General features: G+C 34.8%; 1 protein-coding gene, 1 non-coding gene and 1 pseudogene across 2 annotated transcripts; 1 reads left to right on the forward strand and 2 right to left on the reverse strand.

The window, feature by feature from the left end:
* Positions 1–20,921: 20,921 nt before the first annotated feature.
* Positions 20,922–22,924, reverse strand: LOC131628640 (uncharacterized). Its single transcript, XM_058899469.1, has 2 exons — positions 22,783–22,924; positions 20,922–21,398 (listed from the first exon to the last, which is right to left on the reverse strand). Exons 1-2 carry the CDS (start codon positions 22,893–22,895, stop codon positions 21,179–21,181), a joined length of 333 nt encoding a protein of 110 aa, XP_058755452.1. The 5' UTR covers positions 22,896–22,924; the 3' UTR covers positions 20,922–21,178.
* Positions 22,925–23,001: 77 nt separating this feature from the next.
* Positions 23,002–23,075, forward strand: TRNAI-AAU (transfer RNA isoleucine (anticodon AAU)). Its single transcript has one exon. It is a non-coding gene; the product is annotated as a tRNA-Ile (tRNA).
* Positions 23,076–32,026: 8,951 nt separating this feature from the next.
* On the reverse strand, positions 32,027–57,835 carry LOC131628651 (uncharacterized; annotated as a pseudogene).
* Between the last annotated feature and the right edge of the window lie 14,254 nt (positions 57,836–72,089).

A 72,089-nucleotide genomic window follows, 5' to 3' on the forward strand; every position in this document is an offset into this window, starting at 1 on the left:
ATACTTTTAATGTTAAGATTCACATTAAAATTTGACTTTTCTTTTAACATTTAGGTACATGCATCATCTTTGTACATAAAGAAATAAATCATACGTGTATGGATTCTTGGACCCCTACTCATTATTAATTATTATGGATGTTCATGTAGTAATTATTGACAATTAATAGTTATTTTTCATAAGAAGAATAACGTAATTATGTTATTTTCGTCAGATAAACTGCTTGATTCAAAGATAAAAGATATGACTAGCGCATAAATAGTATTATTTGTAATACTAAAATGTTCACTTTATTTTTTTATTTTTTTATTTATGTTTAATTATTTTCAACATTTAGAGTTGTGGAGGGATACAATATACATGTGTCGTAGTTTTAGAAATAGAAAACTTAAATTTAATTTCTCAAAAGTAAGTGGTATTATTTGTGACATTATTTTATTTTCGCTAATGTAATACTTGTGTTTTTTTTTGTGTTTTAATCACTATATAAAATTATTTGTAGATGAGGTTATAACCAAAAAGATACAAGTGTTGATATTATATAATGAAACATATATTGAATATCATATATGGAGGCATTGTTGATTCATAGAAGGAAGTAATCACTTTATCCATATGCATGTAACTTATTTATGCTAGTTATTAAGTAAAATAATTAAATTTGTTGTTCTTATTGTAAGCAAAATTAATGTTGTTATTTTTGTTAGCTAGTAAAAGATTTAATATTGTTATTGTTGTGGAGATTGAAGGGTTATTGTTAACCTTTTTTTCTTTCAAATTATAGGTGTTAAACGATCAAACATCATTTGCACAAGAAGACATAAATGACGTCTGTTCACGTTGGGAAACTTGTTTCGTAGAGTTTTTTTTAATTAACAAGCACATTAGTTTATCTTGGTTGTTGCCTTGCTGGTAGGGTGTAAGCGGATAAAAAAAATCCAATTAAACCAACAATCCAAACCAAACTCAACCGAAATAAAACCAATTAATTTTGGTTCAGTTCTAAAACCAAACCAATAAAAATCGATGTGGTTTAGTTTGGTTCTTGATTTTAATTTTTAGGAACCGATGAACCGAACTAATGAAAATAATTACGTTCTAAATCTTTTATTCCACCCATCATTCAGCCAGAAAAATTTATCGGTCCATCCATTCTCCATCTTTGTTTACACTTCCTTCCTTTCCATAAAACACGCATCTAGAACCAAACTCCAAAATATAGAAAGTTGAAACCATAAGTCACATAAAACTTGTTTTCACTGAATTACTGCTCTCGTTGCCCGCCACCATTGGTTCTCTAACTACCTTCATTCTAATAAGTTATGGTCGACTTCTTTGTGTTCAACTTCTCTTCGTTAATTTTCATTTTTTTAAACCTTTTTTGTTTCTCCTTCTTCAACAAAATTCTCTTTTAGTCTTATTACAAAATAGTTTTGATGTGTGTTTGTGGTGTGAAACATGTTACTTGATGTGTATTTTATTGTGTTCTATTTGTTAATATTTCAAATCTATTTCCAATATTCTGATGGCAGGTGTTAAATTTTACATTTGTTAGTGAATTTATTTCATGATGCAATGAAAATCAAGTCAATGTTTCATATGGATTAAGAGCAACTTGTAATTTGTTTGGAAAATAGAGCATGAAATAAATTACATGAAATGTATTATTTTAAAAACATAGCATAAAATACACAAAAAAACACATGAGAATATATTGATGATATAATGTTTGAAAAAAACATTGTAAACCGATCAATCGAAGCAAACCAAACCGAAGCAAACCGGTTAGTTTGGTTTGGTTCCATTTTTGAAAAATGTTTAAAAATGAACCAAACCAAACCTATAGAAATATCATCGTTTCAGACCTTCTTTTGACCAAAAACTGGTCCAAAACGATCTGATTACACTCCTACTTGTTGGTTAACCATTTTTATATTTCATCTTTACTGTAAAAAAAAAGTGTTCATTTTGATTTTCGTGTAAACAATGTATTGTGGTACATATAGTTTTGTTTCCAAAATGTGTAATTTAATTCGGTTTCACAAAACGTATATTATAAGTTCTATTTAAAAAATACATATTAAAAAAGAACATTATGTAAAATTTTAAGAATTTATATTTTAAAAAATAAGAGATTTTAAAATTCCTTTATATAATAAAAATATTCATCTATTCCCCTCAGTTATTAAAATTATCTGAGAGTAAAAGTAGGATTTTTCTCATTAGTTAACATTTCCAACTGGTGGAAAAAGTAACATGCTGTCATTTTTCACTTCGGCCAAATGGATCGAAGGGAAAAGTAGCACACTTTCCATTACAGCCTATGTTACCTCGTCCACCCAGCTAAGATAATGAAAATTAACCTTTGCAAATGTAGTTTTACAAGAGAACAAGTAGCAATCCAATAACCCAAATCCTAAGTATGATGTCGTCCTATCTTCTTCTCTTTCCTTCATCTTCATCTCAAACAAGTGAACCTGATACTTCCAATTTAATCCTTCGTGCATCATTACTCCTTTGACAGAACCCCCGTTCTTCAAAGCCTTCACTCGACCGAATCCAAATTGCGAGCGTATCGTGACTCAAGATTTACCAAAGTGATCCTCCAGTTACTATTACTCCTTTGATCGAATTCACCGCTCTTCGAAGCTTTCACTCGGTTGAATCCAAAATGTGTAATCTTGTCCAAAACTTTCAAATCCCAATGATCTTGAAGAAACCCTACGTTGGTTTTCTTATTTAAAACTCCCAAAGAACTCTCAACCCAATCTGATTACACCAATTCTAAATTGGAACGTCTCAAGCCATCTTTTGATCACACAACAAACATAATTATGTGTAGTTGTTGTATGTATGCAATGAGGGTTGAATATGATGAACATTGCTTTGTATATTTATGGTTTCGTTTATGAGAAATGATGCATGAATGAGTATATATATATATATATATATATATATATATATATGTGTGTGTGTGTGTGTGTGTGTGTGTGTGTGTGTGTGTGTGTGTGTGTGTGTGTGTGTGTGTGTGTGTGTGTGTGTGTGTGAGTGTGAAAGAATGAAACAGAGAAAATAGATTTGCAAAATTATAAAATTTGACATTTTGAACAATGGGAGTCGACTCATTCAAAGTGAGAGTCTATTCCTAAGGGTAAGGGAGTCGACCTTTACTGCCTGTGAGTCGACTCCTTTTGGACAGAAAAGGATTTTTCAATAGTAGCTACAGTAGGAGTCAACTCAAAACAGGAGGGAGTTTACTCCTTCGTGTTATCTATCGACTCTAGATACATGGGAGTCGACTCCATCTTGCTATAGAAAATTTTTAAAAAAATGCTTTTAGTGGGAGTCGATACATAGCTCGTGGGAGTCGGCTCCTTCACGTTTTGTATATACTCAAAGACCCTGGGAATCGACTCCTTTGGACCATAGAGTTCTCTTTTCAAATTTCTTTCAGTGTGAGTTGACTCCTAACATAAATGAGTTAACTCCAAACCTGATTTTTCATTAAGAAAATGCATGTTTTTGAAGATCTTAGCATGTCCAAATGCTTTTGACTTGATCCCTAAGTGTCCTAAGATGAAAATGCAACCTGGACATAGAAAGATAAGGTCCAATGTACAAATACTACATATTACACAGTTTTGACATCATTCAAAACATCTAAGAGAACCAATCGTTAGTTGGTCCAGTGGTGATTGACGCTGAACTTGGCAGGGAGAACCACAGTTCAGTCTCCCGCAACTGCGATCGGGAGGTGGCTGGACCCACTTGATGCCAAAACTGGCCCCCGAACCGGATTAAATTGGTGGTGAAAAAATCTAAAAAAAACATCTAAGAGAAGATATTGCACTCACAGAGTTGATAATATCTTGCTTTTATTACTTTATAAATTGACGCCAAAAATTCGTTACTTAATTAATTTTATCAAATTGAAAAAATATTCCCCTTGGTTGCCCGCTCCACCGAGGATAAAAGATAAAAATAAATAAACAAAAGATGTTAAAATAGGTTTCGTCTCGGTTTGTTTATCAACTGAGGGAATAGGTCATAAATAAAAAATTAAAATAAAAGAAAAGGCACTAGTTGTTGGGATTTGAAGATATATTGATCAAACAAATTTCCCTTGGTTGCCAACTCAACCGAAAAAATGTGTCATAAATAAAATAAATAAATAACATCAAAATGCAGTTATTGGGATTTAAAGGAAATTGATAAACAATTCTCCTAAGTTGATAGGTCAACTAAGAGAATATATCATATAAATAAAATAAAAGGTGATAAAATGTAATTCCTGAAATTTGAAGAAGGATAGATTGAAACTTTTCTTCTCAATTATCATCTCAACTAAGAAAATATGTAGTTTTAAGAAAAATAAAAGTAAAATGTGTAGCGCTTTATCATAAAACCTATTATTTATTGGAATTTAGTTGGTATGCACCGACAGTGTAAAACAGTTTTAAATCGTCAGTAAATCGTGACCGTTGAATGTTTATTAAAATTTAACTTTTACTTTAATTATTTATAAAATAATATTTATGAATGGTTGTGATGCACTGACTATATAAACAATTTTACACTAATAGTGCATAGTAATTAATCTATTGTAGTGGTAGCAAATGATTCTTGTCACTCTTATTTTTTTAGTGTTGCTAACTATGTCATTGCATGATTATTTAAGACATATCAACTTATATTTTTAAGTGATAAATTTCAATATAATATATGTTAAGTTAATGTTATAGTATAAATAAAAATAAAATATTTTATATTCTTTATCACCCACATTTACTAAACTAGAATAGTGATTGAAATTTCACTATTTTAAAAGTGAATAGATGGAATGTGGCGGATCCAAATCCACATCTTTACAATCTCTTTTCACAACTATTAAATATTAATTGATTGAACTGAATTATCGAAGATTTTATCCACCATATTTTGGGCCCGTTTGTTTTGGCTTTTTTTAAAAATGATTTTTATAGTGTTACCAAATTTTGCGAAATTTTTTTTTACAAAAATTTTTTTTATAAAAGCTTCAAATGAAAAATCAATTTGAATAGTTATTCTTAAAATGTGATTTTAGGTATTTCATCTATTTATGGGAAAAAAATTTGGATATCAAAATTTCAAAAAATCACTTAATTTTGAAGCTATTTCAAATAGATTTTCATAAAAATCATTTTTGAAATACTACTTTTTGAAAAAATTATGATTTTGACTAAGTTTTGGTCTTCAATTATGTATATTTATGTTATGGGATGTCAAATTAAGTGTTTCATTTTAGAAAAAACGAATATAAAAAAACTTGTAATATTTTGAAAAACGGTTTTAGAAAATCTATTTTCAAAAATACAAAAAAAAAATCCATTTTTTTTAAAGCTGAAACAAACTGGCCCTTTAACTCGTCACACTAATCATTAAACCAACCTTATATATTTTATTTCTATCTTAATTATTTATTTGTAACAACTTGTCATCTCAAAAAAGTTGAAGGGATTTTCCATCTCCATAACGATCACTATTACAGTTCAATACTCACAAAATTTTCGTTTTATTTATACTCTCAAATGTATGTCCTTTTTTTATTATTAAACTTGTCAAAGTTAAGTCATCTTTATACAAACTTAATTAGGCTAATATTTGAAACTATGAGTACCAAATATGGACTTTGACAATGTTAAGTAAATGTAATCATAAAATTTCCTTCATTGCCACACATGCAATGTACATAAATGAAACCAACCTCACATTTCATACTTTAATTCGTAGTTATTTTGGGAGTTGCAAACCTACTCTTTGTCACATTTCTTTTAGCCAAACGCGTACATACCAAAAACCATACTTTAGATATATGAAGAAATATCAAGGAGGTATGATTTGATCAGAAGCCATAAATGATAGATGACTAAGGTTGATTAATTTGCAAAAATACCTAAGGTCAAACAAGAAGTTTTAGTTGTATATAGCTAGCGGAAATTTCATCCACTTGTATTATTATATGCAAAAAGAAGGCAAGTTGTGTTAGAATTGGTAGGGTCCTACAATCCAAACAAGGAAAAATAATTAAAGCTGTGTTTATTTGATGACACTAGAATCCACCAATCTAAAATCACTTCTCTAAATATGTGAAGCATTTTTGTAGGCTAAGAAAGAGTTCCAACTCGGTTTTGATTTCTTCTTTTAGTTATCATTTTGAAATAGGCTAGTGATAGTACTAGCTTGTGCCTTTTTGACAAGTACGTCCCCACCTTCTTTAACACACGGTTTTAAAGGGATGTTTAGAAATTTAATAATAAATTACATTATATTAGAATTATTTTTTTTGGCTAAATAAAATTTAATAAAAAGAAAAAGAAATACAGAAAACAGGAACAAACCAAAAATCTTTAAAAAAACATCTTAGATTAGGATTATCAATCTAGACTAACAAGTAATTCTTAATAATATTATCATGTATATAGAAAATCTAGAATAAGTTTTGGATTTTAAGCTTAAGTTCGCAAATAAATCAGCATAAAAATTGGCCAGTGGCCATGAAATATATGGAATAAGTGTAAGATAAATAGTTAAGCCAACGAGACTTAATTCTCTAAGGGATCGCACTAGAATTCGAGAAAGCATTAACACCAAGTAGATACTCTGTTTCTAGCCAGACTTTCTTCCAATTGAACTTTCTTGCTTTCTCGATAGAAAACAAAGATGTAGACAACTCTGCAAGCACAACTGAGCCAGCATAAAAAAACACAAAACTTTTAACATGACAAACTTTATCATCTCTGAAAATGTCACCATAAGAGTTAAGGGTAGACGAACCTCTATATAAACCATCAAGGTTGCACTTAATCTAACCGGCCGGAGGAGGAGTCCAGAAAATTTCATTGATTAGTAAAGGCTTGCTAGGATGAATTGAGATGTTAAACTTCTTCAATAAGGAAAAATTGGTGATGGAAGAGTTAGAACGCTTAGAAGTTAGGTTGCCCGCAAGTTTGACCCGCGCATATATGTTGGAAATGCATTTTTTCCAATGAATAGGCTTGTATCCAAATCTAGAAAGGTTTCTGGCCCTTCAAACATGGTAAAAGATGTTGACAATGTATACAATAACCATTATATTTGCTTAAGGAAAACAATTAGTAGTCAAAACAGCTCTGCAGTCTAAGAAGCTTAGAATGTTCAAAATAGATTTAAATCAATTCTAAATATTCTTGACAAAAGTACATTTAAAAACAAGTGATTGATTGTTTCCTTTTGAGATCTGCAGAGATCACACATAAAAGGAAAAACAAAACCCCTAATAATCATATTTTAATCTGTGACCATTTTGTTGTGTAAGAATTTCCAGGCCAAGAGAGGTTTAGAGGGCGGTATGCTACTATTCCACGAGAAAGGATACTAGAAAACGCAGGGGCTAGGCCTGTGAAGGAACATGTAAGCTTTCTTTAAGCTAAGAAGACCATTCTCAGTTTTGGTCCACACCAGCGAATCCTCAAGCTCCATATCAGGGATATTGATTTTGGAGACAATAGAGTAGAGAGTTGGGAAAGCAGTTCGAATGTTATTTAGGATTTCACAAACCTTGTTCCTTAAAAAAATCACTCCCCTTAGCTGACAAGTTATTATGGAAAATGATAGGAATTTTGTATTTTAGGACCAAAGGTTCATCCAGCTAAGGATCCAACCAAAAATTGGTGCCACTACAATAAATAATGCTTTTAGCCTCGGACGCAAAATACATTTTACCTCAGCTAAAGTAGCGAGGTAACAAAAAGCACATGAATTTGAACTCCAGCATCATCACTTTTATTATTTTCAAAACTAGCATATTTTATTAAAAAAACGAGGGGTATGATTATTATTTTTTTAAAAAAAAGTTGTTACATTGTTTACCCAGAATATTACATTGTTTACACAAAATATTAAAATTAAAATAAAAGTCAAATTCCCTAGAGTTCAAGATAAAAATCAAATTCCCTCAAGATCTAGACTTTAGATCTTTGAATTATTGAATCTTGAGGAAGATCTTCTGTTCGATCTTACATGCAACTGTTTCTGATGAAAAAAAAGGGTAAGATAGTTAATATAAAAAACCAAATCATTTTCGGTTTGAAAAAATATTTAAGAAAACAAACCTTGAAGCCATAGAGAACTTTTCCAAGCGTCCTTAGGTTTCAAGCGCTTCATATGTTTCATTTAGGTTAGATTTTTAATATTCAACATGCTTTTATATTGATGTCTCTTAGGTTTCACGCGGATCACTAATGATAGCATCTTGAGCGTTGATAATAATTAAATGGACGACAAATATTTGTTAAGACAGATGTATATAGTTTAGGAAAAACACTTAACTATCACATCGGTTATGACAAATCACCGAGGTGAATGCGCATTTTATTGTTTAATTACATTATTTTCACAGAATATTAAAAATACATTGTATATAACAAATTTTCGATGATATTAAGATTTAGATGCTAGAGGTCTCATGCAAGATGCTAGAGATCTGTTTCTAGGGCCAATGAGAATTTTTATTTTCTACACTTACAATCCCTCCCAGAGACATGTTGTAGCGATGGTAAATATGTCATCTCTTTAGGCGGCTTCATATTATTAAGGATTAGGATACAATGTTTTTAACGAATGATTTTATAGTAAAATATAATTGTTATACCCCTCGGTATATCTATGAAACTAAGGTAAATTATCATCTTCTTTAAACTGCCCCCTCAGTTTTGAATAAAAAACGAGATGAATAATTTTTTATTTAAAATATTACATTTTATATACAGATTATCAAAATAAATTGTTTACATCAAATCTTTTTAAATGTTAAACTCCATTCTTTGTGTAAGTTGAAGCTCCCTTCCCTATTTAAGTTTCAACTTCTAAAAGAATAATCTTGAATGTCAGAACATTGCATTCAATTTCACCATTTTTTAGTAGTTTGTTTATTTGAAGAGAGGAAATGTACAATAAATTTTTGAAGCAATATTGATTTTCTGCACTTGCAATCTACTAAATGAGCAAAAATATAATCAACACTAATTATCTGAGATACATTGAATAGCAGAAAAAATATTTTATTCCGAAAAAGATTATAACACCATTATTTAAGAAAAAATATCAATATTAGTGATTTATTGATATTGTAAAATATTTATAATATAAAAAGAATTTATAAAATAAATATAATAAAAAACAGAAAGAATATTTGCTTCAACGTTTCAATTATTTAAGCATTTCTTAACTTAAATGTTGTTTTCTGGTTTTTAAGTTTATATGAAAAGGAAAATATAATATAGTTACGCAAGCAAGTATTACTGTTCACAAGTACCAGTATAGCCATTGGTGCTGTTTTGTCACAAGGAGGTCACCCACTCGCCTTCTTCAGCAAGAAAATGTGCAACCGCATGCAATCCGCTTCCGTGTATGTTCGCGAGATGTTTGCCATCACTGAAGCTGTTAAGAAATGGCGTCAGTACATTATTGGTCAGAAGTTTCACATATACACAGATCAGAAAAGCCTCAAAGATTTGTTACTACAGAAGATCCAGACACCAGAACAGCAAAAGTGGGCAACAAAATTACAAGGATTTAATTTTGAGATTTTTTACAAACCTGGAAAGTCTAATGTCGTTGCAGATGCCCTTAGTCGCAAGTTCTCCACAGACACACCACAACTCTTGGCATTGTCATCTCCGATTCCTGATCTCTTATCCACACTCCGTCACTTCTATGCGAATGACAGCTTTGGCCAGTCTCTTGTCAAACAAAGCGAACAGAGTAACTCAGAGGGGAACTGTTACAAGTTTTCACATGGACTGCTATACTACAAAGATAGAATTTTCATACCAGATATTAACCAGATTCGCAAGAGCATTTTGTTTGAATATCATTCTACGCCAACAGCCGGGCACTCAGGGGTCAGAGCAACTTTGGCAAGACTTGCATCTTCTTTTTGTTGGCCAGGAATGCACCTCGCAGTGAAACAAATGGTTAAACATTGTGATACTTGTCAACATAATAAATATCTAACTCAGAAGAAGAAAGGGTTACTGCAACCTTTACCTATTCCTAGCAAAGTTTGGGATGAACTGACAATGGATTTCGTCACACATCTACCAAACTCTCATGGCCACACTGTTGTTTGGGTCATATGTGATCGTTTGACGAAATTTGTCCATTTTCTAGCTTTACCTTCCAAGTTCTCCGCCAAGGATCTTGCTACTCGTTTTGCGGTTGAAATTTTTCGACTTCACGGACTGCCAAAGTCTATCATATCAGACCGCGATCCATTGTTCCTCAGTAACTTCTGGAAGGATTTCTTTAAGCTCCAAGGTACAACCCTGAAATATAGTTCATCTTATCATCCCGAAACAGACGGACAGACAGAAGTTGTGAATAGATCCTTAGAAACTTACCTCAGATGCTTTGCTAACGATCAACCACGTCATTGGTATAAATATTTACATCTGGCCGAGTTCTGGTATAATACATCCTTCCACACCGCCATTCAGATGACCCCATTCAAGGCACTTTACGGACGAGATCCACCATCCATTCCCGATTACGTCACTGACGCCACATCTGACAACAATCTGGATCTAGCTCTACAAAATCGGGAAACCATCTTAGCTCAGTTAAAAAAGAACTTACAGAAGAGTAAAGTGCAAATGGAAAAACAAGCTAACACCAAACGAATGGACTTTACCTTCAAGGTAGGCGATCTGGTTTTGTTGAAGCTCCAACCCTACCGTCAATCTACCGTGGCCAAAAGGGTTTCTCAGAAATTATCCAAGCGTTTTTTTGGCCCATATAAGGTCATCAAACGAGTTGGTAGTGTGGCCTACATGCTTGATCTCCCTTCATCATCCCGTATCCACCCTGTTGTTCATATTTCTGTGCTTAGACCCTACCATGGTGAAAATCCCACAAAGGATTTTCGACCCCCACCCTTGAATGAATCAGTTCCTTTGGTTAATAACACCAGCGATGGTTTATTAGAACAAGAAAACTACACTGCAAGTGGAGAAAAGAAAGACAATCTGAGTTTAGAAAGAGAAGTGAGAATAACTCAGACAAAGGGAGAGAAAAAGAAGGAGTATTTTGAAAACCAACAGAAGACAAATGAAAGAGAGACTTTCAACTCTAACATATGTACTTCCTCACAAGTACCTGTAGTCCCCAACGTTAACAATGTTAGATCTCATGGCAAGGGGCCCACGCATGCAGCTGTAATCACATCCCAGCCGTCCACGCGTATCGCCAGCTGTTCCCCACTTGCTGTTCCTAACGTACAAATTGCATCTAGCACGCTTCCACCGCCCAAGACTATTAATGCACAGGATTTTCACACTGCCCAAGACTCGTTTCAGCTGGATTCCCGTTCCACCTTATCTCCTTATTTCAAAAAGCAGCCAGCTTTTAGGATTCCCTTATCTCTTCCGAATCCTGCACATGCTATCTCTCCTACGGCCCAATCAAATGCTGCCACTCGTTCTAATGTTATCCCCTTAACCAAATCTCCTTGGCAAAATCATTCTGGACCGGTTTCTGCTACACCGAACCTTGGGGACAAGGTTCCTCATGAGCCCGGGAGTATTGTTAGGCCCAATAGACAAAAGAAGAAATCTGTTTGGTTGAAAGATTTCATTATTAATTAGGGGTGTATTTAGTAGTGCTGTTTTATTTAGCATTATTCCTCCAAGAGGCCCATGGCCCAATTTGTAGTAAACCCTAATAGTATTTAACCTCTTGTATTTGCTGTTAGAAAAATCAATGAAGAAAAGTTGTCTTTACGTTTATCTCTTTATGCAGCCTTGATCTAATATTAGCTAGAGTAGAAATCTAACACAGTACATTACATAATCCATGAGCATTACACACAGCATTTTCCAAAGTGTTATTTACGGGTTTGTGTAAGTAAATAGATAAATCATTTCACGTGTCGACTAATGAAAAGCTAATTTGAACAGTACCAGGTGACGGATTGATTGAAAGCATTGTACTTGTCTGGATAACACGTGTCGATTTCTGATACCGGAAATACATAGGGCCACTGGATTTGTATCGGACGCGTGCCGTGAAAAAGTAAATCTAGAGTTACTGTTCTGTCATATGAGACACCAAAAAAACTTGGTTTCAACTATTGACAATGTACCATCAATCTTAGTAGTAGTAATATTTAAAAACATCAATCTAATTAATTTATTAAGCCATCAATCTAATTAAAGATAAATAAAATTCACTAGTTTTATAAAGTAAAAAAAATTATTTATCATAAGATTTGTCACAAAATAGATAACTTAATTGAATAGGAAACAAATAATTATACATAGAAGAGAATGCATTTTATTAATTTACCTTCTCCTATTTATTTATCAGTCTCACATGTATTTTTTATTATAAATTTATAGATAATAATTTATTGATAAATGATAGAATTATTAATGTAATTATAAACTATTTTAGATGTGAAGCTATAATGTGTATTATATGATTTTTTTTGCTTAATTCTATTTTCATATTTTTCTATTTTATTTTATTTATAAAATTAGTTCTATGTTTTAAATTTAAATGGTTGTGTTTACTTCTCATATTTTTGATATTTTCACTTTTTAATAATGTATGATATATGTTTTATATTACAAATTTTACAATTAGTTTTTAGTCTCCTAATATTTTTTTACTTAAAATGATATTGTGTTAATGATATATAATTTAAGGTTAAATATGTTTGTGATCCTTTTTAATATCTTATATTTTACTTTTAGTTTTTTAAAAAATATCTTTAAAGAATGATTTTATTAAAAAAAATTATTCATAGTTTATAATTTAGAGACAGAATTAACGACGATTTTAGTGACAGTTTACTATTTAACGACTAAATTAGCAACAATTTTAGTAGGAGAGACCAAAAATATGTATGAAAAATTTTAGAAGGATCATTCTTTGAAAGAAATATTTTGAAGGATTAAAAGTGAATTACGAGATATTTATAAGGATCTATTATAATTTATAATTGTTTATCTTTAAAATTTTGTGTTATTTTAAAATGGATATATAATTAATTTTAAATGGAAGTAAATTAAAATTGTTTGAATTTAAAATTGAAGAATTAGTTATTAATTGATGAATCAAAATTGTAATGAATCTCTTTCTACAAGTAATTAATCTTTCAATTTTTAAAAATTGATAAATAAAACATCATGGCATAATTAAATTTGCACTCCCACAACTAAATGTCAATTAAACTTGTACTTGTAATAACTAAACTCAATTGACGAAATAATTTAAAGATTTAAGTATACTTAACATATGTTAATAAACTTTTTGAAAATGTTATACTCAAGCTTCAACTCCCTTCATCATCTTGTCGCACAAGAAAAATGAAGAGTTCCATTTGACAACTAATGTGTCAATTTTGATTGTGATCCCTCACACATTGAAAGTTTGTGTCTTTGTATTGTTACTATCACACTACTATAGCTACTACTATGGAATCAGTAGGACTTCATGTTCTACAGCATCTTCTACTCCATATTACAATTATATGACCTAAAAAACTACTACAGTGGATACTTCCTTAGGTCCACACCTCTTTTTTACAAGTAATTTTTAGCCAAATCAAATCATACATAGACGTAATCGTACCACATGGGGGTCTAGCATAATTTTCCATATTGGACAATCACTTTAATACATGGTTTATAATAGTTTCTATGTGTGACATACAGAACAAAATGGCTATTTCACCCCTTACAAATTTGTTATATGAAAGGGACAGCCAATTAATATTTTATGTACAACTTGCATTTGTGATATAAATATCTATATTTAGATTCATTCTAGAGAGATAATAATTTTAAAATGTTTGAATATTTTGGAAATATTATGAAACTGAATAAAATAATAAAAAGAGAAAGAAAAAAGAGAATATATTCTACTATTCATATTTTGAGTGTAAGAGAATTTGATACAATATGCGTCATATTTATATGACATATGTAAAATGGAAAATCAATCTGAAATTTTCTAATTGATGGATATCCATAATCATACCATTTATAACACTCTCCCTTGGATGTCCATAAAAAATATGCCTCGTTAAAACCTTACTAGAAAAAATCCAATGAAAAAAATTTTAGTGAAGGAAAAAGAGTACATCATTCTTTGTGAAAAAACTACCTCGTTACTATTCAATACAAATTATTACAAATAAGAAATGAAATTATAGGAAGATAATCATCCATTATTCATAATAGTCCTCCTGGGATGTTTGTTCAGGACATTGCCTCGTTAAAACCTTACTAGAAAAACCTAGCGGAAAAAATCTAGTGAAGGTAAAAGAGTACATATCCTTTTAAGAAAAATTCATTTCTCCCCATCAGCTGAGCGAATTCAGTTCTCCTCCTCAGCTGAACGATCATTTCTTCGACGATGAAGACCAATCTTTTGCCCTAAAAGGTATGCAAGATAAACAAGTTTGTTGGAGCTTAAATCACTACTTTACTGAAGATCATGAGTGAAAAAGAGCTTTGGAGAAATGTGTTTTTTTATCTCCTTTAATGTAACCATCTTTCAGTTGAGAAATGCATACAATATTATCTTCATATATGATTGTTATATTTTTTTCTAGAAGTCAAATCACAAGTCTTTTGTGTGTGTTAAATTTGATATCTCAATGAAGCGCATCTCGACTTGTCTCATGTAGTGCTAAAAATTTCTTCATAATTAATGAAGTTTCTGTTGTGATTTGTTTCACAGGTCCATAAAATAGTTGTACCAATATGAAAATTTGACAAGTGACTTATTTCTGCATAATTTGTTAATTATAATTTGGATACTTTGGAATAAAACAAACTCATTTCTATTTATCCTTAAGATAACGAAGTATGTAAGTATGAAATGCGCCTAACAGGGGGGTGAATTAGGACGTCGAAATTTTATCGGATTTCTGAAACAAGTTGTTCTTATTTCTGGTTAGGTGCAATGGTTTAGAAATGTGTTACTTTCTTTTCTGGTTATGATTTGTGAAAGCGGTAAATGTGGAAAAGTAAAGAACACAATGATGTATACTGGTTTCCCTCATAGTCCGAGATTACTCCAGTCCCCTTTCAACATGAAAGAGATTTTACTATTATTTGTGACTTACACAAGACAAACCAAACACCAAGAACAATCCTCTTGGATTTTCACTAAGTACACTAAGAGAAAAATTCTTCCTTAATGACTCACTTGTTTCCAACAATCTTGGACAACAAGATTTCAACCACTAAGAACAATCCTTTTGGATTTACTAAATTGATCATGAAAACAATCCTCTCACTAATCAAAAACCCTTGCTTCCAACAATCCGGGATAGCAAGTCAATAATAACCAAATATATTTGAGTAGTAATGTTGATGAACATATATCAATCACTAGGATTGATCTTCTCTTCCAAATAAGCAATTTATGATTAAAATATAGTGCTCAAGTGTTTATGAGAATGATATGAATTTTCTAGAATGTTATGAACATACATGTAGAAAATTCTTTATGAAATATTAAGAACAAAAACACTTGTTTGAAAATTTGAGTGAAAAAATATGATGTTAAATTGCATTGGAAGAGGTGATTTTTAATTTGAAATTTCATGTATTTATAAGTGCATAACACCTCTATGAAACATGATAAATTTTGAGACATTTTCATGAAGGTTTGCAATAGTTTAAAATAACAATGGTTCATGAAAAAACATAATTTTAAATTATGTACAGCACTTCTTAAGTCAGTTAAAACGGTCACTTGACTTAACAAGTTCGCAGCATTTTTCAAATTTCAAATTTAAAAAATACTGGTTTAGAACGTTGTAAATTGTGGCGGTTTTTGTGTTGTTACGGCCGCTAAAAACGCCATAAATTACCAAAAACTCCATGTTTGGAAAAATTAAAATATTTAAAGACTTGTCTAAATATTTGAACCAACCTAATGCAACATCTATTGATTTATTCAAGTCAATATATTATATTTGAAAGTGATTTAATATGGTTCAAACATGATAAAAAAATTATAATTAAAAGAGATTTAACATGGTTTAAATATGATTAAAAATAAATATATTTGAAAGTGATTTTGAACACAAATGACCAATGCATGCAAATGATTTTTTGGAGAATAATTTGAGCACTAAAATTATCAATATAATTGCATGTTTGTACCTCTATCAATCAAGATCCATGCTTAGTCTTCAACTTTAATCTTGAATAATTTGGTGCTAGCTTTTGCTCATGACAAGACTTGGACACTTGAATTGATACATTGTTCTTGAAGCTTTTTCCATACTTTTTGATATGATTATTTGACATTCATTTTGTCTTCATCAAAGTACATTGGATTGAGATTCTTGACTTCACATTCTCCCCCTTTTTGATGATGACAAACAATTGAAAGTTGGGATGCTTGAATCTCTTATGTGAATGCTCCCCCTATCTTTGATAACTCCGCCTTGATCAAAACTCTCCCTTGATTCATATATATTTTTGATTCATATAGATTTTTACATCTTTCTTTTAGACTGCAATAGTTAGAGACAAGCATACACATACATAAATATATATATCTTTCCCCCCTTTGTCATTAGCAAAAAGGATGGGAAAAGACTTTTAACAATGTAGAGAAATTTATAAAAGTAAAAGAAATTTATACCTATGAGTTTTACCTCATGAGTAACTTCATCAAAACATTCATCTTTGGTGAATATGATTTTGAAGCCTTTGTCACAAAGTTGGCTTTTGCTTAGAAGATTTTTCTTTAGTCTTTCAACATCAAGTACATCTTCAAATGGATGTGAAAGTTAGTACTCAAACTTTGCCAATTCCAAGAATTATTCCTTTAAGGTATTTCCCATATGAAATAACCCTTGGACTTTTAGAACTAGATTTGAAAGTTAGTTTATGTCTCCCATCAAATGCTTAGAACCACCACTTATCAAAATATCATAGATTTAAAGTGGTCCATAAGCAAACCTACAAAACAAATTAAGTTTGATTTGGTACCCAATGTGCTTTGGGTCCATCATAGTTAATTCCCTACTTAACCCACACAAAATGTCCACTTGCTACACTAAATTTTCTAACATAGCAAGCATTAGGTGTGTGGCCAATAATACCACAATAAAAGCAAGTAGGTATAAAGTTGTTTTGATATCTTGGAACATAAGATTTCTTCTTAATAAAACTTTGGCTTAATTCCAATTGTGGTCCCTCTATTATCCATTTTTTTGGGTTTTGGTCCCCCTATTTTAAAATCTAGAATTTTAGTCCCTATATTTTAAGTTTTTTGAGGATTTTGGTCCCCCTGCAAATTCGAAGGCAATTTTAAATGAAATGACGCTCTTAATGATGATATGTCAGTGCCAGTTCAGCAGTAATCTGTTCAAAAAAGTTATTTTTATTTAAGATTTATTTTGAACATCTCATTAATCTGAGTTTCATTTCATTAAAAATTGCTTTTGGATTTGTAGGGGGCCAAAATCCTCAAAAAACTAAAACAAAGGGACTAAAATTCCAGATTTTAAAATAGGGGGGCCAAAACCCAAAAAATTGAATAATTGGGGGACCAAAATTGCAATTAAGCCTAAAACTTTTTCTTTTATGATAATAATGAACCTTTTGTGCTTTATTCACTTCCTTGTTGGATTGGTCACTTGCTTTAACAAATATAGTTTTACTAGTAATTGATTTTTTAAACTTTGAATAACCAAGACCACTTTTATCATTAGAAAATCTTTGTTGGCTAAGGACACCCTCTAAATCAAATTTGTCCTTTTTCATATCTTTCAAGGACTCTCTTTATTTGAACAATTTAAAAGGAATGAGATTCGCAATTTTTGCATACAACATTATGTTTTTGATCACTAATCACCTTTTGTTTTTCATTCTCAAAATCTTTTTCCATAATCTTAACTTTTTCTTCTAGAGATGATATTTGTTTATCTTTATCAACATATTGTTTCTTTTTAATCTCAAAATATTTTTGCATTGTATTAATTTTCTCTTCAAGAGACTTGAGTTGTTTCTCTTGTGTTGATACGGTTCTATATAACATTTTACATTCATTCAAGAGTTCATTTATGGAACCTTGTGCGTCATTATCATAAATGGAAAATTCATTAATAACCTCATCGTTTTCATCATCGGAATGGTGTGAAGCCATGAATGCAAAATTTGTATATTCTTTGCTTTTGGAATCAGAAGATGAAGTTACTTCATTGTCTTCCCATGCTATATATGCTTTCTTTGACATTTTATTCTTATTTCTCTTGAAGTATTTATTCTTCTTTTCAAGTGTAGGGCATTCACTTTTGACATGTCCTTTTTCTCCACATTCAAAACATTTAACCTTCCTTGTTGGTGCTTCCCCTTTAATGATCTCCTTTTTCTTTTCTTTTCTTAGGAATTTTTCAAACTTCTTAATAAGAGCGCCATCTTCTTCACTAGTGAATTCATCGTACATAGAATCTACTTTCAAAGCAATTCCTTTGGATTTTGTATCTAACCTTTCATGCTTTTGAAGTCTTCCGAGTTCCGTTTCGTATTGTTGAAGTTTTCCGAACAACGTTGCGGAAGTCATTTTAGTTAAAGTTTTTTTCTCGGATATTGATGTTACCTTTGGTTGCCATTCTCTGGTTAAGGATCTTAGAACTTTAAGATTTTGTTTCTCGGTAGAGATTTTCTTTCTAAGAGCGTCTAGATGATTTATTAAGTGAACAAATCTCTTTTGTAAATCAAGAATGGTTTCTCCGGGCTGCATTCTAAACAATTCATATTCTTGACTCAAAGTATTTAATCGAGATCTCTTAACTTCAACGGTTTTTTCATGAGTTTCTACTAACGTATCCCATATTTGTTTAGCCGTTGTACATGCCGAAACACGAAAGAATTCGTCCATGCTAAGTTCTCCTTGAAGAAGATTGATAGCCTTTTTGTCAGCAAGAACCTTCTTTCTATCGTTATCATCCCATGAAGCTTTAGGTTTATCTGATCCAACACCATTGACGACAGTTACAGGAACATGAGGACCTTCTAAGACAGCTTCCCATACTTCTTCTCCTTGTGCTTCTAAGTGAGCCCTCATACGAATTTCCCAAAAGTCAAAGTATTGTCCACAGAACAATGGAGGTTTGTTGTTGCTACCACCGTCTCTAAAAACCGGATTTTGATTTGCAAAAGCCATTTGGAAAATATCTTGCTAGTAGAGTTATAGAAATTAACTTAGCATGGTGTACATAATTAGCAAGATAGACTAGTGCTTTAATTACACTAGGATATGGTACTTTAGGACCAATTAATTTTTCATACTCTTCTCGAGGTCTAAATGAATCGTCAGTATATCCCATGATCTAACATCATAGAGATAGACAACATACGAGATTTGTCCATATATGAATTTTTTTTTACATTTTTGCTATATATGAGATTTACGCATATAGAAACGTTTTAACATTTTTGCTATATAACCTTCTTTGTATATAAAAGTTTCATTTTCTAAATGTTTATTTAGTAAGGACTTTTTCTTTTCGAAGTCCTTCGTCTCAAATAATTTCTTTAAACAATTTATAGCTTTTGGAATCTCTTCAGGAGTTCCAATAATTTTATATTATATACATAGACAACTATTATAGAAAACTATTTTCTAGAACTTTTCATAAAAATACAAGGACTTATGGACTTATTTGTATATCTCTCCCTTAGCAAATAGTCATTGAAACAATTATATCACTTCTGTCCATATTGTTTTAGCCCATAGAGATACTTGTTTAATTTTATATCCTTATCAAGTGAACCATACAAACAAAATATTACAACATCCATTATGTTCAAATCAAGCCCTTCATGAGCTACAAGACTAATTAATTATCAAAAATTAATTGAATCCACTAGAAGTGAAGATGTCAAGAGCTGCGAAGAAGAGTCTTCATATAATACAATTGTAGACACTTTTATAGGGAACCATAAAGAATTTTACATCTGATATGAAACAAAAAATCTAATGAGATGCTAATTAAAGTCATTTTAGAAGCTCATCAATACGACGACAAAAGTTTTTGATGAACGGATGAAGTGTAATTACAATGATAGCATTCCAACGCCCAATTAAATATTGCTAAATTTTTTTTTATTGCTTCCAAATTTTCCAATCATGTAAATTTTTTGGAATAGCCTTTCAAATTGGATATATGGCTACATTTTATTGATGTTAACATATGTGAAGAAAGTTCTGAATATTTTTTACCATACATTTAAAAGTAGGATTTTTTTTATAATGCGCAATTCTTTTAACATGTGAAAACAGTAATTTTCAAATCGTAAAAAAAATGGAGGTAATTTAAGATTAATGTATTTTTATGGAGGAGAGACGTAAGGTAAAGATGTAGGGTGGAAAGAAGATTCCCTTAATTGTTAAACCCAAACTCAGACTTACCAAAACCCAATAAAGCTTGGGATGGTTTGACCCAACATCAAAAAACTCATATAACAAACATATAAAACATATATAGCTTAGACAAATCCTTTATTTCGGTCTCGTCAAAATAGTCTTACATTTTTTAGAAATCGTGATTAAGAATAACTTATATATAACACCTATACACAAAAACTTTTTCGGAAATATAAAGCCGTAAAGATTCTTACACCCAAAACGGACAATACGTCGACTAGAAGGCAACTGTTATGAGCTTGTCAAAATAGTTTTACATTGCTCGAAAATCGAGGCTAAGTATAGTTTACATACAATACAATATCCATACACCTAAACCCAACGAAATACTGTAGTGACACGGACTTGAATTCGACCAGAACAATACTACTTAAAATCTTTAAACCCTTTACTACCAAGATACTGAGTGAAAACCAAAAAATACTAGGAATTCAGATAAAAAATGAATCTGAATGAGTTTCTTTTTATGACTAGGAACCAAACTCGGTACATCAATTTACATTACTCACATACATTGCACACAAATCACTTGCATTAGACCATAATAATAAGTGAATCTACATGAGTAGCAAAAGATAAACTATTGTTACATATACCACAATGTCTGAAGGATCAAAATCACAATGTCACACTTACATCTTGAGATACAATATTGCAGGCAAGAAAATACTCATTGGCAAAGAAGATAAAACCACACTGATTATAGTTTAGAACAATCAGGGCATGGAAAGTAACCTTTGCCTTGACAATTTACACAAGCTATCTTCTTCACCTGTGATTCGCGATTAACAATTGTTTCGAACAAATCATCTACAAAGTTGAAACTAAGTAACCCTCCTTCTTTGATCAATCCGGTTCCTTTGCATTTAGCGCAAGCCGTTCTTCTTACATTGCCACATCGCTTGCACAGCCCCAATGAGCTGCAGGTAAAGAGTTGTGAAGTATATGTCAGAAAAGAGGCAGCAAAAAGAAAAATCTGTTGTGTTACTAAAGTTTGGTTTTGTTTAGATAAACATCTTACTTAAACACTAATAGCATATGAACTTAACATATAAGTGCTTATTTTGCATGAATAGTCCTCAAAATCATAACAATATAGAAATCATGAACTAGTCAATTAAAACAATTGCGAATAATTGACCCCAAAAGATTAAAGAACTTGGAATGATAATAGGCTCTTTCAGGCATGCAGCTACATATCTTTTTTCAAGTTTGGCCTCAAAGGTTGATTCGAATGAGGAAAGATAACGAACTATAGCTGTTAACAACCTATTACTGAAAAGCGGAAGTTCTAAATAGATCCATTCCCTACTAGCAAAATCATGCACTCACACAGTCATTAAGTCAAAACTGTCGGTTGAAGATTGAACGATTCATATTTTAAATCAGTTAAAGTAAACTCAGTGTATGAATTGTTTGATCTTCATCGGGCGACTCTAACTTATTGACTTCAATCCATTCTTGGTTCTCACAAGGCTAGACTAACTTATTTTGCTAACTAGAAAGCAAGAATCAAGTTTTCATCTTCAAGATCAGGGGCAAGGTTCATAGTGTGTGTTTGGAATGACAGTGACTTTACTAGAATTGTGCACTATGCCGTGATTTTGACAAAAACTACACTTCGAAGCTTCAACAAAATCATGTTGCCACCGTGAATTTGTCAACTTCACTGTCATTCCAAACATGCACTAAGTACTAATACACAAAATAACCCTTTTGAATAGTAAGTAGAAAACCATGTTTCGAGCCCGTAGTTTCCGACTTTTATTTTGTGAAAAATGTTTTACTATAAACAAAACAAGTCTGAATACTTGATTAGCTAATGGCCTCATAGAACACTGGTTAAATAGGAATAATCTATGAAGCACAGACATGGATACTGGACAAGATACTAACACTAACACGTTGACACCGATAATAGTTTGAAAAAATAAGTAAATTGAACGTAATCACAAGTGTCGGTGTCGTGTCAGTGTTGGTGTCCGACACAGAGCTAAGTGCAGATTTTGAAGTTAAGAACCTAATATAGCTCATAAACATTGAACACAACCTTTCAATAATCAAATTTATCTCCACTTTCTCCCAACCTTCTAAAATTGCAACAAAGCTATCAAAATTTACAAACAGTACTTTTAGGATTCAACACAAAAAGGCATTAACTTTGATTTCATTCCTCTATCTAAGTGCTTAATGAATCATTTAAACAAGTATTTTTCAAAAATGGGTCATTGATAAAAACCAAAAAACAACAACAGATACTAACAAAAAAAATTTGAAAATGAATTAAGGGAAAAGAGACAGAACCTGCGTTGAGAAGAAGAGAAGAAAACATCGATTTTGGGAGCAGCAATGGTAGCAGAAAGAAGAAGAACACCCACAGCCAAACCAGCTACTTCGCTTGCCGTAATATTATCCATTCTCTACTGTTTCCCGAACCATAGCGTCTTCAAATATCGCTTCTATATTTCAATGTTTTCAATGTAATCGTCTTCAAATAACATTACGCAGACGCTCTAAACAACTGGCCCATTAGCTCAGTTGGTTAGAGCGTCGTGCTAATAACGCGAAGGTCGCAGGTTCGAGACCTGCATGGGCCAATTTTTATTATTTTTATTTCTGATTATTTAGCTACGGTTTTGCTGTGGGAAAATCCTATTTCTGATTATTTAGCTACGGTTTTGCCGTGGGTAATCCGCAGGTAAACTGGTTTTTCCTACTTTTGTATACTCGCTAGCCTCAAAGAACTCTTAGTCCTACTATGTTCTTCATTTCTTCAATTGATTTAGTAAATTACTTCAATTGTCTTATATAGATAAGGAAAATATTATGATGCACAAATAAATTCATTTGGACATTGTGATTCAACACACTTTTAGCCTTTCATTGTTTATACTATCTTGTAGCTTTAGTTTTGTAGTTAGTGTGTATATTTCTTAAGATTTTGTAATTAGTATTTGGCTCAACTTGTATACAAAGTTCACAAATATTATCAGCATATATATTTTTTTAACTGAAGCATTATAAGGATTTATAATTAAAGGGATAAAATTAGAATCTTATATGATTTATAAAAGTGAAAGTATAAATGGTGGAGTGTAGATTAATTTTTTTGTTTAAATTAGATCCAAGAGAGAATGACAAATCTTTTAAGTTAAGTGACAAGGAAGAAATTGATAGATTAGTGGGTCAAGAGAAATCTGCTAGGATGTTAAGACGTTGTGTTTAATGTTAATAAAATCTTTAACGTATGTGGGAAGTTGTATTAAAAATTCGGCTAAATATTCTTTTTGTCCCATAAGTATATCCTTTGGTTCATTTTGGTTCCTCAATTTTAAAAAGTTTCAAACTGGTCCATTAATTGTTCAAAAAGTGCACGTTTGTCCTTTTCGTCCAAACCGTTAGTCAAAGTCAATGGTTTTATCCAGGTGACATGCACGTGTTATTTTTGCTTAATTAAATTGTGACATGTAAAATATGTTTTTACTGAAGTTTTGTCCACCTGGGATATATTTTCTAAACATATTTAGGATTCATAATTAGTAACTCAGAAATAGGACGGGGACGAAGCCCTAGCGCAACAGCCATTATAGAACGAGGACGAAGCCAAGCTAAAGTTTTTCTGGGAACGAAGACGGAGTCAAGTTGAAACGAAGACAACATTGCTTTTTAGGTAAGTGATTTGTATGCGTTCATGAAGTTATTGTATTTTGGTAGTTAGGGTTTAATAAAATTTGTTTGTCTGAAATACATTTCATCTTCTTCGATTCTACTTAGGGTTTAATTTGAAATGGATGAATTTCTGAACATTACAATCTATCATAGTGGTGCGTTCGTTGATGAGGAACACAGTGTATATGAAGCGAGTGAGGTTGCGATATTGAGAGTAGATGCTGATAAGTGAAGCTTCTTTGAGTTGTTAGGTGCTATTAAGGAATTAGGTTACCCGACCATAGACAAGATATACTATAGGGATCCTACCGAGGGTATGAATTTGTGGGTTGATGACAAAGGTGCCCTAGAGATTGCTGATCTCTACATGGTTCTCCTTAGAGTTGACATCTTTATTCAACACGTATTGACGAAGCCTGATTTTGCTGAGGTACCAGTTGATGAGATACCCCTGGATGAAATACCACTTAATGAGATTGTAGATGAGACTGAAGTTGTGCTTGAGGAGATGATGAATGAAACTGAATTGCCAGCTGATGATGTCAATGGACTGGGGGAAAATGATGTTGGGGTTAGTGATGTAAGGGACAAGGATGCAGTAGATACTGATGATAATGGACAAAGGGTTAGGGAGGTTGATGATAGGCATAGTTCTAATAGTTCTAATGATGAAGACTTCAATTATGATAGTGCAATGGAGGTAGTATTTGATGATGAATCTGATGAGTATGAAACTGAGTTGGATGAGGAAGATGGTAACCTACTTGAAGATGCTAATGGAGGAGTAAAAAGCAAAAAAGGTAAAGAAAGTGGGAAGAAAACATAGAAGACTTGGAAGGTAGTGATAATGAAAGTGAGGATCTTGAAAGTGAGTGTGACAGTGATGATAGCAGTAGAGTTGGGAGAAAGAAGTTTCCAATATTTAAGGAACAAAAGGACATGTCCAATTACAAGTGGGAGGTGGGAACATATTCTACTACAAAAGATGATTTCAAAGAAGCAATTACATCTTATAATCTTATATGATTTATAAGTGAAAGTATAAATGGTGGAGTGTATATTAATTTTTTTGTTTAAATTAGATCCAAAAGAGAATGACAAATCTTTTAAGTTAAGTGATAAGGAAGAAATTGATAGATTAGTGGGTCAAGAGAAATCTGCTAGGGTGTTAAGACGTTGTGTTCAATGTTAATAGAATCTTTAACGTACGTGGGGAGTTGTATTAAAAATTCTAAGGTAAAGGAGTTCATTATGTCCAAGTGTCTGGAGTTTGTGACAATTATATTCAAGAAGCAAAGCTTAATGAGGTGTTTTTCTTTATTGTGCATATCTATGGGGAACTTTTTTTGTGAGTGGAGCTTTGTCCATTCAGTTTGTTAAAGTGGATGTCTTCTCTAGATTTGGTGTAGTTCGAAGTAAACCTCTCAATTCTCTTTCTATTCTCTTTATATTATCTTTCTTAGATGCTGGTTTTCTAGGTGTGTGCTTGGAGGGGGTATAGATCCCATTGTTTTGTGGTTAACGTCTACTCTAAGTGTACATGGCTAGATAAGATAATTATATGGAGCAGAGATTTGCGACGCATAAGTCAGTTCTAGGGTGAGGTCTTGTGCGTTCTTTAGAACTTCAACTATGTATTTCTAGTGTGAAAGAAAATCAAATTTGATGGTTCTAATCGACTGGACGGGACTCTGGATTTTCTTGATTTAAATAACTTTATCTCACAGATGAATCTCAAGGATCTACCTCTCCTATATCTTCGTTTCAACTTAATGGGAGGGGGTAGGCTTGATGAGATCCTTGTTGCAAATGGTTGGTGAGATAATTGGGGTGTGGTGACTCAGTTAGGCCTTCCTATGAGTGTATCTGACCACTTCCTAGTTATTCTTTATTATTTTAATCAACTGTGGACCCCTAAAATTTTCATATTTAATAACCATTTAATGCATCATAGTCCCCTGTGTGAGGTTTTCAAAACTAGTCGGCTAAACTCTACTTCTAATTATTGGAAAACTTTTATTCTTATAGAGAAGTTTAAATCTTTGTAAGAGGTGCTGCAAGTGTTGAATAAGAAAGTGTTTGGTAATTTACACTTTCAAGTTAACTTCCTGAGATATGTGATTAAACATTTGAACTTAAGAGGGGGGGGGGGGGGGGGGGGTTTAGGTAGGGGTGTTATTCAACATTCAAAGGTTATGGCTAGATCAAATGCCATTGCAGACTTTGGTCCTTGCTTGAGATCAAAGATTCTCAGATGTTTCAAAGGTTGAAAGTTAAGTCGTTTAAGGAAGGCGATGCTAACATTAATTTTTTTTCATGTTTGTGTCAAAAGTACAAGTAAGAGGAATGTTATTTTATCTTTCTCGTGTTGGTGGAACTTGGATAGAATGAGTGGTTGGGAAGTCTTACTCTATTTCATCCATCCAACTTGAGTTTGATGCTTTACATCCCATTCAATTTCTCCATCATTTTGTATTACAAACCCAAGATATGTAAACTGTGTGACTTGAGGGATGATATGGTCTCCAACATTCACCTCTAGGCTAAAAACGCTTATTCTTTTGTTGAACTTACATTCCTTATACTTCGTCTTACTTCTGCTTATGCGCATGATTTTCTAAAACTCGTCCCCAAGTCTCCAACCTCTCATTTAAATCCTCTTTCGACTCTCCAAGCAGGACTTTATCATTTACAATAACCATGCATCTCGGTGCTAGCTCTTAGATGTGTTATGTGAGTACATCTTAAATTAAGGTAAAAAGGTAAGGGCTTAGGGCTAAACCTTGATGCAAACCTATTGTAATGGGAAAATCGTCTCTCTCTCTCTCTCTCTCTCTCTCTCTCTCTCTCTCTCTCTCTCTCTCTCTTTCTCTCTCTCTCTCTCTCCTTGTGTTCACACGCTAGTCGGTACCCCCTTCATACATATATTGGATAGCTCGAATATATGCAATCTTAACGCCTTTCTTCTCCTTAGCTTTCCATAAAATCTCTTTAGGAACTCCATCATACGCCTTCTCTAAGTCAATAAAAATTAAGTGCGAGTCTTTTTGGTCCATCAGAAACTTCTCCATCAAATGTCGTAGTAGATAGATAGCTTCCATGGTGGACCTTCTAGGCATAAAAAATTTGATTCTCAGAGACTTGAGTCTCTTTTCTTAGCCTCCGTTCAATCACTCTTACCTATAACTTCATGGTATGAATTGTAATTTTAATCCCTATATAATTTGCACAATTTTGTATACCCCCTTGTTCTTATAGATTACAATAAAGTACTTATTCTCCATTCATCCGATATTTTCTTTTACCTCAAAATTGCATTAACTTTGAACATTTACTTTAAACAATTTCATTCCACCACCACAATTATTTACCCCTAAGTCCAAAACCTATTGATTCTCTCAATGTCTCTTTAGCCACTTTTTTAATCTTTTGGGCCATCGTATTCCACATATGAATTACACTTCCTTGTGGGGTTTCCAAACTCTTTTTCTCCAAAATCTTGTGTTGAAAAATTTCTTATTTTTCACCCTTAAAATGGCACCACTTGATCTGTGGCACTCTCGAGTGACTTATTCTATTTTCTCCCCCTTTTATTCTTACATCCATAACTAATATTCTAAGTTGGTTAATCAAGCTCTCCCCTAAAATAACGTTACAGTCAAAACAAGTTTTCTTATCTAACTTCCTAATAAGAAATAAATCTATATGAAAACATGAAATCAATTTTTTTTGTAGACATGATCTATATGATAATAGCTTTCAATCCAATAGTGGATTTTATTATACTGACACAAGATGAAGAGTTATCGGAGGTGTCATGTTACTAAGTTTGACACCTCAGAGTTATTCAATCATGTATATATATATATATATATATATATATATATATATATATATATATATATATATATATATATAGAGAGAGAGAGAGAGAGAGAGAGAGAGAGAGAGAGAGAGAGAGAGAGAACATATCATATGAGAATGAGTAAGTTATATGAGAATGTAATAACAACCATTTGATTTAAATTTATTGGTCGAGATTAAAATATATTTTTTAAAATTTGATTAATAATTTCTCTTTCATCTTGATGACACGTGATTTATTAAATAGCACAATTTAATCTCAACCATTCCTTTTTCAATCTAATGGTTCTTATTCTTTCTTACATTCTCATATAACTTATCTATTCTCACTAGATATGCGATATATATATATATATATATATATATATATATATATATATATATATATATATATATATATATATATATATATATATATATATATATATATATATATATATATATATATATATATATATATATATATATATATATATATATATATATATATATATGAGGAGGGTTATATTTACTCCAAGAGTAAGTTATTATAACTTACTCCACATCTTGACCATTAATTCTTTTCAATCTAATGGTTAAAAATAATAAGGAATAGTTTTCTCTCTCCACATTTAATTACTTATTATTTTTAACCATTAGATTGAAAATAATAAATGGTCAAGATGTGGAGTAAGTTATAATAACTTACTCTTGGAATAAATATAACCCTCCTATATATATATATATATATATATATATATATATATATATATATATATATATATATATATATATATATATATATATATATATATATATATATATATATATATATATATGAGGTGTGTGTGATATTCTTACTTCAAGATCCAAGAGTAAGTTTAAAAGAGTTACTCCAAATCTTAACCCTTAATCTTCATCTAACTAACTACTTTAATTGATTTTTTATATAGAAAAATATTTCTAAAAATAATTAGATTAAATGATGAATTAAAACCGTTAGATTAATGAAGATCAAGAGTTAAGATTTGAAGTAATTCTTTTAAACTTACTCTTGGAGTAAAAATATCCCTCCTCTCTATTAAATTATGGTATAGTTAATTTGGATGATATTTTAGTTTTTTCAGATTCTATTAATCAACATATAGACCATATGAATAAATTTTATGAAATAATTAAGTCTAATGGTCTAGTTTTATCTGAAAAGAAATTAAAAATATTCCAATAAAAAATTAGATTTTTGGGTTTTGATATCAGCCAGGGAATGTATACTCCTATTAGCCGGTCTCTAGAATTTGTTAATAAATTCCCAAATGAAATAAAAGATAAAAACCAGCTACAAAGGTTTTTAGTTTGTCTTAATTATGTCTCAGATTTCATTCCCAACCTTAGAACTATTTGTGCACCATTATTCAAACGTCTCAAGAAAAATCCTCCTCATTGGGATGACTCTATGTCTGAAAGTGTTATTCATTTAAAGAAAATAGTCAAAAAATTACCATGTCTAGGAATCCCATCTCCTAGTGCCAAATTAATAGTTGAAACAGATGCCTCTAACCTTGGGTTTGGAGGAATTTTAAAACAAATACTTCCGGGTTCAGAAAAGGAACAAGTTGTCAGATACTATTCTGGGACTTGGTCCTCTGCCCAATTAAATTACAACACTATTAAAAAATAAATTTTAGCAATTGTTTTATGCATCATGAAATTTCAAGATGATTTATTTTCAAAATCATTTTTATTAAAAATTGATTGTAAATCTGCAAAAAATGTCTTACACAAGGATGTAAAAAATTTAGTTTCTAAACATTTATTTGCCATATGGCAATCATTATTTGCATGTTTTGATTTTGAAATCATGCATATTGAAGGAATTAAAAATGCTTTGCCTGATTTTTTGACAAGAGAATTTCTGCAGGGTAACCATGAACAACAAAAAGACAAATACTTAAGCGTCTTATGGCCCCCCATTACCATCAAATGATAAGCAGGTTATTTTGGGTTCGCCCATCTACTTATCAAAGATTAGCCCTCCTAGTTCCTCCTCTAAGGGGACTGGAGTAAAAAAATGAACTGGTTTCTCCTTTACAGTTCACTCAGAAGATTACGGCTTCCCCTTCTCCCCAGAAGGCTTCACCGTCAAAATTAGCTTATTACACTCCTCCACCTACGGAGAGGACAACTTTTATTACAAAAAATTATTCATTGCCTATTATTCCTCTGGAACAACATTACTGCCCTCAGGGCTCTTCTTTGACATAGGTTATTACAAAGTATTTTCTCAAGGGTTCTTCTTTTTACCAAAAGATACATTAAAAACAAGAGAATTTTATGAGTTTATACTAGTAGACTCAGACTCCATTACTCTCACTCATGAATATGATAACTCAGTTATAAAATTTTCAAAGTTTAAAATTAATAAGGTCTTATCACCCGCTGATTGGAATCTTCCTCCAATAGTTGTTAAATCATTTTCAAGGCAATACACTCCTCAACATTACAACTATCTTGATTACATGGACGCTTGGTCCCATTTTCTCTATGTTAAACCTTATGAACATACCTGGTTCATTTGGTTTAATAAGAATATTTCATTATCCTTTCCTAACTGGTTCATACAGTGGTTCATACAGGGCACGAAAAAAAGAGACAAGATTGTTCCTCAAATTGTGTCTTTATGATTGAACTTACTTGTCTAAAATTTGTAATGTTTGGTACAGATCATGTAAAATCTGAGCAAGTTGTGAACAGTGTACCATTCTCTCTAACAAACAATATTTTCTGCTAGCTGAAACAATCTCATATGCGTGAATATGGGCAAAACAATTATCACAAAACAATTATCAATAATCTGCAAATACCCCTAAATAAAAATTACCATTTATTATGTCTAGAATTGGTTGAACACTTTCTTTAACCTCTAGTTGTAAGAGATGTCCAGCAACCATTGTTGTGTTAATAACAACCATCTCAATTTTGTTTTCATTTGCAAAACCCATGCAGCAGCCTCAGCCAAACTCTATGAAAGCATATACCATAACTGATAACCCAAACAAAATTTGGCAAGAAAAAACACATACATCAAAATCGCATGTGCCAGCTTCAGGAAAGGAAATGTGAAACCCTTTATGGAGGAAGCTGCTTTGCAGGTCTTAAATTGAAGTGCAAATGTTAACAGGGAATGGATGATAAAGTGATTTGATATATAGTTTTGCTTCATCTCGAATGGAGTAGAAAATGAAAGAAAATAAAATCAGTGTTTCCGCCCCTGTTTTTGAGTTGTTGAATTCAGATGCCAAACTTGCTTGCAAGGTGTTTGAGAAAAGTTCATAACCAATATTTTTTTTTTCTTTAGTTAGTTTAGAGGAGGTTTAAAACCCCCGCAATTTCAAACGTTTTCAGATTCTTTTCAAGCTGTCTTCCATGTGGCGTGCCACGTCAGCCTCCGTTAGTGAAAACTAACGGGAGGGACCATTATTGGGAACGGAAAAGTTTATGAGGATCATTCATTGAAGAAAATTTTTACAGGGACTAAAATTGCAGGGTCGCATTTTTATAAGGACTAAAAACGTATTTAACCCTTTAAAATAATATTTAATAAATAATAATAAAATATTCATGTAAAATAGAAAAAAACAATAATAAATAATTAAATGAACAAATATCCTTAGAAAACATGGGTTAAAGAAAAATAAAAACAAAGCAAATAAATAAAACAAAAAAATAATAAGTTGAAAATAAAATAGAGTTTAATGGTAGTACACAGTCAGTGTAAAGAAGTACTAGACATCTACCCGTGCGATCCACGGGAAAGTTATATTTAATTAGTATTAAATGTAAAATCTCCGTAAAAGTAATTTATAAATTACATAGATATATTACCTAAAATTTAACGATAATAAAAGAGAGCAAAACAAATATAAAAATAGAATAAAAATAAAAAGTCACATATGTTTGAGTTTAGAGTAAATGACATAAATGTAATATTCATAGTAAAAGTTTGATGAAATACAAAAATGAAATAGATCAGTAACAATTATTTTAAATTTTGAAACACTTCTTTGTAAACGACATTTAATGTGTTATTTGTATGTTGACCCTCATCCGTAGCTATCAATAATTTCAAACCGATCCTTGATGTAACTCTTGAAATGGCAACATATAATTGTCCATGTGAGAAAACAGACTGTGGAAGATAAACTCCAACATGGTTCAAAGATTGTCCTTGACTTTTATTAATAGTCATTGCAAATGAAATAACCAAAGGGAATTGTATCCGTTGAAATTTAAAAGGAATTCTTGGATCAGAAGGTGTCAATGACAACCTAGGTATATACACCTTATTACCAATATTTCTTCCCGATAAAATCCTTCCTTCAAGCACATATTTTCCCATTTTTGTGATGATTAGTCGAGTTCCATTGCATTATCCAGAAGATTGATCTATATTTCTTAATAACATTACAGGTACTCCAACCTTGAGTTTCAACTCATGATTTGGAAGGCCAGATGCACTAATGGTGTTTAAAAATTCAGGTGTGTGTACATCATTAGGCACATCTATATCTGGATTCGCCGAGTATGGTGTGTCAAAACTTAGATACGTTTTTAATTCAGTGGGAATTAATGATAACATGTAGTCATTAATGTTATCAACAATATTATTTTTTGGGGCAAGTATAGCTCTGTCTTGAAAAAAAGATGGATCATTCATGTTATCCAAAAATGACGGATAAATGCTATGAACAATAGATGAAATAGAATCTGTTGAACTTTTAATTAGTAAATCATCTGGAATTTCAAGTGTGATATAGTCATCACCTTGTTCTCCAATTGTTCCATCACCAATCCCTAACACCCAATCTGAAAACAATTTTCTTTGTCTAACATCAACATCAGGGCTCCCAGTAAGTAGCCTCTTATTTGTATGCAACGTCAGGACTTCACAATAATTCCAAAGATATGAGGAGTTAATGGTAGCATGAACCACATCTTGTCTTGTTGCTTTAGGAATAACTGGTAGAATTTGTCTGAAGTCTCCTCCAAAAACAATAACCTTTCCCCCAAAAGGAATATTTAAATTTCCATTATTACAAAATCGAAGAACATCTCTGAATGTTCTACCAACAGCTTCAAAACAATGTTTATGGAGCATTGGAGCTTCATCCCATATAATGAGTTTTGTTTTTGCTATCAATTGTGCTAAAGGGGTATTTTGATCAATACCGCAAGTGGAATACTCATCAATGTCTAGCGGTATAGAGAATCTTGAATGGGCTGTTCTTCCTCCAGGAATAAGCAAAGCAGCGATTCCACTCGATGCCACTGTTAAGACAATATTTGCTTTAGATCTTAATGCTGCTGACATAGCCCTCCAAATGTAAGTTTTTCCAGTACCACCATACCCATATAGGAAAAAAAATGCCTGGTTTATTTTCTTCAACTCGTGCCATAATTTTGTCATATACTGTTCTCTGTTCAACAGTCATAGTTGACATCAATTGAGTATGTTCTATAGCCAGAAGTTGTGTATCATAATTTAACTCATCATAAATGAGTCTATTTTGGCTTTCAGATGTAAGAGATGCATCTATTTGAGGCATTGTGGGAAAATCACTTAAACTCCTATTATTGCTCTGTAAAAATGATTCGAGATCTTGTAATACTAAACTTTTTATGTCATCATCTGATAATTCCAAATCTGCCATAATAGTTAAATAAGTTTAGCAGAATAGAAAATATAAAAATTTAGCTGATTAGATAAAAAAATTATATGAGCCAAGTTAGTTTTACATGTAAAAAATTAGAGTATATAATGTATATACAATTACCTGGAAGTTGAAGAATGAGTCTTTGCCTATGCAAGATGTCATCACCCAAATAGTGCCATGTTTTGTGCCAAACATCTTCTGGTCTGGATAGTTGTTTTGAAATTAAAAGGGTTGCAAATAATTTTCGCAAAAAAGTACCTGTACCCCAATTGCTGGACTCTATAATGGCATCTATGTATTCTTTATCATCATGTAGTAAACCCATAGCAAAACATGCGTCTTTAAATGTATCATATAACACGTTGTTTACTGTCTTGATTTCCTGATAATTTCGTGGACCTTTGACATAATTAAGCAAAGTTGTCATACCCCAAATTTGTCCTACCCTGTACTTCTAACTGGCTTAGGTTTTGCATTCATGTACATACATCACCTAGGTCATAATCCACATGCATGCATCCATACCATGGGTACTATTCAAAGGCTAGCAAGAAAAAGCTCTAGTGCAAAGAAGTTTGATCAAGAGAATAAGGAAACTAAGATAATCATGTGGCTCTATGTTCATTGAAGCCCTCCTGGATTGGGGTGTCTCTCTGCTTCAAACCAGGGCATTGATTGAAGAGCGTAAGCTTGCAAATTATCTGGCTCCTTAAAACTGGGTTTCTTTAACCAAAGTCAACCAGTTGACTTTCTGGTCAACAGTTAATCAGGAATGGTTTCTTTGTGTGGAAAGCTTCTCATACTGACTATGTGAATGTGCTTGTTTGACTGGATTTGACTGGAAGAGATTTAATCGGGAATTTCACCAATAATCGGGAACATCAGAACAGTTGACTTTTTGGGTCAAAATCAGAAGAATTGTTCAAATATTGACTTTTGGTGGAAAATTAATCAAGAAAAGTCCGAGAATGGATAAAATCGGGAGTTTGACAAAAGGTTTCCAAAAATCGAAGCTTTCCAACACTTAGAAAATTTTTTGAAGCTTTGAATCATGATGAGCAGTCCACTTCAGCACTGATTTACACATGTCAAATGGCATTTTTTGGGAAAATTTCCAACATCAAAGTTGTTCCTCTCATGGAGGTGAACAATTTTGTAGTTGGACATTTTTTCATTTGGAGCTTGGGTCAAAAGATATTGAGGTCTGATCTTTCTGAAAATTCATTTAAACCAAGTCACAATCCAGGTCACAAGTCAGGTCATGACCTGGCATTTTGTCAAACACATGGCACGCCAAATCTCCAGCCATTTTTAGAGCTCTACAGAAGTGCCATGAATGCAAACTTGGTATTATTCTCTTCTTTGCCATCTCCTATATCCATTGAAACAAGAATTGGGACAATTGAATAAATATTGAACAAGATACAAGACTCCAAAGGCACCCCCTCGCAAAGCGCAGGACGCGTATCCGGCCAAGCCAAGCTGTGAGGTCACGCGCGGCATTACCACAAACACGTGGTGGGCAGAGTTTGAATTTGACTTGTGGATTCCATGAGTTCCCATATTGACCAAACATGGTTCTAAGGGATTCCTTACCATGCCCTCTACATATTGAGACCAAGTTCATTGATTTTGGACATGTGTGGGCCAGGATAGAGATGTTCAAAGTCAGGCCCTGATCAAATTGCATCTTTGCCAAGGATACAAGCCAGAAACCATGTCACGTGTGCAACATCATGAAGTGAGTTCCTTCCAAGTTCCAAATCATTTTGTGTGAGCTACAAGCCTCATCTCTCAGCACTTTCCACACCAAAATTGATCTACTCCATGCCCCCTCCACATTGATCAAAAGATCAAGTGTTTTAGTCGCTTGGTTAGCAAAATATAATGCCCTAAAGTGTATTGCACGGAAATTCTTAGCACCAAGCAACACACAACTTCTTGCAACACAACCATTTCCATATCTCGCCATGCATAAGTCTGTACGTGAAAGCAAAGAAAAGCATCACCACAAGTGTCCAAACTTCTTCACTAAGCATGAGAAATATTCCTCTACACGAGCCACACCATAGGCTCCTACACACTCACTCCCTTATAAATACCAGATTCACTTTCTCTTCTCGGGACAGACTCTCATTGTTCTTTCATTTCTCTCAAAGCCCTCTCTCCTCACTCTCCTTCCTCTCTACTCCACCTTCTTTCATCCTCACTTCCTCTCACTTCCATAACAAACTCTCCTCTCATCACTCTCTCTCACCGCTGCAACCACCCTAACCGTTTCCTAACTGCCATAACAACCTCCTCCCTCCACTCACCTTGAACATCACCACCATAAACCACCACCTTCATCCACCATAAACCACCACCTTCATCCACCATAAACGAACCGCAACCTACTCCGATCAAAGTATCTTCATCACCTTCTCCGATCCGAGCTCTATATTCGTTCTCACTCGTGTGACTACAAGAAAGATTCTCTGCTTTTCTCAATACGCGTCATCTTTGAGAGATTTGGAGCTACTTCAGCACTATCATCGTCAACCTCTCGAGGTACAGGAGCTTTCTCAATCTTCGACACAAGAATTTGTTCAGGTGAGCTCTACGAACTCCTTTGCACGCTAGCTGCATGTAATAAATCATGCAGTGTTCATTCTTGTGCATTTTTCTGATTCTTGATGATTGGATGCGGTTTGCTCTAAACAATTGCCGTTTGAACGTTTAGCACGTATATTTGAGGTTTATGAATGAAGATGAACGCGCTGATATACTTAGATTTGATTTTAGAAAAGGTGGATGTTAGTGACGGTTTCATGTTCATCGTCGGTTATGATGTTAGGGGTAGGATTGGTAAAAACTAATGCCGGATTCGTGTTCTACGTGAAAATCCGAGTAAGACAGTGGCGGATTTTTGATTTTTCGGGCGTTTTGGTGGTGGAGCCACGGCGGAGCTGGGTGAGGAAGATGACCGGAGCATCTCCGGCTCCGGTGATGCCCATGAGGGGTTGGGTTTTGTCCTTATTACGTGGCATAGTGCTATTGGTCCTCACTCCCAACTTATGGCCATTTTTGTTTATTATTAAATGATTGCAATACTGCGTGTTATGCTCTGATTGGCTGAGGCTTGTTCTTGTCATCTTGTGACTTAAAACTCATGTGACCAATTGATGCTAGTGTGTTTTACTTTTCTATGTCACGTTAACAAAAAGGCCATATGAGAAAAATGGTGAATACTTACTGAAGCAATAATTTGGAAATAAAAAAATGAAATAATGAGAGTGAACCATTTGTGGTAGTGACTGGGCCTTGGCGTGTTGGGCCCTGCTCTTTTCAGTATCGCACCTCCCAGATACTAATGCATGCGCATCATATATACTGGGCCTTAGCGCCCTAGCTTTTACCACCCCTTGTTCAGGCCCAGTTTCTGCCATAACACATTTTAGTCCATATTGAAAGTACTCTTGCACCCCCTGCCTGTTGTGAATGGTTTTGGTTAAATTTTGGTTTCTTTTCACATTTAATTCTTTTTTCCTCAATATTTTGTGAATATTTTTGTGAATATGTTGTGAGTATTTTGTGAATATTTTTGTGAATATGTTGTGAGTATTTTGTGAATATTTTTGTGAATATGTTGTGAGTATTTTGTGAATATTTTTGTGAATATTTTCGTGAACATTTTGTGAGTATCTTTAATAGCTTCAACAAATCATTTAGTTTTTATGTGATTTTTTAGTATAACCCCTTTGTAAATAAATTGCTAATTGACTTTTAATTAGACTTTAACTCCTTTTAATTGATGGTGTTTGTATTTTGTTTTTTATATATTCCCTTTAGATATTAGTTTAGATCTCAAATAGGATTTAGTGTATAACATTAGATTAGAGACTAGGTTAGTTCCCTTCTCATTCTCTTTTTCTTTTCAACTTTTAAAATACTTAATAAAAATCGATGAAGATCATACCGTTGCTTTATTTCATGGTAGGAAAGAAATGATTGAGGCGTAGGCCTCGATGTATGTTCTTTCCTACTTAACGGAGAAGAAATGATTGAGGTGTGAAGCCTCGGTGTATTTCTTAACCGTTATTTAGAGAAACGATTGTGGCGTAGGCCTCGATGTGCATTCTCTAAATATTCATAAAAAACTCTTTTTGTATCTCTTTTACTTAGCGGAGAAGAAATGATTGAGGTGTGAAGCCTCGATGTATTTCTTAACCGTTATTTAGAGAAACGATTGTGGCGTAGGCCTCGATGTGCGTTCTCTAAATATTCAAAAACAAACAAAAAACTCTTTTTGGTATGATCTAAGTCACAAATTAAAATCCCCATAAAAAACACCAACCAAAAACACTTCAAAAAACCTAATAAATGTTCAGATTTAAAACAAAAGTGAGGAAGTGATGCGAGACCTTGTAGTGGGTTCTCGTCATCATGGAATTACCCTTAAAAGATACAAACCAATCTCTTTTTCTTCTTTTCTTAAGGGCAAGTTATCTCCGCTCCATTGCATCCTAGGCTGTCCCCTTATGCAAGAGCGTGAGCGTTAACGCCGCCCAACTAAAAAACACAAAAACAAACAGAAAATCGTGAGCCGAGCTACGGTAACTCTGATTCCTGAAAAGGATACGTAGGCAGCGGGGTAGGGCCCGTGCGAGTACAATTCTTTATTTTCCCTACATTTTGCATTCATTTCGCATTTAGACATAGACATAGTTATACACCCTTTAGATAGAAACAAACATAGGTGGATACCATCGAGTACGATGGGCGCGAGGGGTGCTAATACCTTCCCCTTGCGTAACCGACTCCCGTACCTTGATTCTCTGGTCGCAAGACCCTGTTCCTTCCTTTGTTAGGTTTTCTGATATTCCTTTCCCTTATGGGATAAATATATTGGTGGCGACTCTGTTCATTTTTCGCGAGCGTGCGACAGCTGGCGACTCTGCTGGGGACTCTGCTGGGGATGCCTGAGCAAGTCGATCCTAGCCTTTGTTTGTTTCTTTTATTGGGTGTCTCTTTGTTTGTTTATGTTTACATCTTGTATATATGCTTGCATATCATGTTTATTTCTTGCTTGCATATCATGTTTACTTTCCGCATGCATCTGGACTATATTATGGGTCTCCGTGGAGGCCACATATTTTCACTGTTTGCAGGTTGGGTGGGATTGTTTCTATGAGGTAAAAGGCCTAATACCCAGGCCAGAGTGACACATAGGATACCTAGGATAGAGTGGATAGTCATGACGCTGATGAGATGTCAGGTCTTGTCTAGTGCGATCATGAGACCCACGCCCAGTCGAGGTCCAAATGGGGTATCATTGTTGGCATGTAGATGCAACAACATTGGTGCCTCAGGAGGACTGATAACGCTGGTTGCCATTTTGACCTACCCTGACCTAGACTACACCCGTGAGTGGGGAGGGATATACATGACAGGTACCGTTGGTGACTATTTGGTTCTGTGGGTGACTATTTGGTTCTATTGATGATTATGGTTCTTCTGGTTCTCTGATCTATGCCGGACCTTTGATCCTATGATATCTTCTTGCTCAGAATTATTGCCTTGGTCCCTCTATGTCGTGGGGACCCAATCTGCATCATTTTCATCATAGCATGTTTACATTTCAAAAAAAAAAAAAAGAAGAAAAAAAAAAGAAAAAAAGAAAAGAAAGAAAAGAAAGAAAAGAAAAAAGTTAATTCTCATTTGCATGTCATTTTTCAGGGTATCCAGAAAATATCAATCTCTGTCAAGAATGGATAACAACGTGACCGTCGATCAAGGAGCTACAAGGCGCACACACACTTATACTTTCCATCGCGAGGGTATGGTTCAATTGGGACAATTGGGTGAATTGGTCACTGGTCATAATGAAACAGTGTTCAGTGGCAACTATGGCAACATATTATCTCTTCTGTACTCGCGTGTCGACGAATGGGCCTTATCTACTCTTCTTCAGTTCTACGACCCAGATATCCGTTGTTTCACATTTTCAGATTATCAGCTAGCTCCCACTCTCGAAGAGTACTCTTGCCTCCTCAACATCAAGATTCAACACAGAGTGCCTTTTGTTTGTGTCCCAGAGAAACCTAGGTTGGATTACATTGCCAACGCTCTTTATTTGAGCTTGGGAGATGTTCATGATAACTGGAAGAAGAATGGTGATACACATGGCTTCTACATGAGTTTCCTGGTTGAAAAAGCTCAAGAATTTGCTGACAAAGGAATATGGGAGGCTTTCAATGCTATTTTGGCCGCTCTAATCTATGGAATTGTGATGTTTCCCAACATTCACAAGTTCGTTGATTTGGCTGCTATATGTCTTTTTATGGACAAGAATCCAATACCCACCCTATTGGCTGACACATATTATTCTATTCACTCTCGGCATGGTAAAAGGGGGGCTATTCGAGGTTGCTTGCCGCTGTTATATAAATGGTTCAAATCTCACTTGCCTGCTAGTGGTCCGTTTGTTACCTCTACTCAGAAATGGTCTCAGAGGATCATGGGACTTACTGCAAACGATATCGTATGGTACCAATTCCGAACAGGCATATCTGAAGTCATTATTAGGTGCGGAAACTTTGGTAACGTCCCGCTCATTGGGACAAAAGGATGTATTAACTACAACCCAATTCTAGCTCTTCGTCAGTTGGGTTATACCATGAAGAGTGGGCCTTCGGATAGGGAGATTTACCAATCCGTGTACTTTGAAAAGGGAGCCGACCCTGTAGCGCTTGAGGAAATCAGGAAAGCCTGGAATAACATTCATATAGGTGAGAGATCCACTCTGGGAGCCAAGAATGCCATTGCTATGGAGCCCTATACCGATTGGGTTAAGGAGAGAGTCAAGACACTTCTGTTACCATTCCCGAGGGTCCCCCTCTTGTATGCACAACCTCCGAAGATATCGGAAACTATGGTATCAAGGGAACGTTTTGACCAGGTCCGCGTCGCCAATTTGAGACTGAAAGAGAAAGATAGGGATATGGATTTGAAGCGCTATTTCCTTAAACAGACAAAGAATGAACTGGCCCGTGAACTTAAAACTCTCAAAGGAGAGTCTTCTCAAGCCAGGAAGAGGGTTAGAACTGAAAAGGACGGAAAAGCTGTTGTCGCTCCTACTGAAGATCCTCAAAAGGTTATAGAAAAGGCTATAAAGGAAGAAAAAGAGAAGCTCAGACGAGAGTATCAAGAAGACCTGAAAGCCCACAAGCTCCGACTGGAGAAAGAAACCAAGTATGAGTTGAGGACCATGAAGAAGAAACTGGAAGAAGAGACCACTCAGAGAATAGCAGTTGAGACCCAACTGAAAGGAAGTCACCTCCGCACCGCCCGACTAGCTGAAGAGAATGTTAAGCTCAGAGATCAAATGATGAGTGAAGCAAATGCACTTGAGAAGACCTATATCCCAGAATGCAAAGGGTGTGACGAACTTAGGGATTGCTGCAAGAATCTAGACACGCAGTTATTCCGAAAGGATGAAGTGATTCAAAGCCTTGTCAAAGGAAGAGATCGGGAGACGACTAAGAAGCTATTTGACGAAACAAAGAAGTGGAGTGACGCCCATTTCAGACAAGGAGGGCCTTTGTTCTACATTGAGATGAATTGATAATCGAATTTGTTTGTAGATCACCACCAGATTTGTTGGATGGGATCTCTATTGCTCTTTATATTGAAACATTGTTATTTGTGTTTGAACCTACCCGCCTTAGGGAGCTATTATGAATGAAATGAATTGCTTTCCGTTTTCACTTGATATCTCTCTCGTCACGTTGTTATTTGTTCTTGACTATCAATCTTACTTTGGATACCCTGAAAATGACACAACACATCATATGCACACATGCACACATACATTCACATTGTCACATTGCATTTTACAGGTTATTATACAAGACACTAATTGGGGTCCCTTTCAGAACAGATTTCTTTTCCGACGACGAAGCTGACTTTCTTACATCCTTACCGCACCAGGAGCAACGAGAGAATCATGGAACAATTTGAACAGAATCAAGCTGCCCTCCGTAGGGATATGGATGTTATGGGGGAAAGAATGACCCAACTTATGGAGACTCTCCATGTCGTTGTCCAAGGACAAGAAGAACTCAGAAAGAGCGTTGCTGGATTGATCAAGGATACTCCTACTAACTCTGCTGATGGGGGGGTAAAAACTAAGGAGATTCCTGTTGAGGGTATAGCAAAGGTAGTGGATGATCACCATGAGGTTATTGATCTTGAACATGATCTTACTGCTGAGTTGACCGAGACTGCCAAGATGTACCAAGCTCTCGAAGAACGCCTTAAGGCCGTTGAGGTTGCTAAAACTTCGAGTTTCGATACCGCTGCCCTGAGCTTGGTACCTGGAATTGTTATTCCACCGAAGTTCAAGGTGCCAGATTTTGATAAGTACAAGGGAGTTACTTGCCCAGAAACTCACATTCGTTCTTACTGTCGTAAGATGGCCGCTCACGCCGAGAACGAACCTCTGCTTATGCATTTCTTCCAGGACAGTCTCACAGGAGCTCCGTTGGAGTGGTATATGAAACTTGAGAGGGCCAATGTCAGTACTTGGGGAGGACTTGTTGATGCCTTTTTGAAACAATACCACTACAATACTGCTATGGCTCCTAGCCGTGCCCAACTGCAAAATATGTCACAAAAGTCTGAAGAATCTTTCAAAGAATATGCCCAGAGGTGGCGTGAACTTGCTGCTCGAGTTCAACCTCCTCTTCTTGACCGAGAATTGATTGATCTGTTTATGGGTACTCTGAAAGGGCCGTACCTTCAACACATGGTTAGTAATACTTCTCCGTCCTTCTCAGATGTGGTTATCATTGGTGAACGGGTTGAGAACTGTGTAAAAGCTGGTACCATTCAAGGTGTTACTAGTCCTAGCAACTCAAGTGGTAATGGTAAGAAGCCGTATTCTGGGTTTGTGAAGAAGAAAGAAGGTGAAACCAGTACTGCTTCAGTTGACCAAGGTAGAACTCCAGTATACTCTGCTGTTCCACCTCCTTACTACCCGATGCCATATACTGTTCCCAATCCGTATGCCCCTCAGGCATACGCTGCTGCATTTCCACAACCATGGATGGCACCCCAACAGCCTTTCGTACCACAACCACAAGTTGTTGCTCCTCAGAATCGTCAACAGAATCCTAGGCCTCAAGGTCAAAGAGCTCCACAAAGGCAAAGGTACCCTGATAGGCGTATAGATCCAATTCCGATGCCATATGCACAGCTCCTTCCTCAATTACTTGCTGGTCAGTTGGTGCAACTCCGTGAAATGGGCCCTCCGCCTAGTCCTCTTCCTCCAGGATATGATGCTAATGCTCGCTGTGAATTCCACTCAGGCGCTCCAGGCCATACGATTGAAAAGTGTAAAGCATTAAAATACAAAGTCCAGGATCTTCTCGATGACAAGCTCATCTCGTTCACTCCTACTGGTCCTAATGTGCAGAATAATCCTATGCCTCCTCATGCTGGCGCGACCAATGCTATTGAGTCATGCGATGATCAGATCCTAGTAAGTGATGTTAATGAGGTAAGGATGCCGCTGGCAGTTGTCAGAGAATACCTTATGCAACAAAAGGTTTTGTGTGAACTACATGACTACTGTTTGCATTGTTCTTCTAACCCCGAGGAATGCACTAGGTTGAGGGAAGAGATCCAGAAACTAATGGATGAAGGTGTTCTTAGAGTGGAAAGGGTCGTTCCTGTCGAGGATGTGGCTACTCTAGAGATACCTTACTATCCTGCTGAGGTGTCGAAGAATCAGAGTACTCCTTTGGTCATTCGTGCTCCGAGTACTCCCTTGGTCATTCAGGCTCCGAGGACTCCTTTGGTTATTCAGGTTCCAAATGCTCCTTCGACTCCTCCAACCTCGTCTCTTGTTCCTTCTCCTGTGAATGATTCTAAGGCTGTCCCTTGGAGTTATAATGCCGTGTATATTCGAGGGAAGAAATATGATTGTCCTCCAGTGGGTAATTCGAGCATCACTAATATTACTGGCACTAGTGGCATTACCCGTAGTGGTCGGATCTTTGCTGCCCCTCCTCCACTTCCCAAAGAGACCAATAAAGAGGTTAGTACACAAGCAAAAGGAAAGCAAGTTGCTGTTGATCCTCCTGTGACACGTAATGCACAAGATGCCGAGCAACTCTTGAAAATCATTAAGAAAAGTGATTACAAAGTGATTGACCAACTTGATCAGACCCAAGCCAAGATCTCCATCTTGTCTCTCTTGGTGCATCCCGAAGCTCACCGTGATGCTCTGATGAAAGTTCTGGCTTCCGCTCACGTAACTCAAGACATTACCGTGCCTCAGTTTGAAGGGGTTGTGACCAACATTGCTGCTGGTAATTGTTTGGGTTTTTCTGATGATGAGCTTCCGCCTGAGGGTAGAGCACACAACAAAGCGTTGCATATCTCCGTCAAGTGTCTGGATGCTGTGTTGTCTCGAGTTCTGATTGATACCGGTTCTTCTCTTAATGTGATGCCCAAGACCACTTTGTTTAAGCTGAGTATGGATGGGATTATGATGAGACCATGCACTATGAGTGTCAGAGCGTTTGATGGCTCTAGAAGGTCCGTAGAAGGGGAAATTGATCTGCCTGTTTTGATTGGCCCTCACATGTTCTATATTGCCTTCTATGTCATGGATATAAGTCCTTCATACACTTGCCTCTTGGGTCGTCCTTGGATCCATGCTGCTGGGGCTGTGACATCCACCCTCCATCAGTGTTTGAAATTTGTTGTGAATGACAAGATTGTTGTGATCACTGGGGAAGAGGATTTGATTGTCAATAATCTGGCATCATACCGTTATGTTGAAGTAGAAGGAGAGATACAAGAGACACCTTTTCAGGCCTTAGAGATTGTGTCGGTTGATAAACTCCCTGTGGTTGAGAATAAGAGGGTACTCGGAGCACCACTCTCGTCTTTAAATGATGCTAAGGCCTTCTTAGAAGCTGGTACTCCCCATAGTGCCTGGGGCAAGCTGATTGATGTTCATGAGAAGCGAGACAAGTATGGCCTTGGGTATCAACCATCTTCTTCTACTCAGCTCAGCATAATTCCTGGAAAGAAGGTGATTCCCCCCATTTCTCAAGTGTTCGTCAGTGCAAGCACCAGTTCTGGAAGTCAGGTCCTCGCTGTGGATGATGATGATGATGAAGAAGATCTCTCCAGATTCATTTGCCATGCTGCGCCTGGACAGGAGCTCAACAATTGGACTATCTTGGACATCCCCAGAGTCACTTTTATGGAGATGTAATTTTCTTGTTTCAATAAGTCATATGCTTCGCCCTAAGCATTTTGACTATTTGTACAAAGAAGGGCCCCCATGTTGTTTCAATTTGTTTAATATTGAATAAAAATCATATCTTCGCATGCAATTACTGTTCCATTTCTTTCATTTTTTGTTTGTACTTTAAAAACTTTTTCAAAAATGGCAAAGCTTTTTCTTTTTCTTTTATGTGTTGCATTCTAAGGCATAAATCATCCATCGTGCAGATCCGGCTCGAATTCCATCAAAAACGATAATGTTACAGTTCCGCGTCTTAATATCCTTGAGAATCCAATTGACCAAGCTGATGAGGATAGTGGGGAAGATTGTGAAGTCCCTGAGGAATTGGCAAGACTTTTGAGACAAGAGGAGAAATCTATTCAGCCACATCAGGAAGCCATAGAAATCATCAACCTCGGTTCAGAAGAAATAAAGAGAGAAGTCAAGATAGGTGCCGCTTTGGAAAGTGATGTAAAGAGAAGGTTGATTGAGTTGCTTCGAGAGTATGTTGATATCTTCGCCTGGTCATATGAAGACATGCCCGGTTTAGACACGGATATAGTTATGCACAGGCTACCTCTCAAACCAGAATGTCCGCCTGTAAAGCAAAAACCACGAAGAACTCGACCTGATATGGCTTTGAAAATCAAGGAAGAAGTTGAAAAACAGTTGAAGGCTGGTTTCTTATCTGTGTGCGAGTATCCTCCTTGGATTGCAAACATAGTACCCGTTCCTAAGAAGGACGGAAAGGTACGCATGTGTGTTGACTACCGAGATTTGAATAGGGCAAGTCCGAAGGATGATTTCCCTCTGCCTCATATTGATGTGCTAGTCGACAACACTGCTCAGTATTCGGTGTTCTCCTTCATGGATGGTTTTTCTGGCTATAATCAAATAAAAATGGCTCCTGAAGATATGACCAAGACTACTTTTACCACTCCGTGGGGTACGTATTGTTATAAGGTGATGCCTTTTGGTCTTAAGAATGCTGGTGCAACATATCAACGAGCTATGGTGACCCTTTTCCATGATATGATCCATAAGGAGATTGAGGTGTACGTCGATGATATGATTGCAAAATCCCAAACTGAGGAGGAACATTTGGTATACCTGGAGAAATTGTTTGCTCGTTTGCGAAAATTCAAGTTGAGGCTTAATCCAAATAAGTGCACTTTTGGAGTGCGATCTGGAAAGTTACTTGGATTCATTGTGAGTCAACGAGGGATTGAGGTCGACCCTGACAAAGTAAGAGCAATACAGAATATGCCAGCACCAAAGAATGAAAAAGAGGTCCGAGGGTTCCTTGGGAGATTGAATTACATAGCCAGGTTCATTTCTCATCTCACTGACACCTGTGAACCCATCTTCAAACTGCTGCGTAAAAATCAAGATATCCGTTGGGATGATCATTGTCAGAAAGCCTTCGAAAGGATCAAGCAGTATCTCCAAGAGCCACCAATTCTCATGCCTCCGGTTCCGGGGAGGCCGCTACTTATGTACTTAACTGTGCTTGAAGGATCTATGGGGTGTGTGCTGGGCCAACATGACGAGTCTGGTCGAAAAGAGTGCGCCATTTATTACCTGAGCAAAAAGTTTACCGATTGTGAATCCCGCTACTCACTACTCGAGAAAACTTGCTGTGCTTTGGTATGGGCTGCTCGCCGACTGAGGCAGTATATGTTGACTCACACCACTCTATTGATCTCCAAAATGGACCCGATAAAGTACATCTTTGAAAAACCGGCCCTTACAGGAAGACTAGCCCGGTGGCAAATGCTTTTATCAGAATATGATATCCAGTATGTCACACAGAAGGCCATCAAGGGAAGTGTCCTTGCAGATCATTTTGCTCATCAGCCATTAGAAGAGTATCAGTCAATGAAGTTTGACTTTCCTGATGAAGACATCATGAAACTGGATGATAATGAAGGACCCGAACCAGGAGAGCGATGGACTCTCACGTTCGACGGTGCATCAAATGCTATGGGCCATGGTATTGGGGCAGTTTTGACTTCTCCTCGTCAAACTCACATCCCTTTCACAGCTAGAATATGCTTTGATTGCACAAACAATGTCGCAGAGTACGAAGCTTGCATAATGGGCCTCGAAGCAGCCATTGATATGAGAATCAAGATCCTTGAGGTTTATGGGGATTCTGCCCTAGTTATACATCAAGTAAGAGGTGATTGGGAAACACGACACCCCAATTTAGTTCCTTATAGGGACTATATCTTGGAGTTGTTGCCCGCTTTCGAGGAAATCACTTTCAATCACATCCCCCGAGAGGAAAATCAATTGGCAGATGCTTTGGCTACTTTGGCGGCTATGTTCAGAGTTAGCTCCCCTAAGGAAGTGCCAGACATAACGATCCTCCGTTACAAAGAGCCTGCCCATGCATTCCCTGCTCATTGTCTCACTACTGAAGATGTGTATGATGAAAAGCCATGGTATTACGACATCAAGAGGTATGTTGAGAAGCAAGAGTATCCCGAAGATGCTACGATTGGTGATAAGCGAACGCTTCGAAGGTTAGCATCCAAATTCTTCTTGTCAGGAGACGTCCTGTACAAAAGAAACTATGATTCAGTTTTGCTCAGATGCGTGGATAGACACGAAGCAGAATTGATCATGCGGGAAATTCATGAAGGATCTTTTGGAACTCATTCCAGTGGGCATTCTATGGCCAAAAAGATCTTGCGAGCGGGATATTACTGGATGACAATTGAAAGTGATTGTTATGTGTACGTGAAGAAATGTCACAAATGTCAAGTGTATGCTGACAGAATTCATGTTCCTCCGACTCCTCTGAATGTCCTGACATCGCCTTGGCCCTTTGCTATGTGGGGCATAGACATGATCGGACGGATAGAGCCACAAGCTTCAAATGGACACAGATTTATTCTTGTTGCTATCGACTACTTCACCAAATGGGTTGAAGCTGCTTCTTACAAGAACGTAACCAAGCAAGTCGTTACTCGCTTCATCAAGAAGGAGATCATATGCCGATATGGGGTTCCAAACAAGATCATCACCGATAACGGGTCCAATCTTAATAACAAGATGATGGCAGAGTTGTGTGAAGAGTTCAAGATTGAACATCACAATTCATCACCCTATCGGCCAAAGATGAACGGCGCAGTCGAAGCTGCTAACAAGAATATAAAGAAGATTGTCCAGAAGATGGTTAGAACGTATAAAGATTGGCATGAGATGTTGCCATTTGCTTTGCATGGCTATAGAACTTCGGTTCGTACTTCAACTGGGGCAACTCCCTTCTCTCTTGTCTACGGCATGGAGGCCGTACTACCTGTCGAAGTGGAAATTCCTTCATTGAGAGTCTTGATGGATGCCAAACTCGATGAAATAGAATGGGTTCAAACGAGGCTTGATCATCTCAATCTAATTGAGGAGAAACGCTTATCTGCTATCTGCCATGGCCAGTTGTACCAAAAGAGGATCAAGAAAGCGTATGACAAGAAGATTCGGCCTCGAGAATTCCACACAGGTGACCTAGTCGTAAGGAAGATCTTGCCAATTCACACTGATCCAAGGGGCAAATGGACTCCCAACTATGAGGGACCATACATTGTGAAGAAAGCATTTTCAGGGGGTGCTTTAATCCTGACAAAGATGGATGGGGAAGACGTTCCGCTTCCAGTCAATTCAGACTCAGTCAAAAAATACTACGCATAAAAGACCCGCTAGGTCGACGTACCTAGGCAAAAATAAGGGCATCCCGGCAAACCAAAAGGGTTTGGGCAAAAATTAGGGATAGAACAAAAAAAAGAATAACCCGCTAAGTTGAAAACCCGAAAGGGCGACTTAGGCAAAAAAGGGCATCCCGCTGGATTGAAAACCCGAAAGGGCGATCCAGGCAAAAGTTAGGGATCAGAAGCGAGAGGCTGCAGTCTGAATATCCTTCACAAAGACCGCTATACGCCCTTGGCAGAACGGACAGATCAATCCAACCATTTCCCTTCTAAAGCAAAGCATTGAGAGGATCGAGGATATGGGAACTGTAGCAATATCGGTTTTAATGGAAACCCGAGCATTTCTCTTTGCCATTTTGCTCTTTGCATTCTATTTTCTTTTTTGCAACTACCTCATTTAGGAGTTGCTTCCTTGTACAGAAGCCTATTCATAGGCATTCCATCAATAAAATGATCTTTGGATAAAAAGCTTTCCTTGTTACTTTTCTTTTTTTCGCATGCGAGATGTGATTTAATTCGTTATTAAACGTTGCATTGAAAGCATGGGGAATAATAATCACAAAATCAAACGAAACATGATGTTACATAAACATAAAAGTGCTCTAAGGGGCACCATTTGCGTCCGAACGTTGTTCTCTGTGCAGGTTGCAGGTTCTATCCGTCATCTTGGCTCATGGTATGTCACAAAGGTCATCATCATCCCGCATAAAAGTTCCAGGGTATAATTCATCAGCACCGGTAAGCATGGAGCACATGAAAAGGTCCATATCCTCCGTCCATAGGGCAGACGAAGAATGGTCTCTCAGAATCCATGATTCCCCAAGCAGCATAGGATGTAAGGAAAGTCGAGCAAAATCATTTCATCCCCAGCAGGGCTATGCTCCAACCCTCAACGCAGTTACCAATAATCTTTGGTACTGTAGGGTTTCCAGTATCAATTCACGATGATGGTTCAAGATCACAAGACAACGGACCCCAATGATCCTTCTTCTGTTCCCCCAAGGGCCTTTATTTGGCACTCTTTGCATATAGAATCCATTGCATATAGCATTCGCATCCTCAAAAGCGTAGCATATCCGTCAAAAGCGGAACATTACGCCACAGAAAAGTCAAACATGCATACAAAGAATAAGCCAGATAATGCAAATCATCCCCCAATCAAGACAATGATACACCCCCACATAAAATGTCCTTACAAACTCCCATTGATATCTGCTACTCCATTACAAATCTCCTCATCCACGGTGCCGATACTTGGTTTTACCAATCCCCAATCTCCAGTCTAAGTGCTTCAATAATTTTCTTGTGGATCGTAGGTCCTTCGACCTTATCCTCATCTCTTTCCATTCTTGTGGATCGTAGGTCCGTTGACCTTATCCTCATCCTTTGCATTCTTGTGGATCGTAGGTCCGTTGACCTTATCCTCATCCTTTGCATTCTTGTGGATCGTAGGTCCGTTGACCTTATCCTCATCCTTTGCATTCTTGTGGATCGTAGGTCCGTTGACCTTATCCTCATCCTTTGCATTCTTGTGGATCGTAGGTCCGTTGACCTTATCCTCATCCTTTGCATTCTTGTGGATCGTAGGTCCGTTGACCTTATCCTCATCTTTTCATTCTTGTGGATCGTAGGTCCGTTGACCTTATCCTCATCTTTTCATTCTTGTGGATCGTAGGTCCGTTGACCTTATCCTCATCCTTTGCATTCTCGTGGATCGTAGGTCCGTTGACCTTATCCTCATCTTTTCATTCTTGTGGATCGTAGGTCCGTTGACCTTATCCTCATCCTTTGCATTCTTGTGGATCGTAGGTCCGTTGACCTTATCCTCATCTTTTCATTCTTGTGGATCGTAGATCCTATCATCCCATCGAACCCGTATTTTCGAATCACAGTTTCATACAACAATCATTTCCATTGAGAACCTTGTATTGGCACCTCAGGCTACGTTACAAGCTATCACCCTTCTTCCAATTACTCACCATAAATTTCCACCAGAAAAACAATAAATTTCTCTTTCCCCAGCAGATATCAAAACAAAAATAAGGATAACACTTACACCATCTTCTCTTCAGGACAAATTTCTGGTCTTGGTATTTAATCTTCTTTCACCTTGAATGTTCGAAAGGCTAACGCCAACCTCGCCTTCAGGTGTAAGACGATTAAATAGGGGCAGCTGTCATACCCCAAATTTGTCCTACCCTGTACTTCTAACTGGATTAGGTTTTGCATTCATGTACATACATCACCTAGGTCATAATCCACATGCATGCATCCATACCATGGGTACTATTCAAAGGCTAGCAAGAAAAAGCTCTAGTGCAAAGAGGTTTGATCAAGAGAATAAGGAAACTAAGATAATCATGTGGCTCTATGTTCATTGAAGCCCTCCTGGATTGGGGTGTCTCTCTGCTTCAAACCAGGGCATTGATTGAAGAGCGTAAGCTTGCAAATTATCTGGCTCCTTAAAACTGGGTTTCTTTAACCAAAGTCAACCAGTTGACTTTCTGGTCAACAGTTAATCAGGAATGGTTTCTTTGTGTGGAAAGCTTCTCATACTGACTATGTGAATGTGCTTGTTTGACTGGATTTGACTGGAAGAGATTTAATCGGGAATTTCACCAATAATCGGGAACATCAGAACAGTTGACTTTTTGGGTCAAAATCAGAAGAATTGTTCAAATATTGACTTTTGGTGGAAAATTAATCAAGAAAAGTCCGAGAATGGATAAAATCGGGAGTTTGACAAAAGGTTTCCAAAAATCGAAGCTTTCCAACACTTAGAAAATTTTTTGAAGCTTTGAATCATGATGAGCAGTCCACTTCAGCACTGATTTACACATGTCAAATGGCATTTTTTGGGAAAATTTCCAACATCAAAGTTGTTCCTCTCATGGAGGTGAACAATTTTGTAGTTGGACATTTTTTCATTTGGAGCTTGGGTCAAAAGATATTGAGGTCTGATCTTTCTGAAAATTCATTTAAACCAAGTCACAATCCAGGTCACAAGTCAGGTCATGACCTGACATTTTGTCAAACACATGGCACGCCAAATCTCCAGCCATTTTTAGAGCTCTACAGAAGTGCCATGAATGCAAACTTGGTATTATTCTCTTCTTTGCCATCTCCTATATCCATTGAAACAAGAATTGGGACAATTGAATAAATATTGAACAAGATACAAGACTCCAAAGGCACCCCCTCGCAAAGCGCAGGACGCGTATCCGGCCAAGCCAAGCTGTGAGGTCACGCGCGGCATTACCACAAACACGTGGTGGGCAGAGTTTGAATTTGACTTGTGGATTCCATGAGTTCCCATATTGACCAAACATGGTTCTAAGGGATTCCTTACCATGCCCTCTACATATTGAGACCAAGTTCATTGATTTTGGACATGTGTGGGCCAGGATAGAGATGTTCAAAGTCAGGCCCTGATCAAATTGCATCTTTGCCAAGGATACAAGCCAGAAACCATGTCACGTGTGCAACATCATGAAGTGAGTTCCTTCCAAGTTCCAAATCATTTTGTGTGAGCTACAAGCCTCATCTCTCAGCACTTTCCACACCAAAATTGATCTACTCCATGCCCCCTCCACATTGATCAAAAGATCAAGTGTTTTAGTCGCTTGGTTAGCAAAATATAATGCCCTAAAGTGTATTGCACGGACATTCTTAGCACCAAGCAACACACAACTTCTTGCAACACAACCATTTCCATATCTCGCCATGCATAAGTCTGTACGTGAAAGCAAAGAAAAGCATCACCACAAGTGTCCAAACTTCTTCACTAAGCATGAGAAATATTCCTCTACACGAGCCACACCATAGGCTCCTACACACTCACTCCCTTATAAATACCAGATTCACTTTCTCTTCTCGGGACAGACTCTCATTGTTCTTTCATTTCTCTCAAAGCCCTCTCTCCTCACTCTCCTTCCTCTCTACTCCACCTTCTCTCATCCTCACTTCCTCTCACTTCCATAACAAACTCTCCTCTCATCACTCTCTCTCACCGCTGCAACCACCCTAACCGTTTCCTAACTGCCATAACAACCTCCTCCCTCCACTCACCTTGAACATCACCACCATAAACCACCACCTTCATCCACCATAAACCACCACCTTCATCCACCATAAACGAACCGCAACCTACTCCGATCAAAGTATCTTCATCACCTTCTCCGATCCGAGCTCTATATTCGTTCTCACTCGTGTGACTACAAGAAAGATTCTCTGCTTTTCTCAATACGCGTCATCTTTGAGAGATTTGGAGCTACTTCAGCACTATCATCGTCAACCTCTCGAGGTACAGGAGCTTTCTCAATCTTCGACACAAGAATTTGTTCAGGTGAGCTCTACGAACTCCTTTGCACGCTAGCTGCATGTAATAAATCATGCAGTGTTCATTCTTGTGCATTTTTCTGATTCTTGATGATTGGATGCGGTTTGCTCTAAACAATTGCCGTTTGAACGTTTAGCACGTATATTTGAGGTTTATGAATGAAGATGAACGCGCTGATATACTTAGATTTGATTTTAGAAAAGGTGGATGTTAGTGACGGTTTCATGTTCATCGTCGGTTATGATGTTAGGGGTAGGATTGGTAAAAACTAATGCCGGATTCGTGTTCTACGTGAAAATCCGAGTAAGACAGTGGCGGATTTTTGATTTTTCGGGCGTTTTGGTGGTGGAGCCACGGCGGAGCTGGGTGAGGAAGATGACCGGAGCATCTCCGGCTCCGGTGATGCCCATGAGGGGTTGGGTTTTGTCCTTATTACGTGGCATAGTGCTATTGGTCCTCACTCCCAACTTATGGCCATTTTTGTTTATTATTAAATGATTGCAATACTGCGTGTTATGCTCTGATTGGCTGAGGCTTGTTCTTGTCATCTTGTGACTTAAAACTCATGTGACCAATTGATGCTAGTGTGTTTTACTTTTCTATGTCACGTTAACAAAAAGGCCATATGAGAAAAATGGTGAATACTTACTGAAGCAATAATTTGGAAATAAAAAAATGAAATAATGAGAGTGAACCATTTGTGGTAGTGACTGGGCCTTGGCGTGTTGGGCCCTGCTCTTTTCAGTATCGCACCTCCCAGATACTAATGCATGCGCATCATATATACTGGGCCTTAGCGCCCTAGCTTTTACCACCCCTTGTTCAGGCCCAGTTTCTGCCATAACACATTTTAGTCCATATTGAAAGTACTCTTGCACCCCCTGCCTGTTGTGAATGGTTTTGGTTAAATTTTGGTTTCTTTTCACATTTAATTCTTTTTTCCTCAATATTTTGTGAATATTTTTGTGAATATGTTGTGAGTATTTTGTGAATATTTTTGTGAATATGTTGTGAGTATTTTGTGAATATTTTTGTGAATATGTTGTGAGTATTTTGTGAATATTTTTGTGAATATTTTCGTGAACATTTTGTGAGTATCTTTAATAGCTTCAACAAATCATTTAGTTTTTATGTGATTTTTTAGTATAACCCCTTTGTAAATAAATTGCTAATTGACTTTTAATTAGACTTTAACTCCTTTTAATTGATGGTGTTTGTATTTTGTTTTTTATATATTCCCTTTAGATATTAGTTTAGATCTCAAATAGGATTTAGTGTATAACATTAGATTAGAGACTAGGTTAGTTCCCTTCTCATTCTCTTTTTCTTTTCAACTTTTAAAATACTTAATAAAAATCGATGAAGATCATACCGTTGCTTTATTTCATGGTAGGAAAGAAATGATTGAGGCGTAGGCCTCGATGTATGTTCTTTCCTACTTAACGGAGAAGAAATGATTGAGGTGTGAAGCCTCGGTGTATTTCTTAACCGTTATTTAGAGAAACGATTGTGGCGTAGGCCTCGATGTGCATTCTCTAAATATTCATAAAAAACTCTTTTTGTATCTCTTTTACTTAGCGGAGAAGAAATGATTGAGGTGTGAAGCCTCGATGTATTTCTTAACCGTTATTTAGAGAAACGATTGTGGCGTAGGCCTCGATGTGCGTTCTCTAAATATTCAAAAACAAACAAAAAACTCTTTTTGGTATGATCTAAGTCACAAATTAAAATCCCCATAAAAAACACCAACCAAAAACACTTCAAAAAACCTAATAAATGTTCAGATTTAAAACAAAAGTGAGGAAGTGATGCGAGACCTTGTAGTGGGTTCTCGTCATCATGGAATTACCCTTAAAAGATACAAACCAATCTCTTTTTCTTCTTTTCTTAAGGGCAAGTTATCTCCGCTCCATTGCATCCTAGGCTGTCCCCTTATGCAAGAGCGTGAGCGTTAACGCCGCCCAACTAAAAAACACAAAAACAAACAGAAAATCGTGAGCCGAGCTACGGTAACTCTGATTCCTGAAAAGGATACGTAGGCAGCGGGGTAGGGCCCGTGCGAGTACAATTCTTTATTTTCCCTACATTTTGCATTCATTTCGCATTTAGACATAGACATAGTTATACACCCTTTAGATAGAAACAAACATAGGTGGATACCATCGAGTACGATGGGCGCGAGGGGTGCTAATACCTTCCCCTTGCGTAACCGACTCCCGTACCTTGATTCTCTGGTCGCAAGACCCTGTTCCTTCCTTTGTTAGGTTTTCTGATATTCCTTTCCCTTATGGGATAAATATATTGGTGGCGACTCTGTTCATTTTTCGCGAGCGTGCGACAAAAGTCCGCAAATAATATCTCTCACCCGATCCAGGTGGTGCAAAATGAACTCTACCAATTGTGAAACCTTTTTTACGGGGAGACCACTGTTTTTCAGAATCTTTCCAAACAAATTTCAAAGGAAATTGATTGTATGTAAGATTTCTTCCTTCCTCGTATTTTTTATTTGCTTCCATCCATGCCAGAAATTTGGTATTTTCTATATTTGGCTTATTGATAACTCGGTTAATTGGAGCAACATCGTCGTAAACAATATATTGTTGATTTTCTAAATGAAAAGGTAGTCGCTCAACAGAAGGTTCTCTATAGTTAATGTCAAAACTAAATATTCTCCAAGCTGCTTCACATGATGACAAATATCTACAGTCATAATACATTTTGATTTCATCAGAAATTTCCGAATCGTTGGTTCCATTGGCACTATTATAGAACCTAGCGGTAACACGATCATGCCCTTTGTTGACATACTTAAAAAGATACTTAATAGATCGATACTGATTGCACCATTCAACATTTATATGAGCATTGTATTTTAGTAGTAGATGCCTATTATATGGTACGACAAACTTGTTATCTGCAAAAGACTCACCTTTTTTAATGAAATTACCATTATCTCTCCTTCTATATATTGGATATCCACTTGCATCAATAGTGGTGTTATCGAGAAACCTCTTTGGGAAATACTTTGTGCACTTTCCATTTTGCATGCAAGGAGATTTTTTATTTTGAGCACCGCATGGACCATGAATCATAAGTGAAGAGACTATTTTAAATAGTTCTATATCAGCTTCTTTATCAGGAATCTCAGCTGAAATTATTTTGTCGATATCATTGGGATTTACGCATCGAAATTCATGATGTAGAAATACCAAAATATGAGCATGTGGTAACCCACGTTTTTGAAACTCAATTGTGTATATCACTGGACATGAAGATAAAATAAAATATATAATTAATAAATTTAACAACTAATTGCATATAATTCAACATTAAAATATAATTAGATAAATACCTGCTTTGACTTTTCCGAATAAGTGTCCTTTCTTTATATCCTTTATCAAATGATCAAGTTTAATCTTGAATATTCTGCAAACTAAATCAGGCCTGTCTTCTGATTTTAGATTGTATTTAGACAAAAATGTAACTAATTCTGGCCATTTTTGATTGCATGTAAAAGTAATAAATAAATCAGGATATCCAGTCCATGCACAAATAGCCATAGCATCTTGGTAGTTTTGAAGCATGTACCGTGTGCCTCCTACAAAACTTGACGGCAACACAATTCGTCTTCCTGTGGTTGAAGGATCAGTTTCTCCTCTTAGAATTGCCTCTGTGAGACCTTTATACATGTCGGCCCTCAATTCTTTTTGATGGTTTCGAACCCATTTTAATCTGGAAGACTCTATCATGCTATATCCATCAACCAAAAACTGTTGAAATAAACGTTTAGCAAACAACAATGGAGCCAAGTCATTTTCTCTCTGTTGGATTCTATAAGAAAACCACTCTTTGATAGTTACCATTTTTCTTTTTATTGTTGGTGCATCTGATACATCATTGTATTGGATTCCTTCCCAATATCCATCTTCTCCTCGAGGAAATAGTAATGGATATTGCAATGGCAAGTAAGCTGAACTCAAAATTGAAATACGCTTTAACCATCCAGATTGAGTCTCAACAATGATATCTCTCTCAAATTCAACACTATCAAAGTCACCTACAATTAATGCAGCTACCTCTGAAGTCGTGGGTAGATTGTATCTCCGGCCATCATAACCTCTCTTACCTAAGATTCGTAACCGCAATATTGGTACATTACATTCATTGATTTTTTGACGAACCATTCTATAATGTTTACAATATTGATTATATTCGTCAAGAACATCCTTTATTTCATTAACTATTCCGGCTTTCAGTGGTGCAGCATTGTCTTCCATTCTAGAAAAAGAAACAAAATTAATTGTGCACATTTATTTATATATTAAAAGTATTTTATAATGTAAACTTCGCAGTGAAATAATTACCTAACCACTTCCATTCTGTTCTTTATCTCATTTTCAGTGTCGTAAATGTATAATTGAGCAAATTTAGGCTGACTTCCAGGAAGAGGGAGGAGACTTCCGATTTGATGATAGTTCTCGCCATTCATGACAAACATTGGAGGTGCATGGCCATTGTTTATTTCACCGTGAATTTTACCACCCATAGAAGTGAAAGCAAACATACTATTGAACGATCTAATGTTATCCATAAATAATTTGCTTCTTGTGTCATGTTTGTGAAATAAATCGTGCAATGGTTGAGGTGCTTTCTTATAATGAGGAAGCACAATTCTTCCTTGAGAACAACACATAGAAAATTTAGGATATGTTGCATTATATTGCTTTTGTACTCTTTCTTCAAACCACATGATTGCACCACAATAATTACAAACTGAATTTGGTTCTCCAATGTCCCAGTATTGAATTCAGGTTGAGTCCACATACGAATGATTCGAACCTTCAAATTCCAATCCATCTTTCCAGCATGAATGTTATCAATGAAAGTAATTATAGGAAGTGCCATTGAATAAATTATGAAAAAGAAAGTTGAATATTGGAGAAGGAGGAGAACTGTATTTATACCAGTTTGGTGGAGGAGTTAGGGATGAATAAAATGAGATTGTGATTTGAAACATGGGTTTATGATTTATAAAAAACGTGGGTTTAGAATTTGGATGTGGGGTTTTGAAACCGTATCAAAGAACGTGGGTTTGTGATTTAGAAAATAAGAATGTATGGTTAGTTGAGGTGTTAATGAAAGATGGGTTTGAATTAATACGTTGGTGAAAGTTAGACATGATTAATTAGGGTTTTTAATGGGTTTCAATCAACTAAAAAGTAGGAAAGAATGAAAATAATTTTTTGTAGGGTTTTATTTATTTTAATATATTTAATATTTAATAATTAATAATGAAAGTAGTTTTTTATATTATGTAGTTTTTTATGTATTATTTTTTATTAAATAAATTAATTATAGTATTATATTAAACGTGAGTGGTTTATGTGTGAGTGGTTGAAATTGGTTTATGTTTTATTTTTTATTAAATTAATTAATTATAATATAGTATTAGTTTTTTATATTATGTAGTTTTTTATGTATTATTTTTTATTAAATAAATTAATTATAGTATTATATTAAACGTGAGTGGTTTATGTGTGAGTGGTTGAAATTGGTTTATGTTTTATTTTTTATTAAATGAATTAATTATAATATAGTATTATATTAAAGGTGAGTGGTTTATGTTGTTTTAGGGTTAGTATGGGTGAGCACTACATGAGGTAGTGGCGAGAGGTTTTTAGGGTTAGTAGGTTACAAAAATTAATTAGTGGTTAGTTATTTTTTATTTTTGCTATTTTATTAGTTTTAGTTAATTTGTTACTTATTTATTTATAGTTTAGTTTATTTACGGTTGAAAGTGGTTTATTAAATTATGATTTGTTATTTATTTATTGAACAGTATTATATTTATTATTAAATTTTAGGGTTAGTTAAATTAATTTAGTATGATAGATTTTGGAGGGAAAATTTTGGAGGGAAGAAGTTGTAGGATTATAATTTAGTATGATTACACAGACATCAAATCAGATTATTTTAAAGTGTCAAATCATTTCAGTATTTTAAAATTTAAAAGCTGACTTGGTAAGATACATGGTTGTCACTGTCAGTGCACATCCCCTTTTCTCACTAAAATAAATGAATTAGTTAAATAATTGAAATTAAATGGGTAGTTATTTTTAAAAAACGCAGGTAGTTATGTTTAGAAAACATGGGTTAAAGAAAAATTAAAAAGAAAAGAAATTAATATAAAGAGGAAAAATAGACATTAAAAATAAAATAAAATGAATAATTAAATAATTGAAATGAAATAGGTAGTTATCTTTAAAAAAATAATAATTATATTATATGTAAATAAAACATGAAAGGAAGGATTACAATTCATTTATTAAAAAAATTAATTACAAAATTTGTAAACGAAAAAAAATAATATTTAAAATTTTAAAAAATCGATAAAAGATTTAAAAGAGAAGTTACATTTCACTATTTCTATTGAATTTAATATGGGAAGTTATTTTGGCAATATTTGTTATTTAATATTTGATTAATTAAAAAAAATAACATTTAAAACTATGAGTTAAAAGGTAGTGCACTGACAGTGTAAAATAATTTTACACTGTCATCCAATAGAAAATCATAAATGTGCCATGTCATTAAGTTTTTTTTAAATAAAAAAATGATTTAATTGGATACATGGGTGGTGATTGGTTGACAGTGTAAAAATATTTTACACTGTCAGTGCATCACCCCTTTTCTCTAAAACTATTAAAAATTGTGGGATTACAATATTTTTATTAAATAAATAAACATAAATGTGGGTCAGAATTTAAAAAAAAAAAGAAGAGAATAACTAAAATTTTTAAGAAATCAATAAAAAAATATACATTTAAACCTGAAAAAGCAACATTTTAATAAATTGTAAAATAAAAAGTTACATTATAATTAATTGTAAAATAAAAAGTTTAATTACATAATTGAAAAATATCTTTATATCATGTACAAATCCTTCATTGATTGATGACATGTTAAGGGTTGGATAATGAGGAATGGATGGTTCTTTCAACATATAGACTAAACCTTATTTATTATAACTTCCCACTAAATCCACTCACTTAAACTTCTCATTAAATCCACCCACTTTATTATTTTAATTAATACTCCCTCCATCTCACAATAGGTAGTGTTCTCTTTTCTATTTTTATTTGTTTCAAATTATTTGTCAATTTAGAGTTCCAATGCTATATTTATTATTTTTCTCATTAACTTACTGTTATTTATTGTGGTTTGATTCATTTAAATACTCCACTATCTATTATTTATAAGGTTATTTTAGTAAATGTTTATCATTGAAGTCAACATAATTAATTATTATCTTAAAAAACATGAAAATCTCAAATAGAAGACTTATTATAATACTTATTATATTATAAGTATAAGACAGAGGGAGTAATACTTAATATTAAATAGAATTTTCGGTAATTATTGGAATTGGTAAGCCTAAACCAAATTTTTTATTTTATTTTAGAATGTAGTGATACTTAATATAAATATAATGAATTATGAGGTTAAGAAATTATTCTAAATTTTAGAGGGAAAATTGTTAAGTAACTTAATAACTTTAATATATAACATATAAATTAATAGAATAAATAAATAAATATAAAAATATAAAATGACAATGCTATCCTCAATTTTAGCTTCAAAAATTGCTGAGTGATTTAACAACTTTAATATATATATATATATATATATATATATATATATATATATATATATATATATATATATATATATATATATATATATATATATATATATATATATATATTACTTTTATAATTAAATATTAATTAATAAAATAAATTATAATACGTTTAAAAATAATAAACAAATATAATATTTTGAAAAGTATAATATATATTAAAGGATAACTTCTTTTTTGAATACTTAGTACTTATAATTGGAGAGTACAACAAGTCCAACCTTATATTTATGCTGTCGTAATGTCAAAATTTCTGTTCGAAAAAATTTCTGGTTGACTTCTGTGGTTGATATTATGGTTGAATTTGTGCAAGAAAACATTTAGTGTTGACTTATGTGGTTGATATTATGGTTGAATTTGTGCAAGAAAACATTTAGTGTTGACTTATTTGGTTGATATATTATGGTTGAACTTGTGTTCGAAAACAATTCTAGTTGACATTTAACGTCGGCAAAATGAATTGATTAGGTTTGGATAATTTCAAAAAATCAATTCAGTCAAATATTTTAATTGAATTTCATTGATTTTTAATTTTTTTGTTTTAATCAAGTAATAAAAATTTCATTGCCATTTTCTTTGTCATTATTATTAAACTAAGATTAGGTCGAATTTGAATTTCCAAAAATATGACTAGTTGATAATTTTAAGGAATTTAAATGGACCAATTTGTAATTTTAAAAAATATATGGACAACTTGAAATATATTGAAAAATATGAAAATAATTTTGCAAAATTTAAAAGACTAATACATTTTTTTTTGACAATTACATCATAAAGAGGAATTAAATTTTTAGTTTTTTAGATATTCTTTTAATTTTTAAAATTTTGTCAGTACAAAATACTTTATAAATTTTAGTCATTTTAAATATTTTTCAAATTTTCATTATTTTAAATTTTCTTTAAATATTGATTAAAAACCGTAAAAATTCTTAAAGATGTTATTACAATTTACAAGTGATGGTCTAATTTTTATAGGCAACTTGTTAAGATATCTTAGTGAAACATTCTATATCAGTCAACTTGTAATAGCTTAAGCATTAACTACAAGAAGATTACAAGGATTGCATTTGAAGAAAAATATTTTAATTCAAACCAGGTTGAAGATAGTTTTATCAAATCAGATATATGAAAAAGATTTTAATTGGATATGATTTAAAGCTAGAGATTTGGATTTGATTTTTTTAAAGAATATTTGATTTGTTGTTTTAGGATTCAACTAGTTTTTTTTTAATTAAATTGTAGTGGGCTTTTGTGTTGGATAGTTTTTTCTCCTTAAGGAGATGATTCTTCTTATTTGAAGACTCATCTGTTTTAAAGAATTGTTAATTGAATGCCGTATTTTATGTCTAATAAAGTTTTTGTGTACTCTATCTTGAGAGTCTTTCTTATTTTAGAAGAATGAAGTATTTCCTATGTCAGTGTGTTTTGAATCATTCCACATATAATTGTTTTCTTGCAAACACTTGAGAAAGTGTTTGAATGAAAGTAAGGGGTCTCAGATTTAAGGGAGAGGTTGAGTTGAAATTCATGGGTAGTATTAGAAAAAGTGCATTAAACTGCGAGAGTTCATATGAGACCGTCATGTACTACTCACTACTTGAATTAGTGAGTTTTCTTTCATTTGGGTTAACCCTCTTTATGTAGGTGACATTGCAACGAGTTGAGTTACTAATTATTTATTTTTTACTTTGTGTTTTGTTGAATTGTTCATCACTCTTTTCAGATCATATTTTTATTTGAAAAAGCCAAAATGAAATATATATTAACGAGCAAAACAAGTCAATCCAGCATAAGATGTACCGAAAATGACAAGAAAGAATCCGAAATTCTTTTAAGAAATCAGCAAAAAGAGGTCTACATATCGTTGATAAGCAAGATACATGATTTAACCTCCATGACTGGTAATCATAATCAAATGTAACATATATCGACTTTAACCACCAAAACAACTGAAGTTTTACCTTTTCAAATAACGACTGCAATTGCTTCGCTTTATTTTGGAAAATACGCCTATTTCGCTCTTTCTAGATAACCCAAACAACTGCGAACCAAATAGTGTTAAAAGTCAACTAAACATTTTTTTCAAAAAATTGAAATTCTGTTCTTGAAAGGACAAATGTCGAACACGATGTTAGAGCAAGTGGTCTAACAAGTTAAACCAGGTTTAACACAGAGATGGATAATAATACATAGTCAATGTAAAGCAATAAATAATACTAGATATTGGTAATCCAATTTGGTGAAACTACACATACGTTTGGAGTGTACTTTACCTAAGAAAGGAAACTCATTATTAGTAGCTTTGTACACTTAGTCTTATAGGAACAACAAGCTCAAGTTGTTCAACGCCTCTTCCTAACACTACCAAATGAATTTCTATTTAGGACTCCCCCTAAATATGAGATCCCCTCTCACTTTGTCTCAATATCTAACCCCTAGTGGGCAACTTCAATAACAACTCTATTGATGTTGAATTTACAACTCAACTAAGACAGACCAACAACTATGCCAAGTTATTGAAACATAGAGTGGTGTACACAAAGATTATACCCTAGCCTTTTTTTTTGGCATTAGCGTGGAATAGAAGTTACAAAGACTCAACCCTAACACAAAAAACCTAGTCTTTGTGCACAAAATCGATGTCTCAAGAGTGAGACTCAAGACTCCTTATATAGAAATGTCTTTTGGAATTTTCTCCTTTGAATATCTAATTTGATTGCCTCCAGAAAATAGCAGAATTTGTTGGATATGGTCTTCTCTTCAGATATCTCTAATAATAAGATATGATTTGTTTCGAATTCAAACTCAACTTCAAATCTCTTTTAAATTTGATTTGAAAGTCTCTAGTTGCCAAAAAATCAACTAAACCATTGCTAAAATAACTACAACAAATCTGATCAAATCTAAATTAGAATTGTGCACCAAGGAACATCCATATGACCTTCTGTCAAGGTTAGATGTTGCACTTCACACATGTTGAAGTATCATGTTCAACATGTTGCACCAGTACCTCGAAATTAACTCTTCTGCTTGAATATGTATATCTTCTATGGATAGAATAACTCAGAATCATAACTGCAATAACATTTGTTTGTTGTAAGTGACCAGATGTTGCAACACACATGTTGGAACATCGGATTTCACATGTATCCCTTCTGCATTAGAACTAGCTTGAACAAACTCCATGTTGTTTTGTATAATGTAGCCAGTTCAATATGAACTTCAAAAACCACCAAGCCCGCCAAACTGCAATATATGATCTCAAATCGTTCCTTGGGATGCTATATAGAAACCTAACCAATTATGAACAATAGGCCACAACCTACCAAAAAAATTACATGTTACAAACAAATGATCTTTATCTTCATCCACGCCACAATTCACTATGCAATTTTGATCGTTCGTGGTAAGAATCTGCCTCTTATCCATATCTTCCTTATCCGGGCTACGATTTCTTAACAATCGCCAGGAAAAAATAAATACCTTAAGCGACACAACCTTCAACCAAAAAAATTGGGAGTTGGTATGATTGTTGTTGACGTCTACTTCAGACAAATTTTTATAAGCACTATTGACCGTGTAGCAAGAATAGTGATGTAAAATACAAAACCAATAATCTTCTACATCCACCTGCAAAAAAATTAAGGTTAAACGCTCAATACTCTCCCCCACTAACTCCTCCTCCCAAGAAATCAAGCTCGTACGCTACTTTCATGCCTCACTGTTTTCCCCCACCCCAACTCATTCATTTATGCTATTGTCGCCTTTGTTTTTCAGCTAAATAAAATTGCTTTATATATCTCACCTTGAAAGACATTCCATCCAGCCAAGGATCTATCTAAAACAGAATAGAAGACCCATCTCCTATTCTTCGGTCAATATTATCAAGCAACCACCCTCCATCAACTAATCAGACACCCCCCTTTTCCTCTTTTCGTTAGTTTTATGTTACTCAAAGAGTTTATCCAAAAGAGTTCATCAATTTTAACATCGATTTGTAACATCGATTATGTGAAATATATTACATCCAAAACTCCACCCTTTTGTAACATCGATTTTAATCAAAACCTCAAATCAATTATGTTTGAAATTATGTTCCTTAGGGGAGAGATGTTGGACCAGATGTCTGGGACAAGTTGTCCATCTTGTTTAACCAGTTTTAGAATAATACGAAAAAAAATAATAATTCAATGTAAAAATAATAAAGAACACAAAGAATTGTTAACCCAGTTAGGTGCAACCTCACCTACGTCTGGGGGGTTCCAACCCGAGTAAGGAAATCCACTATTTCGAATTAGTGCAATTAGTATTATATGAAGAACAACCCTATATTGTTCGATGCCTCTTCCTAATCCTAGTGACTTTCTATTTAGGACTCCCCCTAAATATGAAAACCCCTCCCGTTTTTTGTAAATCACTAATCTCAAGTGATCACCATAATAATCAAAATAAAGAATGTTGAATTACAACTCAACTAACAAACCAAACTCTATGCTTAAAGATATGAATGAAAACGCTAGAGTGGTGTACAAACAACAATAGAAACTCAAAGTATAAACCCTAAGATACGAATCTTTAATACATGCACACATTCAAACGTTACATTTGAGTTTCCAATTGACATAAGCAGCTTTGATCTCATCTAGAAATATAGGAGATTTTGTTTTGATTTATTTCTTAACAACCTCCAAAAATATTTGATTTGATTCAAATTTAAATTGATTTTATCACTTCTAATCTAATCAAACAAATCTTCATAAATTCATTGCTAAAATATAGCAATGAATCTGCAACAAATATGATTGAAACCCAACCAGAAATTATGTTCAGAATAACATCCATTATAGCTTGCTGTCAAAGGTCAGATGTTGCACACATGATGGAACATTCGGTTCGACATCTGTTATTGTGACAAAATTATGAATCTTGAACAAATCAAATAACATCTTTACTTGATATAAATCACAATTCGAACTTCTTAAGTAAAGGATTTATAATATATCTCTTGCTAAAACTGAACCACACCTCTAAATCTTGGATTGAAGATCTTCTCATCAAGTGAAAATCCATACTTAGTAATTAAAGCAAATCCAGTCAAATCTCTTTCATGGAATATTTGTTTAATTAAATCTTGAGCATAATTTTGGATAAAACTGAATTAAATCTATTTTCAATGCATATCCAATTAAGTCTTTTCTTCAATGAAATCCAATCAAATATTCTTAATTAACCCATGTCCACTTATTTTAAATTAATCCATATCTAATCAAATCTTTTTCAAACTTATGGATTTAATAATTTTTTTTAGCAATTCTTACTGATTAATATTTGCTAAAAGATACAATAACAAATATTTCAGGAATCACACATTAAAATGCGCATATTTACTCACAAGTCTTGGTCTGAGGACAGATGCTGCCACACACATGCTGGAACATCTTGTTCCACATGTCGCCTCTATACAAAATACATCTTGCACTTATGTTTTTTTTACCTAAGGAAACAAATCAAAAGGAGCAACAGTGTTCATGTCTCATAACAAAGCCTAATCCATTTCTGTTTTCGTTTCATATTCAATCGAATTGAACCCGGAATCAATTGAATACACCATTTTTGTTTCAATCTCTTTCTAATGAGTTCAAGGGTTTCTGATTCTTCAAAGATAATGTCTCCTTTTCGAAGAATCTATTGCTATTTCAGTTTGACTAGTTCTCGTTCGTGTGTGTTAAACAATTATATAAAGGTTCGTGTTTTGATATTATTTTACTCTTGATGAGATTTTTCCCTTGTCTTGCTCTCTAAAAATGGGAGGTTTATATAATTTTTCTTATGATCTTGTAGTGTTTGCCTACCCGAGGCTAACTTAATTTGTTGCCTTTTATGAATTGACTTTAGCGTCGACTGAACCAATGCTATATGTATTTGTTGACTTCACTTGATTGACCTTAGCGTTGACACTACTTTTAATTTTTTACTTTTCTTAATTGGCTTTAGCATCGATCGAGCCGAGGATACGCTAATTTGTTGACTTTATGCCTATTAAATATCATAGTGTTGGCTTATGCTAGCGTCCATGTAGACTCGGCATAGCCGCCGCTATTTAGCCACATTGGCTTTTGAATTGACACTACGCCATAGCTTTACATGTTTTATCCTACGCTCTACACTGACTCTAATGTCAATTAGCGTCGGTTTTTGAGCTTTTAGCGTCCAATAACATCTGACACTAATAGGTGTTTTTCTACTAGTGTCTATACATAAAATACTTCAAACATTAAGGACATTTGTTAACATCTTCCATAAATTAATTATGAAAGAAAGATAAATCAAATTGTTTTCCCTCAACATTTCCACACAATCACACATTTTTCGCATTAGTAATAGCTAGATCGAGATTGACTGAACAATTTTTCACGCTTGATATTGTCGCACGCTCACGAAAATGGTGAACAACAGAGTCGCCACTAATATATCTATCCTAAATGGAAAGGAACGTCAGTAAACCTAAAAAGAATAAGAGCGAGGTCTTTCGACCAGAGGTAGGTGTTGAATAGTATATTCAAGGCAAATATTTTTAAATTGTATCCACAGAGATTGGGTGATATTACCGCCGTTCTATAGTTACTATCGCTTTAAGTTTAAGTTGTAACAAAGATGGTTTAAGTTGAGTTTCTATTTTTCTATTCAAAAGGTAAAACAAGTAATAAAATAAGATTTGTTCAAAGATAAAAGATTGACAAGATTGGTTTTGGTTTCACTATCCCTATCTCCTATGTGACTTTAACAACTAAAGTATACTTCAATAGCAATACAATGTTCTAGTATCCTCTCAACAATGTTTATGTCTAAACAAAGTTGTGAAAGTTAATATATTAATCTTTAGATGATCTCTCACTCTAACTATCAATACATTAAGCTTGATTGATTGATACAAATAGAAAAGTGGCAAATAAATCTATCTCTAGCATTTATCCACTACTTGATAAAATATTGTAGAACAAGACTTGAAATATATTTCTCAATCATAAATCAAATCTAAATATGAAATATAAAACAACAACATTCATCCATTTCAATACTAATGAAGTTCATACAAAAGTGTTAGAGGAAATACATAGTTAACAAGGATAGCTACTACCTCCAATCTTGTCAAAGTGGGATTTAGCTACTCATCACCATAGTTGATAGTAAGAAGAATGAAGAAGAAGCTAAGAACATCAATCTCTCACAAAGTTGTTCTTTTTCTCCCTCCAAACCCTAGTCTCAATGTGTGGTTTACAATAGAATAGAATAGAATTTTTCTTTTTCTCTCCTCTTATCTAAAATAACCCCTCAAATTCGTACTAACTGTCCACATTCAAAAAGATAGAAAACTAATGACAAGTGGCAGACCAACTAAAGAAAAAGAGGAATTCTGTTTCGCAGTGTTTGCGGCGCCAAGGATGTTTGCGGCGCAAACTGGCCTCCTCAGCACTTCTTTTGCTAATCCACGTCTTCAAGTGATTCCCCTTTTGCTTCCATGAGCTTCAAACCTAATCCAAGCACTACAAAACTAACAAACATGTGAAATAACAATTCAAAAGAACTAAAACTAACTAAATTGCAAAATTATTAAATTGTAAGAATAAATGTGTGATTATTGAGTAAAAAGTGGCTAAAGGGACCAAAAACAATATATGAAAATTAGTACTATTTGGTCCCTAACAACTCTCCCCAACTTACCATTTTGTTTGTCCCTAAACAAAAATTCACAAGAGTAGCAAGAGCAACGCACAAGAGAATGATGACAAGGAAACCGAACACTCAAATGGCTCAAAAGTATAAGTCTTTCCAAAATACACTCACCACAATGCTAAAACAAAGCATGAGAAAGAATGATGGCAAAGTGCAAATTATTATCAAGAAATTCCAAAAGAGACATGTCAAAATTGAATCAAACCTACACACACATCAAAGTAATGATGATTACAAAAGGGTTCACTTTCACTCATCCGGGCATTTAAATAAACAACAACTCAAATCATGCTTTCACCACAACAAGTTCAAAATAATGTGCAAAGTGAGAATCAAGAGGGCTTTCATAGGTTGTAATGTGGCTTGGGTTACAAAGAAGGGGTTTTATTAAAGGTAAATTAAACAAAAATGCCTATCCTAAGGGAGCATTCCTATCAATTCACTTAACACTTGCTTGAATCCCCTTTTCTTTCTTTTTCTCTTTTTTTTTTCTTTTTTCTTTTTTCTTTTTTTTTTTTTTTTTATTTTTTTTTATTTTTCAACAACACATAACGGGAACGATTTTATTTCTTTTTCTTGCCCCATACTTTCAAAATGTGTTGTTCTTTTCTTATTACCACAAAACTCATGAGTACCACTTTTTCATTTGTTTTTCAATCAACTCTCCCCAACTTTAGGATTCAAACCATAATAGATACAACAATGCTCCCTACATAGACATAGGCACAAGGCAAAATTGCAACCATTGCGGTTGAAGGTTTTAATGAAAGAACAAAAAATTAGGATTCACATACAAATTATTTTCAATAATCACATGAATCCTAATAAGCTCAAAGGGGTTGACTAAGAATCACTCCTCACAAGGTTAATTGATTAAACTTTTTGGTCAAGTGGTTTTTCTCAAGTTCAAACAATGCCTCTATCACTTTCACACTTTTCACAAAAAAGAATAATGCATGGTTTAGCATGATAAGAATGAGTTGAAATAAATTCCGGTATCCCGCATTTAGTGCACAATGGAAAGTTTCCTCACTTGGCTAAGTTCTAAATTTTGATTCAAAAATGAAATGTGACTTAAGGAATTTATTCTAAACAATTTGCACACACCATCAACTAACCATGTTAAGTCTAGAGAGCGATAAAGTGTACCTTGATTTTCCTTGATACCGATTCTCATCATTGCCACTCGAAGTGTTCACAACATCAACTCTTGTCCATGCCCATTGATTCCTCAAGCTTCCTTGTGCAAGAACAATTAACAAAAACAACAATTTGAAAAGTTGGGTAATCACTTTCCACCAAAACACACAATTAAACTACAATAAAGTACATAATTAAAAACCAAAAAGTGCAACCATACAAAACAGAATTAAGACTAGCATAAAAACAAAAAAAAAATAAAACTACAAAGGTGCTACCACACTACTTCACTCTTCATCTTCATCACCGCCACCAACTGTCCCGATCACATCTTCCTTCGTGTCATCCTCATTTCCGGTACCACTGCCTCCTGCACCCCCCATGAAAGCTGGCCTGCCCACAGGCCAATTTGCATAAGCATCATACTCTACTTCCAAAGAGGTGCGCTGAAATTGTTGGGATAATGTTTGCACCAAAAACCGGTTGGATCTTTGAGTCGCCTCAAAGTTCTCTGCACAATAGGTGGCAAAGGCCATGTGATCAAAAACAGGTGCTCGCTCCCCTCCGGATCTCGAAGTGGATGCTCCTCCTCTTTCAGCTTTCTTTGTTGCGCCTTCACAAAACCTGCTAATAAAAGCTTCATTAATAACACTTGTGATTTTGAAATGTACCTCAGTCGGGATGGCTACCCTCGCATTGTAACACAGCCCCATGATTAATCCGGGATAGATAAGGACACCGGCTTTGCCTCCATGCCTTGTTCCCATAACCGATACTCTCCTCATTTCTTTAGATATGATGCTGGCCAAATCAATCGGCACTCTGTACAAGATGCAAAACAGCATGTATCCCACTTCTAGTGAGATATGCATTGTGTGGGTTCTTTGTCGGATGTTATGCAATACCACCACTAGCAAGGCCTTAACCTCCACTTTAAAATCCTCTCTTTTCTATCCTTTTGGCGCTCCCGACTCATTCAACTCATATGTCTTTCCTTCGAGGCATAAGGACTCACTGACGACTTTGATGTTCCAATCATTAGTGAGAAACTTTCGGTGGTACTTGCTTCTCACTCCATCGGGTAGCTCTAATGGGGATCCCAGGTATTCACTTATAGCACTCCTCTTAAAAGAGATGGTTTTCCCCCTCACCATTGTCTTGTACATAAATTCGGTCCCGTCTTCAACCGGAATGGCATTCGCATAGAATTCGCGAACAAGGTCATAATTAATCTCAGCTACCGGCTCACATATCTTCCCCCATTTGAGTCTCTCCAATGTCTGAAGTAAACCTCGCATCGGACCATTTGGTTTGAACCGGATGAACCTTTCAGCCTGGACGGTTCGGTTGCACAAGTAGGTATATCGCTCCTCTTGTTCCTCGCCAAGGAACCTTGGTACGGAGTGGGAAGGATTGGTGCTTCTGGTTTTTGTACGCTTTGACATCTGCAACCAATCAATCAACCAAACCATAGCAACCAAACTGTTAGAAATAAAAACAAGAATTTATAAAACACCCAGTTTGCGGCGCCATCATTGTTTGCGGCGCAAAGGTATGGGTTCAAACCCAGTTCGCGGCGCAAAGGTGTGTTTGCGGCGCAAACTATGCGATACCCAGCAGCCATGGCTCAGAATGGAAGGGTTGCTTGCAATAAGAAGAACCCAAATCACCCAAATGCAATTTCAACCCATTAAACCCTAAGAGTAACACATGCAAGTTCAAATTTTTAGACATCAAGATTGAATCTCAATGTTAATTAAAGAACCCTAACCTAGAATGAGATGAACAACAAGCTTTAAGAGTCATGAACATAGCAAAGCATACCTTTGATTTGAGTTAAGAAACTGCAGAGATTGAAGAGGGATGTGTGTGATAGTGTTGGTGAACTTAGGGTTTGGAGATGGAGGGTGGAAGTTTTGTGAGAGAGAGAGTTTAAAAGAAAATGAAAGAGTAACTAAAATAAAATGGAAGAGTAACTAAAATAAAATAAAAGAGTACTTAAGTAAAAAAAATAAAAAGGAAGGAATTTGCTGCCTCGCAGGGTTTGTGGCGCAATCCCTTGTTTGCGGCGCAAACAGGATGAAATTTCTTTGTAAAAATGGCTTGCTCTCTGTTTTTGCCCTGTTTGCGGGGCAAACCTTGTTTGCGGCGCAACAGCTGAAAGGGAGAAAAAATTTTAATTTGTTTGCGGCACAAACACTTGTTTGCGGGGCAAACAGGATGAAATTTCTTTGTAAAAATGGCTTAGTCACTGTTTTTGCTCTGTTTGCGGGGCAAACAGACTTGAATTTTTGAAAAAGTGCCAATTTTTACACTTAACTTCCACCTCCTCGCAGAAACAAGTATCTAATCACCAACAAAACAGAAAATCCATGAAAACAACACTATCTACTTACGACGTTGGGTTGCCTCCCAACAAGCGCTTTGTTTAACGTCGTTAGAGCTCGACGGTTCAATGATCTCTCACGGATCATTAAGTAGA

The sequence above is a fragment of the Vicia villosa genome, unplaced genomic scaffold (assembly GCF_029867415.1).
Source record: "Vicia villosa cultivar HV-30 ecotype Madison, WI unplaced genomic scaffold, Vvil1.0 ctg.000470F_1_1, whole genome shotgun sequence".
In the NCBI taxonomy this organism is placed as follows: domain Eukaryota; kingdom Viridiplantae; phylum Streptophyta; class Magnoliopsida; order Fabales; family Fabaceae; genus Vicia; species Vicia villosa.

Coding starts and splice junctions, on each gene's coding strand:
- LOC131628640 (XM_058899469.1), bottom strand. CDS start 22,895: ATGGATAATATTACGGCAAGCGAAGTAGCTGGTTTGGCTGTGGGTGTT. Junction 21,399..22,782: donor TTCTCTTCTTCTCAACGCAG/GTTCTGTCTCTT, acceptor CTTTACCTGCAG/CTCATTGGGGCTGTGCAAGC.